Source organism: Thamnophis elegans, chromosome 4 (assembly GCF_009769535.1).
Source record: "Thamnophis elegans isolate rThaEle1 chromosome 4, rThaEle1.pri, whole genome shotgun sequence".
Lineage (NCBI taxonomy): Eukaryota > Metazoa > Chordata > Lepidosauria > Squamata > Colubridae > Thamnophis > Thamnophis elegans.
In genome coordinates this window covers 99,433,518-99,488,773 of record NC_045544.1, presented here as the reverse complement: position 1 = coordinate 99,488,773, position 55,256 = coordinate 99,433,518, and the positions used below count along the sequence as shown (strand labels likewise).

At 38.5% G+C, this 55,256-nt stretch overlaps 1 protein-coding gene and 1 long non-coding RNA gene across 4 annotated transcripts; one reads left to right on the top strand and one right to left on the bottom strand.

Moving 5' to 3' along the window:
* Positions 1-537: 537 nt before the first annotated feature.
* BCL2L11 (BCL2 like 11) lies at positions 538-34,050 on the top strand. 3 transcript variants are annotated; one of them, XM_032215650.1, is made up of 4 exons: positions 538-741; positions 2,163-2,591; positions 18,050-18,162; positions 28,221-34,050. In XM_032215650.1, the coding sequence occupies exons 2-4, from the start codon at positions 2,186-2,188 to the stop codon at positions 28,308-28,310; spliced, it is 609 nt and encodes a 202-aa protein (XP_032071541.1). In that variant the 5' UTR covers positions 538-741; positions 2,163-2,185; the 3' UTR covers positions 28,311-34,050. The 3 variants fall into 3 exon arrangements, with proteins under 3 accessions (XP_032071541.1, XP_032071543.1, XP_032071542.1); XM_032215652.1 differs by having other exon boundaries at positions 539-741; positions 2,163-2,576; XM_032215651.1 differs by lacking the exon at positions 538-741 and adding an exon at positions 864-1,246.
* LOC116507486 lies at positions 5,708-22,736 on the bottom strand. Its single transcript, XR_004255214.1, has 3 exons — positions 22,483-22,736; positions 15,281-15,364; positions 5,708-5,975 (listed from the first exon to the last, which is right to left on the bottom strand). It is a non-coding gene; the product is annotated as an uncharacterized LOC116507486 (long non-coding RNA).
* Positions 34,051-55,256: the final 21,206 nt, after the last annotated feature.

Below are 55,256 nucleotides of genomic sequence, written 5' to 3'. Positions count from 1 at the left end.
ATGAATCATCTTGGGGTGTAAAGCTTCTAAACCAGGGAGGAGGTGGAGTCTGGTGGTTTATTTTTTGTATATACGAAGCTTGTTGTGGAGGGAGTAACAAATATCGCGGTGCGGCTGCCTCTCTGCTTTTGTCAAGGGAAAACGTTTTTCTCTACAGAAACGGGTTGCCAGTTGTCAGGCTCTCGGATTCTTCTTCGTTGTTGCTGGCACGTTTTAAGAAGGGAACTGGAAGGTGGGCGTCCATAGAGAATGCGAGGCAGAGCTCAGCGTGGCTGCTGCAAGTCAGCAACCTTTCTCGAGCGCGACTGCCGTCGTCACCGCAGCGGCTTCAGGAAGCTCCTGAGGACATAAGGAGGGAAGGAGCAGGGCGGGCCGCGGCGCAGCGCAGGGGTTGTGGCAGGCCGCGCGTGTGTGTATGTGTGTGCCTCCCCCCCCCCCTCAAGCATATAAATGTAAACAGTGCCCTCGCGCTGTGGGCGGAGCCAGGCCGCCTCTAACGCGCCCGGATTGGCCCTGCTGCCTTATTTTTTATTGGCGACGGGGAGGGCTTTCTCTCCCTTTCCCCCGGAGAGGCAGAGCGCGGGGATCTTGCCGTCGCTCGGTTGGCTGCTGTTCGGTCCGCGCGGCCAGACGCCAGCAATCTCCGAAAGGCGCGCGAGCGTGTTGCTCGCCAGTCGCTCTGGGCGCCCGGGAAAGAAGAGTCCGGCTCTTGCCTCTGTGATGATTCAGAAACCCTGACGCGTAAGTACGGCCGGCGGGTGGGGGGGGGGGGGGACGGACGCGGGGGGCGGGATTGGGGGCCGGGGGTATCTTGGTGTCTCCACCCTCTCCTCTGGCTGTCCCCTCCTCCTTTGCGTGTCTCTTTCTGGCTCTGTTATTCTCCTGCCTTGCACTCGCGCTCCCTTTGTTGGGTTTTCGGTGGGAAGCGACCTGTCTCTCGCGGCCCCGACCGCAGCTCTCCCTCCGGTGTCGTTCAGCAGCGAGGGAGGGGCTTTCCCGAGGCGAATGGGGTGACTTGATCGTGGATTTCTTTCCAAGTCTCGGCGCGGGGCTATTTCCCCCGCACCCCCCACTCGCCCCTTCCCTCACCATCACCTTTTTTGTCCCTTGCTTGCGATGGTTCCCCAACTTGGTGGTGGATGCTTGGCTTGCGCCGGCCTTTTCTACAACCTGTTGTTGTTGTTGCTTGCGTGAGCGCCGAGTCCAATCGCGGGACACGGGCGTTTGAACGAAAGTAAACAAAAAGGTGAGTTGGAGCGCGGTAGGTGGGTGGGAAGCAGGCAGCCTGCGACCCTTTGCCTTGCGACTGGGGTGACCTGTCGTTTCTCGCTTGTGCCTTTTTTGCTCTTGATTTCGTCGCCCGCTTAACAACAACTCATTAAAGAGTGGATTTTCTAAAGGTGCCAAGTGAGACGTTTCCCCCCCTCCCCGCGTGTAGTAAAGAGAAGGATTTGATCGTAGCCGTGGAAGGATGAGGGGAGGTGGAGTGAACGGAGGAGCACTTTGCAGTGTACAAACTATTGTGACGCACTTTTACAACTGATTGCTCTTGCCAAACCTTCCAGACTTGCTGTGATCAGCATATTCGATAGAACAATGGAGCGAGAGCCTGGCCGACTTCCCCGTCCTGCACAATCACCGCATCTACTTCTAACATTTCAACACTGTTTCTGATCCTCCTGTATAGAACTTGGAGGGCTGGAGGGTGCGGATCCTGAGTTTAAATATTTCACCATCACCTCCTTTTTTAAAAACAAAACAACAAAAGTCAGTTGACTCCTTTGCCCTCCCCTCTCAAAAGATCAGACCATGGAATATTGCTTAGTTGGCCCCCAGGTTTTGTTTTACAAAACTTTTGTTACTATTTTCTTTTCTTTTCAACAAGCCTTTTTACCCCCTGAGAGATATTGGATTGGATATAGCAAAAACACCTTTATCCATTACTAGTCTTTTATTTTTAAAGTTTGATAAGGAAGGAAGGCTAATTAATAGATTTGAAATCCTGTGGTGAATGTAAAATGTCATGGAATTTGCATTGCTAATATATTGATAGTGATTTCTATCTATTGCAAGTTATCATCACTGTTATCAAGTTTGAATGAACTTTGTATAATTTGAGATGTTTTTCTCTTCTCCCCCCTTTTTTTCTCTTCTTCTTCCAGGGTTGGGGAAAAAGAAAGACCAAATGGCAAAACAATCTTCTGATTTAAATTCTGAATGTGAGAGAGAAGGTGAACAATTGCAGCCTGCTGAAAGGCCAGCTCAGCCTCATCACCTTCGGCCTGGGGCCCCTACCTCCTTACAAACTGAATATCAAGGTAATCATTTGGGTGAACGGGACAGCTCATCACCCGGTAGCCCTCAGGGACCACTGGCACCACCCTCCAGTCCCAGTCCATTTGCTACCAGATCCCCGTTATTCATGTTTGTAAGAAGATCCCCACTGCTGTCCAGATCCTCCAGTGGGTATTTCTCTTTTGACATCGACAGGAGTCCTGCCCCTATGAATTGTGACAAAGCAACACAGACTCCAAGTCCTCCGTGTCAAGCTATCAATCATTATCTAAGCGCAATGGGTAAGCAAGAGCATGGTAAGAAACTTTTACACTCATCTTTGAAATACAGTCAACACTTCCTTCTCCCCTTTGAAGCTGTGTTTGTGGTTTGGAACTTGGGTCTAAGAAATAATTTGTCTTATGTAGTACTAGAATTCCAGTTCAAGGTGAGCTACACTGATTAAAATGTTGGATAGAGGAGATCCAGGTTCAAATCCCTACCCAGCTTTCAAGCTCATTGGGTGATCCTGATTTCATCATTTTCTTTCAGTTTAAGCTTTGTAGACATAAAAATAGGGCAAATAAAAAATGAAGCTTTTTGAAGGGAAGGTGGATACAAATGTAATAAATGCTAGCATTTGAAAATTTTGCAGTGAACCCTCATAATGATGACTAAGGATAAGAGTACTGACTAATTTATGGAGTTCTTTGTAAAGCTCACCAGGTAAAATGAAATGTTTTGACAAAATGAAAGTAATTAGAATGAAAATAAAGATAACATTTCATAAGGATAACTTTTTGTGATATAGAAAAAAAGAGAAAATCTAAATAAATCAGAATTTGATTTATAGCTTGTTGAAAATATAATAGTGTCCTTTTGTTTGGAAAGTGTTTTAAATGTTTGTGGCTTTGGAAGAAGTAAGATCTAAATTGTATTACTGCGTGTAAATGTCATTTGCAGTGTATGTGTTTGAAAATGACATAGTAGAATGGAGATAATGGTCAAGGATTACAATACAATAGCAGAGTTGGAAGGGACCTTGGGGGTCTTCTAGTCCAACCCCCTGCCTAGGCAGGAAACCTTATACCTTTCAGACAAATGGCTATCCAATATCCAACATTGGGACCATAGTACACTGAGAAGTTGATTTTAAATCTTTATTTATTTATTACAAGTGAAGATCACAGTCTCACAGTTATTATCCCCAGGATGGGAGTTTCCATTGATGCCAAAAAGCACTTCCAACTTAGGGCATATAGCATTGAGTGTCAATGCTATTATCCAGAGTAGGCCTGCTGTGCCTATTCATTCCCTTACTGAAAACTAGAAGAAATGGGAAGCAATGTGTTTATAGTCCCTATAGTTTGGCTCATGATGAGGATTATAATCAAAATGTCCAGTGAGCTTCTTGGTCCTTTCTTTGCATCATTTAGAAACATAGAAGGATATATCTGCCTTATTCCATGTAGAGATTTTGAATTTTACTCATTCCACTTTCCTCCATACTTATCCAATGGATTTTTGCTAGTTAAAATGGACTTTATTTGGCTTCTGAGTGAATAATTGGTTTTTGAAACATTTTTGAATAATTTGAGTAGAGGCATGTGGAGTAACTGAGTTTTAAATTTTCTTTTATTATAATGAAGATTTTGTTTAAGAATGCAGTGATCAAGAGCTCTATTTCTTTTTCCTGAAAAAATGGTGGATGTGTGCTTTCAGATAACTATATACAGTTCCTGACTGGGATGCTGAACCATTATTGCTTTAAACTGCCCCAATCTTCCCCTCCCTTTGAAATAAATAAATTGGTTATATATATTTTTTGAAAATGAAAATGTTTAATTTTGTTTGCTAAGTATCTTTATGTCATGTAATAACCTCCCATAAGGCACACAAATGCTTCTAGGAAAAAGAGCATGTTTGTTTGATGGTCCAGTCCAATAGTCTTTTAAGAAGAGGTCTTGTCTAATGAAAAATTAAAAGGATAACACTAATTAGGTGTTTTGCAAATTGATTCAAGTATGTTCCTACTTGATTCCCATTTGGGGTATATATGCATGAGGTGTTGTAGTGCATCCTATTCCCTGTGGTTCAGCATAGCTGATTTCCTGCTTTGAGTGCAGTGTTTATATAGCACTAAACTAGGAGTAAGAGAAGCTACTTTGCACAGATATGCACTTAAGCCAGTATACTCCCAAGAGCATATATCCTTTTTAAAGTGGCTTAGGCATCTTAGCCTTATATTGCAGGCATGTTTACCTTCTACTTTTTACCATGGAAACTGAAGGTACTTCCTGAAAATTCCACCAATCAGAATCTAGAGAGGAAAAAAAAATCCCTTGGTTTTTAAAATAGATTCTGCTGGGGCTTAATTTGCCTGGCATAGCTGAAAGAATAGAATATTGAATGCATCTCAGGAAATTGTAAAGCCTATTGATTAGGTGGTAGATGGTGATATGTGTGTGTGTGTGTGTGTATATATACACATACACACACAATATGTAAACTATAAAATGAGTGATTTTTTTTCTATTTCTGATAAATAGTGCAAGCAGTTGTTACCTTTAATTATAGAGGTATTGTAGCATTTTTAAAATATTGCTTTTTCTGGTGAGTAAGTGCAGTAATGGGGAAAATTACACTTACTGAATTTCTGCCTACAGCTGTTAAAACAGAGGAGCTTTGTTTGGGGAGAGATGGCAACAGTAGTAAAGAATGAAGTTAACAAGTAGAAAAGGGGCATTGCATGTTATTGGAGGTCAAATATGTACATTACTGAGTATTTTAAGCAGCCTGCTTGTATTGAATTGGTTAAGCCAGTGGTTCTACTAGAAATGATTGTTTTATTTCATTTGTTGCCTTGTTCCTAGGTAGTTGGTACTTTATATAATATGTGAAAGTAACAGAAGAAAATATAATGTATCATCTTAAATTCTGCTATTAAATGAAAATATATTAAATGTTAATGTAGAAGATAGATTTATCCAGCCTCTTAAGGAGAAAAATCCAATTTTAAAGCAGCTATAATCGATGCTATATTATCTTCTTTGTTGCTTAAACGATACAGCTATTCTTCAGTTTTGTTCAGGTACATAAAAAGGTACCATATAGAACCTGGTCAGGAATGAATTTTCATTCCTACAGAAACTGGATCCAGAAGTAATGGGCATAAATTGTAGATACTTACCCTGTTTCTCCGAAAATAAGATCTCCCCACATAATAAGCCCAATCGGGCTTTTGAACGCATGTGCTAAAATCCTCCCCCCAAAATAAGCCCTCCCTGAAAATATTGCAACATAGCAGAAGCCATGGGGTGACTACGCTCGCCGCCTCCTGCACCTTAAAAATAATAAGACCTTCCTGAAAATAAGGCCAAGCACTTATTTTTTGGGGGGGAATAAGACCTTGTCTTATTTTCGGGAAAACATGGTAGCTTTATTTTAATATAAGGAAAAAGCTTTCTGATGGTGAAATAATATAAATGTAGAATAATTACTTTGGAGAGCTAGTTTCGTCTGGGGGTTAAGGCACCAGGTTAGAAATCAGGCAGCTGTGAGTTCTGGTTCAGCCTTAGATGTGAAAGCTATCTGGGTGATTTTGGGTCAGTTTCTCCAGTACTTTGTCTGCTTCACGTGACAAGCCAGTCTGTCAGTTCTTTTCTCAGTTGATCAATCAGCACTCAGTTGATTCCTGGACCCTGCCAGGAATAAAGAAGTAGTTTACTTATGATGTTGTGGATTCTTCATCCCTGGATGAACCACTCTCATGGATGGTCTAATTGGTTTTCCACGACATTAGGGACTTTTTGAACTCAATTGTCCTATGATTGTACTGTACAGATGGGCTCAGATTTTGTTTAATGAAAAATCATCTTAACACATTTTACATATGCTAGGGTTGTAAAGTTCATTAGGATGTATGCTGTAGATAGTACGCGTAGGATTTTTAAAGATGTAAGAGTTTATTTTCTAAGTTGAAGAGTTTTATATTCTTGATAAATTTAAGTTACTGCACTAGAACAGAACATAAACATAGTTTCAGAGAACTATTTGGGAGATATAAGGACTTCTGTGATGTCAAGCCCAGCTTCTGCAGATATTGTAGTAATAGTGTAGGAGAACAAAAAATAGTGTTTGTTAAAGTTCAACAGACTAAGAAAATGGCTTTCTATCAATAAACATTTATAGACTATGTAAGACTTATATGGGACATAGTCTGGATGGATCCTGGCAATCAACAATTATTCTTTAAAGGGATGTTTTAGTTTACAAATTTCTTTAAAAATGAATATGGGCAAATGAGTTTTCAAAACATTAAGTGAAAAAGAATTGCATCTTTTTATGAAATTCAAAAAATAACTAAATAATTTCAAACTAATGATTACTATAAGCCGTGCAAACTTGCCATATGATTTGTGAAGATTGTCAAGTCTTACAGTGTGGTTTTTAAAACCCTCAAAGGAGATAGTTTAGAACTACAAAATGACAGATTTGCTCTTGTCCTAGCTTTTATATGTAGTTTTATTACTCAGAGCCAGTTCTTAGGATTTATTTTTGCCTTTAAATCTACAACTTGATTTTTTGTTGCTTTAATGTAAAGTTTTTTAAAAGTTATCTGTGCTAAAATATTGCAGAAAACCTCCAACAAATGACTTGTGATTACCTTAAACACAATTTATTATTTGTTACCTATGTATGAAAAATTATGCACAATAAACCATTTAGACTTAACTAGCCAAGTTAAGTGCACATCTTCTTTTACTTAAGTAACAGGGATTATGAATTTTAATCACGTTCATTTATGATGAGTTTAAATAAAACATTTATTCTTATGTCATTTTTTAAAAAAAAAGTTCTGAATATCATCTTTTTCTTGCAACTTCAGGCAAAGTTTTATCTGGGTTTAAAATGATGAAGGGGGAGGTTTATTTGCATTGTGCAGCTTAAATAATCTTTTCTTCATATTTCAGGTAAAACTGATCTTGTGTTTGAATTCTTTTAAAACACATTGCTTTCCTATTTTCAATAGGAAATAATGCTTTGCAATAATGATACTAATTGAGATACAAATATATTATGAGTCAATTGAATATTGAAAAGTCATTTGAAATGACACAAGAAAGAATAAAAAACTACACAATTATGCTGAAGGTGTAAATTAACTTGAGACAAAAAAGGAAGTTTGTGTTCTATATTGCTGCCCGGCTGATTTGTTTTCTGAGATTATTGCAAACCCTAACCCTAAAAAGAATGCCTACTTTCACAGAAGGAACAATTTTCACATCAAGATAACATACTGTTTATGTCAAATTATATCCAATACTTCGTATATGATGAACAAGGGGAAAGATAACTTGTTTTTTTTTTAAAAAAAAACAGCTATGAGATGGACGCTATTTACATGCACTTATTTCTGTAGATTGCCTAAATAATATCTGGTGAATACAGATAATATTCTTCAAAAAATTGGCACTAAACTTTTTATTATACAAGTGCTGTGAAAAACATGAAAGATACAATATTTTTAATATATTTACTCAGCATTCAGTTCTGTGTAAGACCCTTGATCAATGGCCAAAGTATTGGCATAGATTTCAAGTTGGTGAAAAAGTTACACATAAATGATTTTTGCATTATAGATAATCCTTTTGTCATATTTTTCCCCTCATAGTTCTGCTTGTATTAAAAAATACCATTTTTGCAGTTAGAAGTAACTGCTTCTGGTTTAATGGATTATGTCTTGCATAAGGAAAGTCATGGCAGGGTTTTCCTTTTTCTTTCCCGGGTTGCTGTTGCTACACTTCCTGAAATTCACTAGAGGTCCTTCTGACTCCAATCCAGTCTGTGTTGACAATTGGAAGCACAAACGTACTTGTTTTGTGGATATTAGCTGAAGAACCTTTGCGCCAACTCTCAGTTTCTTAAATTGTTTTGTAGAGGTGAAAAATGAGAAGGGATAAAGGAAAACGTGGGTGATTTATTTTACCTGTTTATCTCAGTTGATCTACTTTGACTAATTGACTTGCAAAACAATATAATTAGATTCTTACTAGGATTTTCACCCTGAAAAGAAGATGATGCTCCGGTTTCTCAAGTTTTTGAAATGACTCTCATTGTATTTGATTTAGATGCTTAATAATAACTTAGAAGTGAACAAAAAGTAAATAGTTATATCTAGCATTTGTGCTTGGTTATGGAAATCTCATAATTATGCTTTTTTGTACAGTGTCATTTTTAAATTCAGTATAATAATTAATTATTTCTACAGCAACAGTGTTACATAGTAAAACACTTCAAACATTCCAGCCAACATTCACTGTTTGAATAGTTGAAGCGTTTAATACACCCAATGCTTTTATATGATTACTAGACAATCTGTGACCCTTGGGTCATCGTTCCAGAGATATTTCCTTACCAGATTCCTCAATGCCTTCAACAGTGGCAGAACTTGTAATGTATCTGTGAAATTCATAAAAGTTTAGAGGGATATTTAGAGATACATCTGTCTTAAAAATAGCCCATGCTGAATTGTATAGCACAGTCAAACTTCAGGAGTTGACTACAGGAAATATATTATTTTTAATTATGTCATAAAATGCTTAATACAATTTGCCAAATTTCCATTGCATGGGAATTATGGGTCCTGGATTTTGAGCACTTTCTGTAAGTTAGACCATTTGAGATAGCAGCTTAAAATTGTGTGGTGTACAGTTTCACCCAATTAAAAGTTACATTTAGTAGAGTTTTAGTAGTATATAGTTTAATGTGAAATGAAGTACATGTGGCTCATACCTGTAATAAAAGAATCCTTGCAAAGAAACAAAAGAACAATATTTGAATAAATAATACTGGTTATAATTTTTATTTCTTTGCATTATCATTATATTTGTGATAAAGAATTTGCTTTCTATACAGTAGTGCTCTAAAAGATGCTAATTCCTATACTCTGATGAGAAAACATGAGCTTTTAGTACCATTTCTTGGTGTTTCAAAATATCATGTATATTTTCAGAATCAGTGTAACATTTATGAGGAGAATATAAGTTAAAAAAAATTCAGAGCAGGTGAAGGCCAGGGAAGCTGTTGTATGAGCATTTTGTTTTTTAAGACATTGATTCATTCACAATATTGTTCAAACAGACTACTTTATGATGTGGATATATTCTAAGAATTTTATCTCTTAGTCCTATATGGTATATTGGGCTTTCTAGAATAGTAGGCTAGTTTCATATTGATTCTATGCTTTTCATGCTATCTTTGAAATGAGTCAAATGTGTTTAAAGTAATTTTTACATTTAGTTTCCTGTGTTTCTAAATCACTCCACCATATTTTTGGCTCTTAGAGTGTTATTTGGTTGAATAAAAGAATCTGTTTCCTGATAGGAACTTTAAAGCGAAATTTATTAAATATTATTAATATTTTGTGAATATTGTAAAAACTGCTTTTTATGTCCCCTATATTTTGATTGAAGTATGTTTATGAGATTAAAGTGATGTAAATAACCTGTAAGGGTTGGTAAAAGCAAGTATGCAATTCATTCTCAAAGCATGAAGAGTTCAGCTCCATTTCTCAGATTACTGTGGCATCAGATTCCAGCAGCTGTTCAGTATGTTGCCTCTTATTAATGTGACTGTTGCCCATATGTGTATAGCAATTCATTATGCTAAGAATGTTGAAAGATTCCTGCCCTCTCTTTTCTCCAAGTTACTTGCATACCTGATCCATTCATTCTTGTTATGTTCTTAATCGGATTGAGAACTATGTATTTGTATTATTTGTTACAAATAAATTGAGAGATTGGTTATAATGGATAAACTGTTTAATTTTTTTTTATAAGTTTAGCACAAATAGGTTTTACTGCTTTCCTATTGGGTTTTCTGAGCTTGTAGTAGCAATGCCGTGTGTGTGTTGAACACCTGTGTTTCTCCGCAGCAGCAGCAGTTTTGGGGTTTTTGTTGAGGGTGGGAGAAAACAACACTTAAAAAAAAAAGATCTCATATGTAGGATTTTCATTTCTTTTCCACTATATTAGTGTCACTATATCAATGAAATCTTAAGCTACTTTCAAAATAAAATATAAATGCTCATGAGTCTCCTAAATTGCTGACAGGGTGTAAATTCCAATTCTAATTTTTGTAATGATTGTAATTTTTAATAGTATGCAAATGAGATGGTTATGTATTATCTTCTGCATTTCTGTTGCATGAGACTGGAAGTATTTCAGAAGTATTTCAAGGACCATTTACTGATCTTTCCAGGAAATTCCTCACTTGACACAGGTTTATGTATTTTACAGTGCAAATGTTTTTAATTCAAGATACCCTGTGATTTAGAGATTGGCAGATCAGGAAGGGATTATTGCAATAGAGAAGATAAGCTAGAAATAACCCCTTTAAGTTAATTATGGTTGGCAGAACGGTATGTTAAATAGATGTTTAAATATTGCCAAAGCAACATTTATTAAAATTAACCAGAATTTTACTAAAACATTTATTATGATGACAATCTTTATGAGGGTAGTGATGTACACATATTCAAACTTTTTTAAAATTATGGTTATCCTGAGAACTAGCAAGAATATGTATATAATAGAACAGGGATACATTGTAGTGCACGATGGACATCTTTACAGTAATGATTGCATTGACATCATATCCATTGTTTAAATGTAGCTTCAATATTTTGAATGGATATTATGACTTGAAAATATATTTCTATTTTGCATAACTAAATGACTTGACACTCCTAATCTTTTTGATCTTGCAGCCCCACAGAAAGTCCTTTATGAAAACCTCAGATTGATTTCATGGTTAACCACATGAAACATTTATATTAATTTCTTGACTTACAGAAACTGTCATTTAGAATCAATTAAGGCTTTTTTATACCTTTGTAGTCCCATAGGTCCCATTATATGTTTATAAGATTTTGGTAGCTAGTTGAACACTTCTGCTTTTGTCTGATTATGTGAAACTAACATCTTGTTAAGTGACATACAAAGCTGAAACAGGTGGCTCTCAATCTCTGATACTCCAGGTTCTTGGTATAGTTTGATTTCTGTGTAATATCCAGAAATCTCATATATAATTGAGGACAGTGTAAATCATTGCCTTTTTTTTCTAATGAAGAGCTTCACTGGTTAGTTTTTGCCCAAATCTAATGAAACAACCTGCATTGTTCTTATATTTTAACACTGCATAGTATAACATTTTTTAATTTAATTTTAAATTTATTGTTCCTTTTGAAGAGTCCTTTCTACCACTTAAATTAGATGCCATGTTAATAAATACAAAGTGATACTATTTTCTTGGTCTAGTTAGTTTGATTTCAACCAGAAATCTCTGAGTTGCTTATAAACAGATAATGGGATGAAATTTTTTGAAGCTATACTCTATTTCTCAGACTGCTGAGGCACCTATTACTATACACATTCCCATTGGCAGAAATAGTAGTATTATTTTTGGCCAAGGTTGCTGTTAAGATTTGATTTTGCTCTAATTTCTACTTTGCCAATTTTCTGCCTCAGGCATCAAAATATTTTGGCTGGCACTAGATGTCACGTACGTAACTTGAATACTACATTGCTGTTGGAACTTGCTTGAGTGGCATTTTATAGTTTGGGATTTTCTTATACGTAGCTCTGTACTACCAGGGAATGTACTAGTAGATCTGATATATTTGGATTAGATTTGGGAAGAATCATTTTTATGTTTCATTAATTCATATGTGAGTAACAGAACAGCAAATAGAATTATTTTTAATGAAGTAACCCTATGATGGTTTCATTAAAAAAGGAGAGGGGAAATAAAGTGTATACTGAAATAAAGCATCATTAATGCTTTCCCCTCCATTATCCATTGGTTAAGCAGCATAGTGGGAAGTAAGAGTTTGCACATGTTGGTATATTTTGTCAATGTCTGGAGTGTTTTTGTTTAAAGAAAATCTTTAAAAGTTTGCATAACATTCAACCTGTTTCAATAACACCGGTTTGGTTTTTATGCAAGTTTGGCTATTTTACGTGCTGAAACAAAAGCTATTAAGATCTTCAGTGTCCTTTCACTTAAAGTTCTATTCTCTGTGCACTTTCATCCAAAAGTCTACTAATGATGTTGTTTGTTTCAATATGATCTTGAATGGCTCAGCCAACATCTCTTCATTCATAAATAACGTATTTGTTTGGCTAGTGTAACTGAATACATTCAGAACTTGGAAAAGAATACTCTGAAGTAATTCAAGAAATACAAGTATTCCACAGGTGTCCCACAGGAGAGGCAAAAAGAATCAGACCCCAAAAATGTCACATTGTGTTGTTGCAATGCAAGCTCCACCCCTTTCTACATATGTTGTTATATTGCATGAATGGACAAAACAAGCAGAGCTTGCAGCACCGATGCTGGTTTTTTCATTACATCAAAAACAGCCTAATCCTGCAAACACTGCTGAATACTACTTTGCTTTGTCCTTTCCATTTCTCCACTGTTGAACATTTTGAGAACTATTTTGATTTCTATGATGGTACTCTTAGTATACAATTACATGCACAGGTATGATAATCAAATTAGAGTCAAGTAGTTTAATTTTCGGCAGGAAAAATGGCATTGTAATATAATTGTAGAAAGCCTCTCCTCAGATATGATGAATTAAACTAGTTCTTCTTTAAAATGATTGAAAAATTGAGTCAATCAGTATTGCAAGAAGAATGTTGAATGAATTTCAGCTTACTAAGCAACTCACTAAAATTGAGCCTGATATAAACTTTTATTTTGAAACCTGATAATAGTCTTTCTCAACTATAATGTGAAAACAATACATTTGTAGACCAATGAAATGTTAGTTTGGCTCTGAAATAAATTTTCCACCCAGTTTGGAGCCAGGCACATTTGCTTAACATTTTCACTGCTCTGCGAGTGATTGTTGTGAGATTGAGAGTTATGGTTATTCCCTTATGAGCCTTTTAAAGTTTTTAATGCCAAGTTTGTGGGATAATTTGTATAAAAAGAGCTGTAATTATTGCTTATATTCTCTATTCATTTTTGTTGGCGGAAGACGTTAGACCAGAATCATAGAACTAAAGAGTTCAAACGCATAGGAGCAAATGACAAGATTGTAGCTGCATCAGAGGTTATGATACAGATTATGAAATTGCATTATGACACAAGTATCATTTTGAGATTTGTTATGGACACTGCAGATTCATGATAATGTTATCAGTACTCCTACATTAATACATGCTTGTAATTGCCAGGCAGTATTTTTCTTCCTCTTCATATCTAATGACAAACAGATACCAAGCAGTGTTTTTGTCCTAAGCAAGCTATAAACCTTTATATACCTACATCAAAAATACCGTATATACTCGAGTATAGGCCGACCCGAATATAAGCCGAGGCACCTAATTTTACCACAAAAAACTGGAAAAGTTATTGACTCGAGTATAAGCCTAGGGTGGGAAATGCAGCAGCTACCGATAAATTTCAAAAATAAAAATAGATACCAATAATGCCATTGCCCATTGAATAACATATACAGCCTGCCTGTGCCCATTAAATATACAGTAGCCATTGTAAAAATTTGCTCTGCATAACAAATTATTATCACACAATACCGGTGTATTTAATGAAATACTTCACTCACCTCATGATGCTGATGTCCCACTGTGATGATGATGTCCCGCCTCCTATGACACACGGCACAGTGATTCCTATCATTGGATCACTGTACCAGAGGAGGTGGGACATCGCTATGTGGCTGATTGCCATAACAAGGAGGAGGTGGGACATCGCTGCAGAGCGGCAGGAGGGGGAGGAAGGGGAATCGTAAGATAGCCCTGCATTACATTAGAACGTGAGGAGGGGGGATGGTGCGGTGCACGCTGCGCGGCAAACTGACACAGAGGGAGGGGAAACTCAGGGGCGCTGGGCCATTCACGAGCGTCACCCAGCGGCATGGCCCCGCCCCTTTTTCTCCTACATTTCGGGCAAATTTTTCACTGACTCGAGTATAAGCCGAGGCGGCTTTTTTCAGCCCCAAAAGTGGGCTGAAAAACTAGGCTTATACTTGAGTATATACAGTATCTAAAAGCTTCATGTGTGGAACTCTTCCTACAAATGTAAATGATAAAAGTCTTCTGCTATGATAGAATTAAAAGTACATACTTTCATTCGGAGATGCCCTTGCTGTTTTTCAGATGTCTAGTAAAAACATGCATGCATCTCAAAACAATTAAAATTGCCTCTTGTACATCTTAGGTTATTTAGATATGGTGTACACCATTGACTAGATTGAAATACAGTACCCATGAAACATTTGGGGCAAACTCCAGGAGATAGTGGACACCTAGTGTGTTGTGGTCCATTGGTCCATGGAGTCACAAAGACATAGCTTAATAACTAAACAACAGGCATAAAACATAATTTACAAATAATGGTAGCTGGATTCTTGAACAGCTAATGCTCATTTAGGGACTGCTTCAGACAGCAGCCATTATCTTTGTGATCAGTGCCTGCATTTATAGCCTTTGCAGCATCACTCAGTCACATGTATCCGTGTCTTGTACCTGTGACCCCGTTTTTTTCTCCTCACCCTCCACAGAGCTGAGATTGCCTAAAGAGGCTGTCTATTCCTGAGCTGCTTTCCTCTGTGCTCCAGCACATCCCTAAAAAGTGCTAACCACACAGGTTAACAAACTCAGTTCTGTGGTCTTAATTAATTGATGACAACCTTCAAGCCAATTGAGGCTGTGTCTAACACTAATAGGACTCTTAATCAGTTTCATGCTAAAGGTTTTTGTTTGCCTCTTAAGTGACTGGTGTTTTGCAGTTTCAAGAAAGCTACCACATTTATTTCAATGTCTATTCCACATTCTGTATCAGCTTATCCCGAGGTAATCTTTTCCCCTCCAGTTAATGTATATAGATATTAATTCTCTCCTTGCTAATTATCCCAGCCCTGGGTTGCGCATTCCAAAGGGCAGAAGAAAGAGCTGTAAGATTTCCCTTTTACCTGGCTTCCTCATGAGTCAAGTTCTGGAAACCTTCTCCGCCATTTGGACTCTCCCAGCTATTTACGAGTTGTATGTTTCCAACACTGCAAAGCAAAGGAAAACTAAAGTAAAGAAAAATCATGTGATTTTTCACTTAATGAATGCTTTGCTTAATGATTGAATCACAAACCAATTGCAGTTGCTGAACAAGGATAACTTGTATTGAGCCAAAAAAAGGACCACAGTTAGTGTGATGTATGAACCTAGGGGCAACCTAGTTCTAATCCAGTTTTTAAATTATGTCAATTTTTTCTCCTTTCACATTCTGCACTCTGAGGAATTTGCAACTACTATGTTATTGGAGTAACAACGTTCCATGTTTTGCTGTACAATTTGTGCTGCAATGTGATGTCATGCTAGTCACATGCTGGCGTAAACATCTTTAGATAGCCCTGGCTCAATGGCTTAAAGAAGCAGGAATGACCTCCACCCCGTAAAGTCGGCTATGACTAGTGGAGTAATATTTATTTATTTATTTATTTATTTATTATTAAAATTTAAATAATACCCACAGAGGGTCCCTATATTATTGGAGAAACAGGAAGGAGGGGGAAATAAAGCAGAATATATGAGGAGAAATATACATTATTTTGTTATGCATCTTGGCCTTGGTTAGTAATTGGGCATAGGAATCAGTGTGTTGTGCCAACCGCTTCATAGAAAAGATGAGTTCTGATGGATTTGTAAAGAAAAAAAAACAAATCATGTATATGAGTTTTGATGGTTTGCTTCAGCGTCTATTTGTGAATAAGTTACCTGAGCCTGCAAGCTTAAAATAGACACTCAACACATCTTAAAAAAAGAAAAAGGAATTGCCTCAAGTGGTACTTAGGACTATATTGCCTCCCTTTTTGTTTTGAATACATGTATTCAGTGTATCTGTAAGTACAGATTCACAGATAATCCTTGACTTGCAACCTCAATTGGGACTGGAATTTCCATCAATTGTTGTAATCCTAACACTACATGACCAGTCCTGATTTTTTGACCTCTTTACTACAGTTGAGAGTGGAATCATCATAGTCCTACGTGTGAATCCATCTTAATTAATGGCAGGGGATTTTTTTTGCTACAAATAGTCAAAAAAACCTCCTCAAATTGTGATCACATGACTATGGGATGCTGCATCAGTTGTAAATGTAAGCTGGTTGCCAAGTGCTCAAATCAGTATTCGATCATATTGCGATCATATGCCCATGGGTGCAGTTGTTAAGTTCAAATTTAGGTTGCAAGTGACTTTTGGATGCTATCATTACTTCGAATAGTTGTTAAGAAACAAGTAACGACGGTCATAAGCTAAGGACTATATACCACTTGAGCTGAAACTTCTGGACATCTTCTAAAGTAAATTTACTTGACAGCAGAAAGCAGCATGCTTCTTGACCTTTGAAAAGGGTGTATTTAAACATAATTTGGAAAACAGCTGTAAACCTGGTTCGAAATATCTCATATTTTGCTAATAATAGGCAGCTATAGCAAATCCTAGCTTGGTCGTTTATATGCAAGGAATGAAGTTTAGTACATGCTAGTGTTTGGATTAATGTGATATGCAGCCCTTTAACAGCATCTCTTCAATGCTGGCTTATATGAGAAACTATACCTCAGATTTTGCATGATTACAGAGCCTGGCATCAATATTTATTTATTTCTATAGCTGCCTATTTCAAACAAGTGGCCATGGGCAGCGAACAATCATAAATTAAATCACAATCCCCTAATGTTTAATTCAGAGATAAAAGTTAATATGTGCTCTTTGGAAATTATCAGAGAAATTGCAGATAGAAGTGCTACTGTAAATACTAACTCGTGAGGGAATTGGAATATAAATAAGCATGACATCAGAATGTAAAGTCCAAGTTGTAGATTCATTTCATCATTTGGGGGAGATAATCCTCTGGTATTTTTATTCTGTTTTAATTGTATGGGATTCTTTATACAGGTAGTCCTCAACTTGCACTAGCTCATTCAGTGACCGTTGAAAGTTACAACAGCACTGAAAAAAGTGACTTACGATCATTTTTCACACATTGTTGTGGCATCCTCATGCTCACATGATTAAAATTCAAATGGTTGGCAACTGACACTCATTTATGATGATTGCAATGTCCTGGGATCATGTGATTACCTTTTGCATAGCCAAGATTCATTTAAAAACCATGTTACTAATTTACCAATTGCAGTGATTCATTTAACAATTGTGGCACGAAAGGTCATAAAATGAGGCAAAATGTACTTAATTGTCTCATTTAGCAACAGGAATTTTAGGCTCAATTGTGGTCCTAAGTCGAGGACTATCTGTATACTATTTTGGTCTAAAATACTGGTATTTTACAGTTTGATTTCCCAGGTAGCTGTTGGAGCACTCTTGAATTGTTTGTAAAAGAGTCTGATCCTGGCTGAGTGAAAATATGTTAAAATCCCACAGACATAGCTTTACACAATTTACTGCTACTTTAGGTGAAAAAAATTACAATTTAATAGTTTCTGTTAATAATTAATAAAGGAATAGAGTTAGATCATATACAGTAGCTTTAATGTAAAAAATAATCATAGATACCATGATGACATTTTTAGCATAATTACGTAGTTTTCTCTCTGTATTTTTATTAAAATATTATTATAGCTTTAAGAGAAATTAGTAGTAAAATCACTGAGTGCATGGGCACTGTGGGGAATGGATATGGAAAACCTTTTGGAAATATTAAAAAAAATGTGTTGTTTTGATACAGCTTCCAGATGGCAGTCACGGCCAATACCTGAGGATATGCAGCCAGAAATATGGATTGCACAGGAATTACGGCGCATTGGAGATGAATTTAATGCTTCCTACTGTCCAAGAAGGGTAACTTTCAACATTTTTATGCTTCTAAATTTTTTTGCTTATTCCAGTGACGTAGCTCTACTTAAACAAAGGAAGGGGAAAGCAAATGTTATGTAAGTATTTCAACATTTCCTAAAATACTGGTTACTCAATTATATTTGATTTAAAACATGACATATTTGAATACTTTGCCTTTTTATATTGAAAACACACTTAGTTATTTGTAGTGTATTTGCAATTTAAGGAGCACACACATCTTATACAATAGGCCTGTGCTCCAGACCTCATGCAAGCTCAGCACCCATCTTCTACCAATTAAAACACCCTTGTCCTGTTTAGGCTTCAGTGGAGACAATGAAAAAAGACACTACTTTCAGTCTTATAGGGATGCCTGAAAATCACTACAGCAAAGATTGATGGTTGGATAGTTGGTTGGATGCCTTCTACACAATCTGTATCAACTAATTTTAATTACATTGTGTAATATATTAATGATGTATATGCAAACCAGTAGTATATATAATGGATATAACTTACTGAACTGTGAACTGGTGAACATTTTGAATCTGCATACTGCACAATTGTTATATATTCCTGCCTACACAGTTTCTTTTAGAATAGTATAAGGATCTGCATTATTAGTATTTAATTTAACTTTCATCCTCCAGTATTCTTAGCTTGACATTTACAAGTAGTCCTTGATTTGTAATCATTTATTGACAATTTGAAAAAAGTTAACTTACGACCGTTTTTCACAATTATGACTGTTGCAGCGTTCCCCATAATCATATGATCAAACTTTTGGGGCTTGAAACTGGCATGTTCAAATCTCACCAGGCTTAAGGTTGACTCAGCCTTCCATCCTTCTGAGGTGGGTAAAATGAAGACCCAAATTGTTGGAGGCAATATGCTGACTGTGTAAACCGCTTAGAGAGGGCTGTAAAGCAGTGAAGGAGTATATAAGTCTAAGTGCTATTGCTATAACTGCACTTGATTCACTTAACAACTGTGGCAAAAAAGATTGTAAAATGGGACAAAACTCAATAGCTGTCTTGCTTAGCAGTGGAAATCTGATTGTGATAGTAAATCAAGGATTACTTGTCAAGGACTACTTGTACTTAGCTGTCATTTAATGCTAAGACCATACCAAGATTAGCTCAGCAACAGGAACTGACTTTTGTTCCTGCTGGGAATGGAAAGTGTAGGAGATCATGTAGAATTCAGTTCAGGCTGCTGAACTAAAGTAAGAGAAAGTTCTAGTTTAGAACCTAGGACCAAGCTTGGCTTCCTTAAACTCAACTTTGTTCAGTTTAAAAACTGAGAAACTGGGCAGCTGTTCAGTCTGGAGACAATGAAAACAGATTTAAAATAAATGTTTTTTTAAAAGATAAATGGCATATCATCTTTTTGGATAACGAGGTAGTGTTTTAGCTTTCTCCCTTTTCTTGGATTTTTGAAATGTTAAAACACAGACTCTCTTCAAAAAGCACTGAAAACCTGATTTTATTTGAAGCAGTTACAGAAATTTGCAGATTGGACCAAACTAACTTAGAGAGAGGATGTTGAATCTTTCCTAGTGCTGCTTTTTTAGGGTCCCCTAGATACTTTTCCACTAATGAGGGAAAACTTATAGGGATTTTTCTTTCTCTTTTAGATGGAAAGATTTCTAGGGAATCACAACTCTTTTTATTGTAATGATCAAATTCATAGCTTTTTCTAGGATTGAGTGTAGATGGCTAATGGCCGTGATGGCCTTGTCATCATCAATCAATGCTCCTAATTTCTATTTTAAACCATTGAAGTCATCGTGTGTTGAAGGAGTGAACCCCACAGTGCAATTCTGTTTTCTGTTATTGCTAATTCTATATTGTATGAGATAGTATGATGTTTTGTAAATCATTGGCATCTGTAGTGAAAGAGAGAAACAAGGAAATCTTTCTATTAAAAAAAATCAAAGGTTACTGTATTACACATAAGCACTTATAAATTATATTCACGATCTGATGAATGAAATAAATTCCTATGCGGGAAACTTGAAAGTGCATTCAGTTGGGACCCGTGTGGAAATACTGATAATAGACATAATTGTCCTGGGAGCTTATACAACAGAGTTGGAAGAGATCTTGGAGGTCTTAGTTATTTTAGATACAAATAGATATTTTAGATATAAAGTAGTTTAAATATTAATAGTAAAAGTAGTGCATTACATCTTGTTAGTTCCATTAAAAAAGAATTGTGAGATCCTACTACAATTAATGTTACCAGTAATTGTAACATGGAAAACTATGCATTTAGCAGGATAAATGCTATCTGTTTCTGTTTTTTTTTTTTGGGGGGGGGGGTGTTAAAAAGTGAGTGTAGTATTCCGAAAATGGCTACACTTAATGTCATGGGAATCGGGAATAAAACACCTTTCCTCATCAAGGCATTGTACCTTATTGCCAAAATCTCTTCTGGTACATACTGAACATGGAAACTTCAAACCAATGTAAAATAAATGTAGCTCTGAAGGAACTTTAAATTAAAAATGGTAATATGTATTCTGAGATACACTGAGCTCACAATTTTGCAATGCACCCATTCCCTCTTTTTCTGTATAAAATTCTGAACAGGGTTCCATAGATGAAGAATAAGCATAAAACAAATTGTTCTAGAAGTTTGTTCACATGACAGTTGAGTTTTAATAAACTTTAACTGTATTGGGGAAGGGGACAAGGCACCAAAGGAAATATGAAATGGAAGATGCACCTTTTTTTGCGCTAACAGCAGCTTTATATTAAGAAATTAAGCACAAAATGCTTTACTGGTAAAGGAGGTAAAATGATGGGAAATGCTTGAGTTGTGAAATATTAGCAAACTGGATTACAATTAAGGAAGGAAAATGGCAATTCTGACCAATAAAATGATAAATGCCTTTCAGAGACAAAACAGAGATAGCATCTTGACAATTGATGCATGCATTGCATGTCACTTTAAGGCTCCTTGCTGGTTCTTGGTGAGTTTCGTAAATGGAATAGCTTATGGATCATAATTTTGTAGTAATTAAGGGTTTGCGGGTGGTTCTAATTGTTTTAAAAATAATGACAATCAAATAATATATTATAGTTCCATGCATTCTGCCACTATATGGAAAATTTCTATTTTATGTGGCAACTTTGGATAAATAGAAGCTCTGTGTTGCTTTTGGTCATACATAAGTAGATCCTTTTTTGGAGTTCAATGTATCCAATTACAAATAGTTGCAGCTTGAATCCTTCTGCTGAAATTTTGTGTATGCAATATATGTATGTCTTAAATGTTACATATAAACTGTTCATTTCCCACTATACTTTAAATGTTTTTTTCTATTTCTATGGCATTCATCCTGTCCTCTTGCTGTCCTTGTATATGGTATGGGTCTTTGGCTTTTAGGTTGACAGACTTAATTCTCATATTGAGAAGTTCACATATTGTTACACAAATTAAATTGTGATAGCAACATTGGATAGATTCCTCTTTGGTTTTCCTATAGTGTCTGTATAGCATTTATAGGTTGACTATTCAAAGTGAATGCATGAGAAGGGGGAAGGAGACATTTGCATAGGAAAGGTGGTGATGGGCTTGTGATGCTGAATCTTCGCCATGAGGAGCTACAGCCAAAGAGCAGGGGGAAGGAGATAAGAAAGGATTAAGCTTCCCACTGCCATTTCTCTCCTTTGATTGCCCATGTTGTTTGCATCACTGGTTAAACTTGCCCCAGCCATGTACCAATTTTTTCCAGGCTGCTGTTTTCAGCCTGAGAAATATTTCCTCAATACTGTTTTGCTTCCCATTAGCTATTTGTTTTGGCTAAACTTCTTTGGCTGTTTAGTAAGTTTTATATTTAGCTCCTTCCAGTTTTTAACGCCTTTATTTTGGACTATGTAGCCGCCTTGTTCAGCTGGCAAAGCATCACACACCTGATTTGTCATACACGAAAATAACGTGCAGAAGAGTGTTCTGTAATGAAATGTTATGATGAGTCATTTAGTTTATATGTGAATTGGAGTTTAGACAATTTTTAGTTTCCTCATTCATATCTGGAAACTTGAGTAGAATGTTCAGCTAGCTAAATGTTACAACTGATAACAATAGTAAATTCACAGGAGACCTCAGAAAGAGCAAGTGGCTGTCAAGGTCTGTTTTTGTTTCCTATGCACCTGCTTCCCTGGATTGAACTTGCAGATTGTTTTGATTTGGATATTTCTTCGTTCCACTGTTGTGCCGATGCAGACACTTGCATTACATCAAGCTTTTGGAAGTGACAAGTGTGCAGAAATTAACCCCTTAGGAAACCACTAAGTTGAGGAAACAAGTACATACTTCCTTGGAATCTCCAAAAGCATCAGTAAAGTTCATGTTGTGATGATCTTGGCAAAAGCAGCACTGTTCTTGAGATACTGCAATAATACAAGAAACGTATAGTTAATGTCACTCAGTATTCTCCAAATATAGCTGTACAGTATTTCACACTTTCATGACAGACAAGTGTTTCTCAGACAGAATTTAGATTTCATTGACAGTTTCATTAGAATTACACCTTGGTCTGTTGTTATTTCCTTGTACATCTTTCTTATAGGTCATTCCATGTAAAATGGTCTGGGGCTCCCAGGTCGACCATCACAGATTTTGATGAAATTTGGTGTGAATATGCACACATAAGAGCCAAGGTGGCGCAGTGGTTAAATGCAGCACTGCAGGCTACTGCTAGATCAGCAGGTCAGCGGTTCAAATCTCACCGGCTCAGGGTTGACTCAGCCTTCCATCCTTCCGAGGTGGGTAAAATGAGGACCCAGATTGTTGGGGGCAATATGCTGACTCTCTGTAAACCGCTTAGAGAGGCCTGAAAGGCCTATGAAGCGGTATATAAGTCTACTGCTATTGCTATTGCTATACACACATCCCCAATGAACATTGGATAAGTTTTGCTGATGGAATACTTGCGGAGATATATTCATTTGTTTGACCCCATACCGCAGCTTTCGATAGTATGACTCTGAGATTTCAGCAACATTGAGACATAATATCTCTGGCAATATTTCATTGAGAGAAACAAAACCTGGCCATCTTGTACAACTTGTTTGCTCTATTAAACTAAATAATAAAAACATTCTCATGAGTTATCTCCATCTAGATAATTTGGAGCAAAGTGAGATAATGAGAATGATTTAACAGAGTTTCCAGAAGGTCTTTTTTTGTAAAAGTGGGCTGAAAATACCCTGTTTTTGCCGTTTTTACAAAAACTCTCAACTTTATATTCAATTTTGTAAACTACCCTTTTTTCATGCTGCAGTCATTTTTGGCCAACTTTGTACAAGATGGCCAAGTTTTGTTTCTCCCAACAAAATATTGCCAGAGATATTATGTCTCAAAGTTGCTGAAATCTCAGAGTCATACTGTTGAAGGCTGCGGTATGGGGTCAAACAAATATCTCTGCAAGTATTGCATTGGCAAACGTTAACACTTATCCAATGTTCAGTGGGGATGTGGGTGCATGTTCACACCAAATTTCACCAAACTCCATGATGGTTGACCTGGGCACTTTCCTGAAATCAGACCACTTGACATGGAATGACCCTTATTATAGCTGCTTATTTCACCTAAATTGCATGTTTTGGCCCCTTTTTGGCTATTTACTTTTACTTCAGTTCAGTCCTTAATCTCATAGTTTCGTAATTTAAAACAGTCCAAATATTTTAAAAGTATGGCTAGCTGAGGCCTTCTACTTAATTTGGACCAATGTTTGACGCACACAGTAAGATGGATCGCTCTCTGCACGCAAATATTCAAACATCAAGATTTACTTGCTGTTTTGAATGAAATTACCCAGTAGCTTTAAAGTAGAATCTAGATTCTGGCCCCTGTTTTGCTATGTTGTAGTCACATAACAAATGTTAACTGATATGCTTTGGTGAAAGGAAGACGTTTGTCTAGACTTTTTAAACATTTGAATTCAGTTTTTCTTTAAAACTGAGCACTGCATTGTGGTAAATTAGCCAGTCTCTCTTAATAGAGTTGATGGTCATTTATTTGTAACAGACAAGAGATGATCTTTTATCTTAGATCTTAAACTTTGGCTTCTAAGATAAATTTATCTCAGACCAGTTTCCTAGTTCTTGTACAGACTAAATAGTTTTGATTCTGTTATTTATATATCAAGCTTCTCCCCCACACATATTTTCTTTTGTGGTTATTTAGGGAAAACATGACGGGCTTTACTATATTTTAATATTTTTAGAACACAGGTTATGGGCACACTAAGGTGGAACCCTTTTCATAAACTGAAAAAAGCTTCTACATGCAACACACTCTCCTAGGTCTGTTAACAAGCTTCTGGCAGATGGGAAAAAAATCAAACATAGAAAATCAGTCTCTTACACTGCAGTCATTTTTGACTTATCTTTGTTTTGTAAGTAGCTACAATTTCCACCACAGAAATAGTATCTTATGTTTTGTAGATTCCATAGAGAGAGCATACCTTTCTTTGTGCATTTCATTATGCTTCCCCTAAGCACACCCCAGAAATGATTGTATTCTTCCCTCTCCTTTGAAAAGTTAGATCATACGAATGAGAAGTCTATGCAAAGTGCCAGTGCATATGTGGAATGGAGCAAGGGGCATGTCTGCTTCTGCCCTTTCATAGAGACTGCCTATCATTTCACTTCTATATTGGTTCTTGGGGGATTTTGTTGGAGTAGCATGCTTTTTGTATACTTTATGAATTGATGTTTGTGTCAGGTTCTGGAGACATTGCCATCTTTTGTGGTTTCCCATCTGCTTAACCATAATTAGCAATGGGGAAAAACATAACCCCTGGAACCTATGCATTCGCTCTGTTATGATTGATACTGCTGTTAAGTTTGTCTTGAAAGGCAATACATTAATTTTTTTAAACAACAACCTAATATAAGCCTTATTCTTTTGAAAGTAAATTTGTGAAAGGCTAATTTTGGAAGAATCCTGTACTTCCAAGATAAAAATCACAAGTTGTTGTTAGAATGCCCTTAGAGGAATTGCAGGCGTGAATTGATTTGCTCTCATCTTATTATGAAGGGATGGAAGTGCCATAGCCTTGCCAGAATCCCATAATGTCAGGTGGATCAAGCAAGAATTTGCTGCTGCTGTCCTTCCCTTGGTTTTTAGAAATATCAGAAATGTTTTATCTTTGGTTTGAAAACAGTTCAGATTTTAGGTAAGCTACACTATATGACTTTTTCCAGCTAAAGCAAAGATAACTGCAGTGGTGCAAGAATCTGGTGGGTTAGGACAAAGAAATGACTATAGGCAGCAAACCAATCTCTTCTTAACCATAATCTGTGTTAAGTGTAGTTATAATTACTTTCCATGAATTTAATACTTCCCAATTTTGTAATAGCATTTAGGAGAACTATTAAATTGTGCATCTCTTACTATAAAATAATTTAACTTCTTGCTAGACTTTAAGATCTTTGAAACAGATTTATGACTACATTTGACATAATAGGTTTTACTACAGGAAAGCTTACACCACAATAAATCTCGTAGTCTAAAGTATCCAAAGATATTATACGTACTGTTGCTCTTCTTCTGAGACTTTTTAGTGTTTGTTTGATGCAAATAAATGAAAATCTCTAGTTTGTATGCTAATTATATTTAATTATTTAAAACAACCTTTTCTAAACAAATGGCTGAAAAGAAATATTTATTTGATTGTCCCCTGGATTATCTGCCTTATTTCTTCTCATCAAATGTGACTTGTGGAAGTTGAAGTCAGGCAGCACACAAACGTATATGTCTTCTTTTTCTTACATGACTGCATCTTTTCAAGTGTATCTGCATGTATTTATACTCAAAAAAAGCAGTGGGTGTTTATACAGGTGGAGTCACTTGAGAATAATTTGGAGGTTCACTAGTTCATTAGCTCTGGCACAGATTGCCAATAGCTTTATTTAGGTTCTTGGCATACATTACACCAAATCACTGGTTTCTCAGATAAATTATAGCTACCAGATTTCATCCTTTGGGAATCTCTGTAACATTTTCAAGAGTCAACAATTTAGACAATGACACAATTATGCTCTGAGAATACCATCCTGGTTTTGGCATCTCCTGTTTTTTCCTCTTTCTGTGTGCTCTACCAGATCTCATAAATTATATACCATTGGTTTCTGGTAACAAACCTCACATTAAGCAGCACAGAACAAGATTAAATATAGTGACAGTTACTCCAAACACAGTGTTAAAGATACAATTCATTCACAAGACTTTCTTCTGCCTTTATTTCTTACACAACTGGAACCTGAAAATTATGGATTTGGAGTCTCTCTCTACCTAGAAGGTGAAATGTCAAAAAATTGCCATTCATGAGGAAAATTAAACTGTCTATAGAAGTTTTTTTAAAAAACTTTGTTAATTTCTCATCTCACAGGAGTTTTAGAGCATGTTAGATGGGCTTGAGTTCTATATACCGTGATAGGGAGAATCCATTTGAATGAATAAATTACAGTGAATGTGCAAGCATGATTGAGGCAGACAATGAGGACATCAATCAGTGACAGAAAATGGACATAGGAAAAAGAATTAGCTAGAAATACAAAAGGCTATGAGTTAATCATTTTTTCCATGGTTTGCTGAATGTCCCCAAGTAATTTTGCATCACATTAACACAGCAGTAGCAATAGCACTTAGACTTATATACCATCCCCTTAGTCTATGAAAATTCTCAGGCATCCATGCTCATGGTTGTCCCATTGGTGCATTTTCAAGAGGCAACTGGACTTCTCTTGGATGAGAAGCAAAACGTCTTCAAAGAAAAACCAGAAAGTCCCGTTGCCTCTTGAAAAAGCACCTTTGGGACAACCACCCCATAGTGTTTTACAGTACTCTCTGGGCGGTTTACAATGCCAGCATATTGCCCCATCCTCGGAAGGATGTAAGGCTGAGATAACCTCGAGCCCCATTAGAATTGAACTCCAGAGTGTGGGCAGTTTGCCTGCAATACTGTATTCTAAGCACTGCACCACTTGGACTCTTATTTCATATGAACCTTAAATAAAAAATAATAAAAATACATGTTTCAGAAAGGATGACTTTGGGTTGAGATATAATAATGTTGTTTACACTCCATCTTTCAATAAGGCCAAAAGCAAATATATTCAATTGAATATGAGATACACACAATCTAGACTAAGGCTTAATAATTTCTTCCAACATATACTCTATAGTACCATTAATTATTGTGGAATTGTTTTTACAGCATTTAACCAATGAACGTTAGACCAGTTACTATTATTTATTTTTCTCATCCCAGTAAATAGAGATATAGAAAGAAAATGACTGTCTTTTTATTTGAAGAAATTCATTCATAAATAGCAACCATGCTATATTTGATTTGCAGCCAATAAACAATGATACTCTCCCTCTGTCTTAACACCAGCTCAGTCAGGCTGTTTGGCTATTCAATCCCTTTCTGGCTTACAAGGGCTCTAGAGGGGCTTAAGCAGACTGGATCCTTCTAGAAGCAAGATCCTGCCATTATGTTCTGAATCTCTTACCTTGAAAATGTTGATTTGCACAAAATCAATTTACACTGTGCTATCGACTAGCAATTATATGGTTAAATTAAAAAAAAAAGGAGAATTGCCTGCTAAGAAAAAGAAAAATTAAAGCATGAAAAAGAATATTTTCTTGTGTACATCATATATTAAAAATGATAGAAGTATCCATGTATTTATGAACAGAAGTTTAGTGTTCATGCAAACACCTACTGATCTAGTAATCTGACTAAAGCTTTGTCATTATACACATATTTGTTCCCTTTGAGATGTAAAGATACAACTATAATTCATATGATTGCAATAGAAAAACCTCAAAATGCAATAGGAGATCCTGCTTTGTTACTATCTTAGTTTCACCCTAATAGTTGTCTTATTGGCCTGTTTAACACTGTTTTCATTTGTGCTTTGCTAAATCTACCCAAAGAACTTAGTACTGTAATTCCTAAGTTGTCCTATACATTTGATAATCTTTACTGCCTCATATGAAAGGTCCTTGTTTTAAAATAATTTATTTTTTTCTTTCAGGGTTTATTGGATTACCAGGGAGTAAATCATCAGATCATAATTTTGCGCCTTTTGCATTACATCGTCCGCTTCATATGGAGAATGCAGTGACTAGTGCTTCAAGAGGCCATGACGATTGTTTACTTGGCTCTAGCAACAAAGCCCACGAACAATCTCTCTGGATGCAGCTAATAGCCATTCCTGACTTTGGGACATCCAGTAAATTAAAGGAGCAAGAGGACTCCATATTAGAGAATTAACAAATTGTGATGGACTTTTGGAAATAGGTCAACATTGTTAGAAACAATAGAGCTGACACCATTTTGTTGATGAAACTTTTTTTTAAAAACTGCTATATAAAGCTTTTAAGAAAAGTAATTGAATCATGTATTCGCATTAGGAAATATGTAGGCTGCTCTTCTACCTTACAACGGAATTGACTGAGCCAGCTACTTTTGTAAAGCTGCCTTAGTTTTTATATTAAAGACATATTGTACAGCTTTTTAAAGAACAAATCTTCCCAAGTAGTGAGAGGCCAGACTTTGGTATTAGGTCCTCCATTCATTCCAGATGACTTCCACGCAGAAGAGCTCATGATCATTAAATGAAGTTGGTGGAGACAAGATGGAAAGATTGGAATTGATACTTCCGGTTATTCCTCCCTAAATTTCTGCCATAAAAGTCAGCTGCCTTTGTGCGTCTACAACAGAAGGAATTTACATAGAACATGTACCTGTCTGCTGTGCAAGAACCAGATTGGATCTTTCTTTGTGTAGAGCTTCTGCCTCTTGCAGTCCAGAGGAAGAAATATTGAAGTTGCTTTGAAAGTTGAAATTAAACTGTGAAAGTTTAAATGGTCCAAATAATTACACCAGGTTGCCTTTTATAATTTTCTTCCTATGTTATTTGTATATATTCTATAGCATAAACTGATGTGGGGAGGGAGGGGGGGCAATGTAGCAATAAGTTTTTGCATGTGGGTGAAAGCAGTTCCTACACCTGTGCAATATTGCCCCACGTTTTTAGAACAGGGTCCTACTGCATGATTTCTGGCACTGTTTTGATCCTCATTATGGTATTTTACTGTTGTTTAAATCCAGTTTGGGTGTCTGTAGTTTTTTTTTTAGACAAGCACTCTGGATTTAGTTATTGCTGCATTTATTCTTAAAATAAATTATCTGGAGGGATGAGTTAGTAACCATAATGTGGAATGTACAAGGACTACTGACTCAGTGGGTGGATTTGGGGTCGATAGCAGCACAGTATTCAAATTGATTCTGAGGGTAAAAATTTCAAGAGAGATGGAAACAAGTTTTTTTCTAAGTTTTAACAGGAGAATTTCTGAAACCTTCTCCCCACCTCCACCCCCAAGTGCAGCCTCCATAGCCTCATGTAAGAAAGTAGCTGCTTTTACCTACTATGTTGGTGAGGACTACTTACAGTTTACTTAGAAGAAGAAAAAATCTTGAACTGAAGGTAATTAATTCCAAAAAGCTGAATTGTGCAACCTAAATAATCAAAGCGAATTGTTTCTCTGAGCCAGAGATAGTAGTAAAAATAATGATTCCCTAACTGTAGACTGAAGGTCTGTCATATGCCATGGGAGAGACTGTGTGTCTGCAAAAAGACTTGCCATATTTGATGTCACTTCGTCCCCTTTGTGTGCCTAGAGATGGAAACAAATACCCTTCTCAGGATAAGGGTTCTCTCATAAAGTTCCTGGTTTGGGTTCTCTTGCATTTGCCAGGTACAGAAGCCTTCATGAACATAGGAAGCTGCCTCATTTTGAATCAGAGTACTGGTCTGTTTAGGTTAGTGGTTATTGGCAGGGTCTTTGCCAGCCCTTCTCAGAGATGTACAACACACACAGACACACACAGACACAGACACAGACACACACACTGTGTATGCTGGACTACTTACTGATTTACCATTCTGTCTCAAAGCCTGAGCATGATGGCAGCAGGTCCAGTTCACTATGGCATTTTCTCTAGTTGAAAGGAAGATACCTCTTTGTTACTTTAGGCACTGATTGGAAACCTAAGTATTTATGAACTGGACCCAGTAAAGACAACACACTCGGTGCTCCAGAGAGCAACCCTTGAAATAATTTAAAAGTTTAAACAGACCATTAAAAGGCCTAATGAAAATCTTTAGCTTTGCTTGCCTTTAATGTTTATTGGAGAGATGATCAAACAATTCTAGTTTTTTTTTAATTGGAGGGAAGTCAGTTGCTTCCAAAAGGATTAAGATTTTGCTTTAAAACAAGGAGAAAGTTCAGAATATTGAACTTATAAAATTAGTAAATTATGACATGCACATTAAGCTTAATCTTGAATGAAAATGAATCAAAATATAGCAAGTAAATTTCTAATGTAACAATGGTGGTTAGCAGATGTGCATGCCTGACTTGTTTTAAAAAGGCTTTTGCTTCTGAGAAATCTTTTGTGACTCATCATAGTTTATTAAATATAAAATGTTTAAAATGTTATAGGTTATAGTAAAATGTAAAATAATAGATATAGCTTGGGAAAACTCAAAACTGAAAGCTACAGTGATTTAATAAAAATTAAATGAGCAGTAAAGTTGTGCTGCACCACATTATGGTCAGGTAATTCAGATGTCATTTTTAATTGGCCATGTGAGGCAACTGAAAGTGAGTATAACAGATTCTGTCCCTTTTTCTCTTTGCCATATAATTTTATCTGGTCCTTGATTAGCTATATAGACTGGTACAGACTATAAATATGATTCCAAATACTGTGCCCCCCCTTCTGGTTTCACCAGCACCACTGAAAATGTGTAACTAACCTTCAAAAAGTTGCAGGCTTTGACTTCTCTTGAAGCCATCTAAAATGCATTTGTAGAATCTAGACTATGATTCTCTGTATTATCAACACCACTTCTGTGTGATTTCTCTGTATTGTTCCATAAATGTTCAATTCTTGTGCCTGTCTGTAATATGTGGAATGTTAGTCCACCTAGTGGAGATTCACCTATTCCCTGTATGTATTATTTTAACCCATTGTTTCAGAGATCTAGTGAATTTTAAAACACACACCAAGAACTCCCAACAAGCAAAATGTTTCACATCCTGGTGAAAGTTGTCCACAGAACTGCCTGGTAGTGGAGACTTAAGGACCGAAAGCAGTGAAAGTGCTAACCATCTTTTGGAAATGAGGATGTTAAGAGTGTATTATGTTAAAGTTCCTTACCCATCTCAACAGGCAAATGTCTTACCAAAATGACAGGGTTGATTAGCTGGTGCTGTGTGCATTGCTCTCAGTTTTAAGAACAATCTCAACAACTTCGTGCCATCTTCTTTAGTCCCATCTTTTATAGTGCTGTGCAGCACTTCAGATTCAATTTCAAAAAATGCTTGAGAATGCACAGGGGAGAGGAATATTGCCCTTGACTGCAACTCCTTAAAGCAGCTGTTGCCTGTATCATGTGACAGGTGTGAGATTTATTGAAAAAGATGCAGATGCCTTCAGAAGTGCTAAGGTGCATTCTCCCATGTGTTCTGTAGCACATTTTTAGGAAGAAAGCCATGTTAGTCTATGGTAATGAAAACTCGGAAAAGCTCCAGTAGAAACTTCTGAATATCACGTTATTAAAAGACATTGACTTTCGTGAGCTGCAGTTACTTAATCTGATGCATCAGTGACTAGATTGATACAGGATTTAAATTAGAGTGAGGTGGTGAGAAGAGAGGGGGGAAAAACAGGTTATGCTGAAACTCTCTTATCTCATAGGTAACCTGTGCACCTGATGAAGTGACCTTTAACTCAGAAGATTAGGACTTTTAATATAATGTGTTAGCCAGAAAAGGTGCTATTGGAGGCCTTCTGATTTTTTGAAGCACCATTTGGAATTGTATTTGAAGCACTGCTGACATCCAGCTATAGGCACACATGGTGTTGCTTTACATGCTTCGCTTCTGCTGAATCAAGCATTTCTTTGGTAACTCTACAGGAGGGAGATTCCTTGTTTGATAATGTCGGTCCATAACTTTCCTAATTTGATTTGTTATTTTAATTTCAAAATAGAAATGACAATGCTGTTAATAGGAATTTGATCTGTATATTTGCATGTTGCTTGCAAAATCTGCTTCAGTGGAAGAGGAAAGGAAATGGATTTAACAGCTAGCATTATGCTGCTCAGATTGATACTGTGCAAAATGCCAGAAATTCTTTCTGTTCCAACTACAGTGATGCTGATATACAACATTAGACACTTTTTGATTAAGAGTTTGCTATTATTCAGTGTGTCATAAGATCCTGTATTTGAATTTGACTATATTTTGAATGGAAATAATTACCAGAAGTATCTTTTAGCACACTGGCTTATGTTGGTTCCCAACATGGACCCAGGATAATGTGCCTAGACTTCATCTTTCTTTACTCACCAAAGCATGAATGAAACTTTGCTCCTGCTTCTGTTCCTGGAGCACTCCAGTGTTAAAATTAAATCCTTCTGTAGACTGGGATCTTGGGAGTTCCATGCATGCACCTTATGTTGGAAGACTCCTTTGTTCCTTACATGGATTGGAGCAAATGCTGCTCCTTAGGATACCCTAATTTGAGCAGTGGCTTTCTCTTAGGGATGGGTATGTGGAAATAAGGAGCTGCTATACAAAGGGGGGCTTTGAAAAGCCCAGTGCATGAGCAGTGGCGTCTGTGCTGCCTTTTTGCATCCCTTGTCCTCCCCTCTCCCCCAATTTCTTTAAAGGCTTGGCTGGCCCAGTGCCTTGAGATGTGTACACATACATATGTGTTAACTGATAGCATGGACGCGCAATGAGCTTGCTGCCATGGCTTTAGGCAAGCATTATAAGCCGAATACATATTTTAAAAATTCTGTGAATTATAACATAAACAGTAAATGACACGATATTGGCACTGTGTGGCCCAAACCCAAGCTTTCTTTTTTCCGCAGACATTTATCTATATAGATACCTATATCTAAAAACTAAATCAAATAATACCCATTTGGTTTTCCAGTTCACTGCAGGTTTTGTGCCTTGACAACCCCACTGTGAACTTAGTAAGACTTGTGGGTTTTTAAAATCTTGATGTAATTTAACATATATAACCTTTTTGTCTATTAGAGGATTTAAAAAATAAAATAAAATCCCCTTTTAAATAGTCCTGCCAAAACATTTTTATGAAGAATTTCCTTTGGTTGTGGAGAAACCAGATATAAATTTCTTCCCAGAGAATTACTAAGACTTTCAATGCTTTTATTTTCTTTCAATGATTGTAAATATTTGAATATTTATTAGATTAGAGCAGTTCTTCTCATCTGAGCCAAATGTTACCTGTGTGCAATGTTTCCTCTTTTCTTACTATTTCATGTAAGATTTTTTTTGTATAGCAGCAGAAATTTCTCTAAACTTCTTTTTGTAAAATTGAACTTGTTAAATACTGTAGGTTCCCCTTTTCTTTGTAATTAATGCACTCTACTGTTTTATAATGCTGTAACTTGTAGAAACGTTGTATATTTATTTTCTGCTTATTTAAGTTCTTGTAAAGTCTTTTTTTTCTTTAAATTTTACTTAGCATATATGAAAATAGTGATTGATCAGTTTAGAGCACTGTCTACTAGTTTGAGATACTTGGCGCTATTTTAGATATTAACCCCCTTATTTTCTCTCATTGCTCTTGCTTTCTTCTCTGTCTTGTTACAGCGTTTAAGTATAAAATGCAAGCAGAGAGTACAATTCCATTGTGTCATTAGGAAAGCCCCATGCTCAAGGTTTGAAACATTTGTATACGTTCTTGTGGGGACTGATGGTGGTTTTCAAAGAATTTTTACTAAAGCAGCAAGCAGTGAATTAGCCTTCAAAAATGATAGACATGATCCAAGGACTTGCATGGGCACGTTGTGTTCAGTCAGAATTCAGATGACCCCAGCAACTTGCCACAAAAATCAATGTTTCTGGAAAATTCATGAAATATCAGATGACAACCTTGTTGGTGCTTCCTGTTTCTTTCTTGAATTGTGCTAATATTAAGGGCTGTTAATACTGCATCCCTTGACCTCAGTTTATGTAGCACAGGATATGGCTGTTACCTCATGATCAAGAAGTACCTACAATTTATTCAAGAACTATTAAATTTTGAGTAGAGTGAAATTTTGCACCACTAGTTATTGTATGACAGACCTCGTCATCAGGTACAAACATCAACGTAGCACTGATCTTGTACTGATTAATCACTAATTTGTTTAATAGAACCCAGCATATGTAGCATTTTTATTGCAGTTTCCCTGGCTTACTTGTGTTTTGCACTGATGAAAATTTGACAGGGTAATTGCCACTTTACTTGTGCAATACTGCTGTAAATAACTGCAGATCTTTTTTTAAGATGCAATCCTTTATGTTCTTAATAATTTTATATGAATAAAACTTTTCAACTACTATTGTGTACTTTTAAAATTTATTTATCAGGAGTTTTCTACACCGATTTGCTTACGTGTATAGTTGCACTACATAAATCTCCATGCAGTTTGATGTCAACATCTCAAAACCATACCTGTAACATATCGTATTTTTCAGACTAAGATGCACAAGGAGTATAAGACACACCATGATTTTGAAGAGGTAAATTAAAAGAAAAAAGTTTTAGCCCTCCCCGGTCCCCAGGAGCACTCTGCAGGCCTCGCAATCCTCTGCATGAGTGAAAAATGGGGCAGGCAGAGATTTTGGGAGGCCTGCAAAGTGCTCCTGGGGGGCAGGGAGGGCAAAAACGCGATGGGTGGGGTGTTTGGGAGGCAAAAAAAATGGGGCGTGCAGAGGGTTTGGGAGACCTGTAGAGTGCTCCTGGGGGCTGGGGAGGGCAAAACACCCCCATGTTTTTGAAAAACGGGGCCGCTTTCACTTGTTTTTGCCCTCCCCAGCCCCCAGGAGCACTTTGCAGGCCTCCCAAACCCTCTGCATGCCCATTTTTGCAAAAAATGGGATGTGCAGGGTGGGTTTTGGAAGGGTAAAAATGGCTGTATTTGATGTATACCCACCCAGATTTTAACCCTCTTTTAGGGGGGGGGGGGAGGTCTTATACTGAAAAATATGGTAATCCATGAGGCAGCAAAATGAGCAGGGGAGTTAAAACAAGTCTCAATCTGAGAAAAGGATTATGTTTTTTTAAAACAAAGGTAGGAAAAAGTGAATTAAAAACGTAAGATATTTGCTTTTTGTATGGTACCAGATCTCTTTGAGGGAAGATTTTCTAAAATCCAGAAATGTCTTCCTTTTAGGCAAATAGGTAACAAACATGTTAGTACAAATTAGTTAAGTGACGTTTCTTTACAAAAGGAATACTTCAGCAAACAGCTACAGGGAACATTGTTTTATACCCCACCTTCAGAAGCTTACATTTCTCCCTGTTTTCTCCACATTTTAACCTCAATGAATAAATGGAATATGTATATTTAGAATGTTTTTGATTTGTAGGAAACAAGTAGTAGGGATTGCTACTATGAGCTACCTGGAGGGAGATATGCACCACAGAGCCAAATTGGGAAACAAAATAATCAACAAGGAAACCATTTTGGAACATCAACAAACTGCTAATAGCTTTAATATGACTCACATGTTGACTCACATTTGTTATTTTTTAGTTTAATATATTCTTAAACTCTCCTTTCTAATGCAAAGGGTTGAATCTGTTTAGTAATTTGTTGCTCCTTCATTTTTTGGAATTGGGTCCTGAGGTAGGAATTGCCTTATCCCTGCTGGCATTTAAGAAGGACCTTTTAAGATGGCTCTCCTTTGCCATACTTTTGGATCTTAATTTTTACAGTAATTTTGTTACCATATTTTGCAGCCTGGGTTCATTTTTTTCATAGTAGTAGTAGTATGCTTTTAAACATTTTTATTGATATGTCATGCAGAGTTGTGGCATGGGGTGAATAGAAATAGCATAAAATGAATTATTAAAAGATATACGGAGAGGGTAAAAATAATGTATGCAATTTTTTGTTGGCAGAAGATTCTTGAGATATGTCTTCAAAGTACTTAAAAGTTCAGCTTCAAATATTCTAATGCAATTCTAAACAGATTTCAAAATTAAGAGAAATAGTTGCATCCATAATAAATTTAAGTTTAAAGAGAGGGACCATTGGTGTCACTAGTAGAGTACCATACTTTCTACTATATGGAAAGATGAACTGTGATTCAGTGAGCATGCTGTTGTATTGGCACTGTAAGAGTAGAAGGCAACACATACCTAATTTCAGAGCAGTGCAATTCTTTCCATTTGGACTGCTTCCTGTACAACACTTTTCTTTGAAGAACTTTCTGGACTAACTTCTTGTTTCAGACACTCAAAATAGTTTCTAGACCAAAGTAGAAAGTCACTATTTTTCACATGCCTTTTGGTAAGATCAAATTATGATTCAGAAATGGGCCAGAGTATGCTAATACATCACTTTTCTACACTTACTGAATCTGTGGAATGATGGTAACTACTTGGAATGCTCCAAGATATTAGGAAAAGAGATGCTGGAAGAATCAATTAGTATAAATTGTAAATGTCCAGCCAAATATTTTGTGGATAAAATCTTATTTGCTCTTGGTTGGAGATTGATAAAATATACTGAGATGAGAGGGATCCTATCTTACGTTATAGAGATTTTTAAAGCCTGTAGATGTCAGGGAAATTATCAGAGTTCCCTCCATTATTTGCATTGGATCTCTATCTGACCTAGCTGGGGAAAGTGGCCAAGAAGACTGTAATCCATGTTGCTTTGTGGGAATTGGAGACTCCAGCATCAGGGAAAAGACCTGCTGATTTCCCTGATTCTCAACAAATTAAGCCTGAATCCAATGGAAATGAGAAAATATTGTATCTTCAATCTTTTCCCCTTGCAGAAGGTTAGTAGGAACATATTTATAGTTATAGAGAGCTTTGGAGAAGCAGATTATCAGGACCTGGAAGTCTGGATTCTCATTTTTAAGTCTTTACCTACAAAAGGTAAATTCAGAGATGTAAGTTTTAATACCAAGAATTAGTAGTGTTTTGAGACGAGTTAGGAACCCTTCAACCCTCTTTTAGTAATTCATTAAAATGGTCTCTTTGAAGCTTTGAAATTTCTTTCTCAGATTGTTTGCATGACAAACTAAGATAATGCTATTAGATAAATCTGTAATAGGATCCTCAATTTGCTGAATGCCCTTACTTCTTTCTTGGCTTCAAACTCTTACAAATGACCATCGGTGAGACTTGCATTAAGGAAAGACAACTATTCTTGTCTTAGATATTTGATGCTCTACTTCAGGTCAGATAGGAGATGCAATAAAAGTGCTAACCTGGTCTGTAAGACGGATGAGAAGAAACAGGTTCAGATTCAAGCTGAACAATGCAAAATGACTTTAATGTTAACTAAGAAGATTCCAAGACTACTATTTTCTAATCTGAAAGAGATTGTCGTTCCTAGGTTTACAATCTAGGAATTCTATGAGACTCAGTTCTTTTGCTAGAAGAGGAGGTAAAGGACATGACCAGGAGGGCTTTACCCCAGATTTGGCCAGTGTGCAAGTTCTAGACTTATCTAGAAGAGAATATGCTGAGAACTTGCTTATGACTTTATCAACTCTTGCTTAAATGATTCCAATTCACTCTTCAGTTTATAATGGAGTCCTTGAAGATTTGGAAACTTCAATTGGTCCAAAATGCAACAGCCCGCATGCTTAGTGGCCAGTCTCTATATTGCCATATTATACCACTGTTGTGAGAGCAAGGTCAACACATCTATATTATCTGAGTGACAAAAAAATGAACCAATGAATCTCTGGATCCTCTAATACAGGGGTGTCAATCTCGTGTCATCGCAGCAGCATCACGTATCGCGACCTTCCCTCCCTTCACTAAATTGGGCGTGGGTGTGGGAAGCGCGCAAAGCATCTGGCCCACGTGCTGGGAGTCTGACACCCCTGCTCTAGTGTCCGTTCATGTCCTCGGTAAATCAACTTGGATACAAGCAAAGATATTATCAATCCTTCTAAAATTGAAGAACATTATTGGATATTCATATCCAAAGCCTGCTGCCCTAAAAAGTCTATTTAATCCAGTCATTGCTCGAAGGTAAATATGTGCTGCTGCTGAATTTCTAGATGTGGACACACTGATAAACAGTCTGCCTTTCCAAGCAGCTGCATTTTGATGGGGAAACAGAAAGTGATAAGGTTTCAATCAGCTTGTGCATGCTGTGCTGAATCAGCAGGCTGCCTGAATTCTGGCACTATGCCTTCATTGAAGGGCCTCCATGGCTCCCTTACCCCTTGTGCAACCTGCCAGGCAGCCCTGCTTCAGATCCCAAGGGTGAAAATATGGCCAGGTGAAAGCATGAGCCTGGATATTTTAACTCAAAAAGATAATTTATAATGATGCAAAGTTATTTCAGCACATCTGAAGGGGAAAATGGCTATTTCTGCATAGAATTCATAACCAAACTTAAAATGTGCTTGGTATTGAGCATGCACTCTGGATCAGCTGTCTACCAGTAATTAAAAGTAAATGGAGGGTGTTTATGCATGAGACTTTTACAGGTAATGTAATATGCAAATATGTGGACAACATCCTATTTAGCTGGAACAGTCTTGGGGGGAAAATCCATTGGGTCAACATTGGACTTGACAGGTTCTACTTTTTAAGACATTTCAAATTAATAAGACTCCTAAACCTAAGATCATCTCAGAGAAATCAGGGCTGGATCCACCAAGACCATTTGTAGAAATTGGATTTCCATGGTCTGACACTACAGTGACATTTTGAAAAGGAGACAATATCTGACCTAGTCATGGAACTCATCTTCTCAATAATAATGTTGATAAGGCACCAAAAAGCCTCCCTCCAATGGACTCTCCCTCTTCATATTAGCTTTAATTTTTGCATGAGTTGCTTGAAGTTGTACAAGGCATTATGGAACATGTTACCATTCATGGTATCATGCTCCCTATAAAGAGGGTCAGGCCAGCCCATCCAATTCAGGATTCATCCAGTGATCTCTGTAATCACTTGATCAGTTTTAGATGTTAGCTAAATTAGCACATTCCCCACCCCCATTAATTCCAAATTGGATATAGGAGGAGGAAGGATGATCATTACCAGTGTAACTTGTAAATTACATATCCTGATTCAATTCTCTTTTTTTGCTGTAGACTTTAGACCTAGTGAGAAGCAGACAGAAGGAATCATATTCAGAGGGGGTTCATTTAACTTTCCTCACTTAAAAAGGCAAAAAAACCTATGCAAAATCATCTTAGCATACTTGAATTTCAGAGGAAAGCTTGATTATACACTGTGCTGTGTTCCATCTAAGCTGCCCGTGGCTCCTTAAAGAGTATCATAAAACACTTTAGCTGAGGTGCAATGTAATAGGGCAGCCCCTCCTGATGAGGGCCATATATACAACCATCTATTCTTTGGACAGTTGTAATAACAGCATTTGTATTCCATTAAGCCCTGTCAAGAGTGATTTCATGACCCAGCACTGCTACAGTTAGCTACAACAGTCACAACAGCTGTGGTGCAGAGTGGAGCTGTCTTTCCAAGCCCAGAGCAACTCATATCCCACAGGTGCTAAGGAAACAGCAGCAGTAACTGTTTATACAATCCAGGAGCTCTCATTACATTCCAGATGCTATGGTACCAATAAATAGACCTCTCTCTACTGTGCAGGCAAAAAACAATTTCAACCAGTGTTTCTCAAACTTGGCAATTTTAAGATATGTGGATTTCAATTCCAGCTAAAAGTGAGATCCTGAATATGAGACTTGTAGATCCTGAATCTGATACCCAAAGGAGGATCTGCTGACATGCAGATACTTCTAACTACATATATCTATTAAAGGATCAACTTAGCTAGATGCCAGTCTACAACCTTTAACAAAGCATTTTTGGTTGTGGGTTCACATTTATGCAAGAGTAATAGCTCTGGAGGCACTGATATATTTTTTGGGGAAAAAGGTAAACATTTATTTCATGTTATAGGCATTGTAACTGCTGCACTTTTTATAGTGATGAGAAATTTGTGGATTCCACCATTGGAATTACTAGCATTAAGCTGAACCACATTTAATCATACTTAAAATAACCTAGGCCAAATTTAGGCCTTAATTCATTAAGACCTATGTGCAAATTACTCATACTGGCCTTGGCCCAGTCATTTCTTTGAGTCTACATAAGTATGCTTAAATTTGCAACTAGCCAAAGTTTTTAAAGTTTAAGTTTCTACCCTCATTGTTGTTTTCCAATTCTTCTGGACTGAAAAGCAGATTATAATTTTCAAATAAATAAAATGATAAATGTGAGTAGAACTGGTCTCTTTTCAGCATCCACCCAAAAACCTCAAAATGTCCCTCTTAAAATTCTTAAGTGCAGACAGTATTTAAGTTTGCCATATGAAATAATTATTGGCTACCACTTCATCACAGAAACAAGTGAGTTAAGCCACATGATTTCCAGGAAAGTGTTATGAATTATATCTTCACAAGCTCTTGGCCTGGGATCCTTCATAATGTTTGGCATAGGATCAATTTAAGGATCAAGTCAGTGCATAGCCGAAGGATCCACAACAGCAACCTGAAAGGAGTACACACCCTCTCCAAGAACTACACAGTGTGAAAATGCTTTGGTGTGAAGGAGAAGCAAAGGAAAAGTTCCAATACAGGAATTTCAAAATTGATGGGTCTTTGGTTATTCCATTAAAGAGCTTCTTAGAATTACATATGGCTTGCATACACCATCAGTCACTTTCTTAGCATCCCTCAATTGCTGATTGAATTATGTATTAGATATTTTTTATTTTTAAAAAAATAATAATATAAATCTTCTAATTTTATTTTATTTTCAAACCCAATCATATCCCAAATTTAAAATGAATATGATTCCAATTCTACTTTTATGGAACATCACTACATGACCATACTTTCCTAAAAGATTATAATAAAAAGTTGCTACTTTTATCCTAGTTAGTTTCTTGCTCCAACTAAATGGCAGCATTTCACTGACCTTGGCTAAAGTTAAACAAGGACAGTTCAAATAAGTAAATAACATCCTGAAGGAAGGCAATAGCAACCAGTTTCATATTGTTCCAAGAAAACAACAGAGACCACCTACCAGAAGTTACAGTTGACTTGAAGAGGATTTTCTTATATCTTTGTGGCAGTATAACTAATAACTACTATATAATTTAACACATTTGTTATCCAAACAAATAGTCAAGATAACCAACCCACTTTACTGTCGTGGAATCCTTGATATAAAATCATGGGTGTCAAACTTGTTGCGTTACATTGTCATGTGATATTTCGCGATGTTTTTTCCCTTCGTGGCTCATGGAGCTGGGGTGGGTATGGCCTATGTGTGACACATCTGGCCTGGGGGCCACCAGTTTGACACCCCTGAATTATAGATGTATAACAATCCAAGAACAATTAAGCAGAATCCATGCCTTTTACCTTCTTTGTGCTGTGTTTTCTTTTTATGCTAATAAGATCTATTTTTAAATACAAAGCATAAGTTCTATTTTGTTTTCGCCTATGTGGTGAGGGACTGATGGCTTATAAAGCACAGTTCGCTATAACGTCTGTGCAGCTGCAGAAAGTGCAGGTTTTGATAGTAATGGAAAGGTAGGATTGAAATTTGCAAGAACTTCTAAAGAGGAAAAACAACTTTTCAGCACAGTGTGCCCAGCTCAAAGCCCCTTTCCACCAAGAAAGGCCCCTGCGATCCCTCCCACCCACCCGCCTGCCTGAATGAGCCTGGCTGAGGGCAGTCCCCAGCACTTCATCAGGAGAGGTCAGGAGGGGAAGGGTAGCTTGCCCTTGTGTTTGTTCCTATTATAAAGCTATATTTAAACAAGAGCAAGAGAGTTTCTTCTGGATTTGTTAACAGCAGGAGCAACTCTGTTGTACTGTTAAAACTCTAGGATTGCTAATCTGTTCTCTAAATTTATCATAAAGAGATACTGCCAGTCTTTAAAATCCTCCTTCCTTAACACAGAAAAGCTAAGCTCTCTGCAGATTCAGCTACTTTTCATTTATTCGGTATAATCGTATTTATATAATGAAGTAGATATTTGTGGGTGCCTATCTTATACTGTTTGCCACTGTATTTGAGACAATTGCTACACAGCAATATGCACTATAACGAGAAGTTAAAAACAACATTAAAATAATGTATTGGTGTAAAAAGACCGAAGGATTTTATATTAATTCAATAAAGCATTCTAAATAAGTTATTTTAAGCAATACTGGTAGTCCTCGACTTACAATCGCAACTGGGACCAGAATTTCCATAGCTAAGCAAGATGGTTGTTAAGTGAGTCATGCCCATTTTTACAGCCTTTTTGTGTTGGTTACTAAATGAATCACTGCAGTTGTTAAGTGAATCACATGGTCGTTAAGAAAATCTGCCTTCCACGAATGATTTTGCTTGTCAGAAGCCAGCTGGAGAGGTCGCACATGGGGACCATGTGATCCTGAGATGTTGGAACTGACATAAAGGCAAGGATTGATTGTAAGTCACGTTTAATGCCATTGTAACTTTGAATGGTCACTAAATCATAAGGTTGTAAATCAAGGACTGTCTGCATAAGCATTCATTTGGATAATCTGAACCTCACAGATGTTTAAGCAGTGCTGAAAAAGCCAACCATCTACTTGCAGAAACACAATGCTAAATTTACTCCGTCAGTAATTCATACATTAAGAGGTACTGTATATACTCGAGTATAAGCCTAGTTTTTCAGCCCACTTTTTGGGCTGAAAAAAGCCGCCTCGGCTTATACTCGAGTCAGTGAAAAATTTGCCCGAAATGGAGGAGAAAAAGGGGCGGGGCCATGCCGCTGGGTGACACTCGTGAATGGCCCAGTGCCCCTGTGAGTTTCCCCTCCCTCTGTGTCAGTTTGCCGCGCAGCGCGCACCGCACCATCCCCCCTCCTCACGTTCTAATGTAATGCAGGGCTGTCTTACGATTCCCCTTCCTCCCCCTCCTGCCGCTCTGCAACGATGTCCCACCTCCTCCTTGTTATGGCAAGCAGCCACATAGCGATGTCCCACCTCCTCTGGTACAGTGATCCAATGATAGGAATCACTGTGCCGTGTGTCATAGGAGGCGGGACATCGCTCCCGCGGCTGCACGGGACATCATCATCACAGCGGGACATCAGCATCATGAGGTGAGTGAAGTATTTCATTGAATACACCGCTAGTTTACTGTTTTTCTTTGAAATAAATATTCAAAAACATTATTGGTATCTATTTTTATTTTTGAAATTTACCGGTAGCTGCTGCATTTCCCACCCTAGGCTTATACTCGAGTCAATAACTTTTCCAGTTTTTTGTGGTAAAATTAGGTGCCTCGGCTTATATTCGGGTCGGCCTATACTCGAGTATATACGGTAACTGTTTTATGCAGTATTTTTGAATTGTCCACAAACATCATAGTGCTTCTCGTGCCACTAGCTAGCACTTATTGAACTCCAACATTAAAAAAAACTCCTCAACACTTATTTAAAAATAACTATTCTTTATCGGTCACAGCTTTTGCAGAAATCTTTAATTGAAATGTAAAATCTCCAGAGTGTAAGAAAACCATAATGAGGTCTAGGAAAGGGTAGGCAGTATTTATATTTATTTATTAAATGTATTGGCTGCCCATCATACGTCTTTGATTCTGGGTGGCTTACAATGGTTAAAAAGAATAAAACAATGCAAAACCTGTATGCAATATGAATAAAATACTATAAAAATTCAAATTCTCAACCGTAACTAAAAGATGGGGAGGGAGGGAGTAGGAGGGGGGAGGGGGAGGTGGGATCTATTATTACCCTATCAACCACCTCCAATGCAAAGCTCCCCAAGCTAACTGGAGGGCAAAGTCTTTAAGCTCTTGTAGAAGGTCAGGAGGATTGGAGCCAAGCTCACTCCAGGTGGCTTTGAGATGTTCCAAAGGGCAGGAGCAGAGAAGGCTCTTCTCCTGGATCCTGCCAGCCAGAACACCCTGGCCAATGAGGCCCACAGCATGCTGACTCTGCCAGCTGGATGGGGTAGGCCAATCTCTTTGGGATGAGACAGTCCCTCCACTAATCTTGGATCCAGGACACGAAGTGCGATAATTATCACATCTTGAATTGCACCCAGAGGCAAAATGGCAGCCAGTAAAGCTCACAGAGCAGCGGTGTTTCATGGGCCACTCTCGAAACCTAAAAGCTGCTGGTGTAACTTTGCTCTGCACCAGTTGTAGTTTCCAAATGCTCTTCAAAGATAGCCCCATGTAGAGTGTGTTGCAATAGTCCCGTGATAGCGAACCTATGACACATGTGCCACAGGTGGCACGCAGAGCCCTCTCTGAGAGCACATGAGCCACCGCCTGGCTCAGCTCCATCGTGTATGCATGTGCACCTCCTGCTGGCCAGCTGATTTTCGGGTCTCTGCCATGCATGCAGGAGACACACATGCATGCACGGGGAGAGCCTGGGGAGGAGTGCGGAGGGGGAGCGCTGCCCTTCCTGCTCCATTTTTGGTCCCAGGAGGCTTCTGGGAGGCTTGCTAGGACCAAAATGGGCCATGAAGTGGTGGTCATGGGGAGCATGGGGAGGTCATGCGCATATGTGCAGCGGTGGTTGTGTCGCACGTGCATTGCATTATGGGGTTGGCACGCACATAGACGCTTTTGGCACGTGAGGATAAAAAAGTTAGCCATCACTGCAATAGTCCAAATGTGTGATGACTAGGGCTTGAATGACTGAGTGTAGGGACTATGGATCCAGGAAAGGCCACAACTTTCTGTAGTAGTTGGTAGACAGTAGTTTCAGTTCAGTTTCAGTTGAGTTTATTTATAGGCCGCCCTTTTCCCTGAGGGGACTCAGGGCGGCTAACAACTTGTATGGGAGGGGAGGACATACAATAACATAAAAACACAATATATAATTAAAACCAAGCAACATTCATACAACATTCGGGTGGGGGCGGACTATGGTCTTACCCCCAGGCCTGACGGGATAGCCAGATCTTGAGGGCTGTGCGGAAGGTCTGAAGGGTGGTGAGGGTACGAATCTCCACGGGGAGATCGTTCCAGAGGGTCGGAGCTGCTACTGAAAAGGCTCTCCTCCGCGTAGTTGCCAGCCGGCACTGGCTGGCAGATGGCACTCGGAGGAGGCCCAATCTGTGAGATCTTATGGGTCGAGAGGAGGTGATTGGCAGGAGGCGGTCTCCCAAGTACGCAGATCCACTACCATGAAGGGCTTTGTAGGTAGTAAGAAGCACCTTGAAGCGCACACGGAGATCAACAGGTAGCCAGTGCAGCTCGCGGAGGATAGGTGTTATGTGGGCGAACCGAGGTGCACCCACAATCACTCGCGCGGCCGCATTCTGGACTAGCTGAAGCCGCCGGATGCTCTTCAAGGGCAGCCCCATGTAGAGCACATTGCAGTATTCCAGTCTAGAGGTCACGAGGGCGCGAGTGACTGTTGTGAGAGCCTCCCGGTTCAGGTAGGGTCGCAACTGGCGCACCAGGCGAACCTGGGCAAATGCCCCCCTGGTCACAGCCGACAGATGGTAATCAAAGGTCAGCTGCGGATCCAGGAGGACTCCCAAGTTGCGAACCCTGTCTGAGGGGTGTAAAATTTGGCCCCCCAGCCTGAGCGATGGAACACCAACCAAATTTTTGGGAGGGAAACACAACAGCCACTCGGTCTTTTCTGGGTTGAGTACAAGCTTGTTAGCCCTCATCCAGTCCCTAACAGCTTCAAGTCCCTGGTTCATCACGTCCACCGCTTCATTGAGTTGGCACGGGGCGGACAGATACAGCTGCGTATCGTCCGCATATTGGTGGTATCTTATCCCGTGCCTCCGAATGATCTCGCCCAGCGGTTTCATGTAGATATTAAATAGTACGGGGGACAGGACCGACCCCTGTGGCACCCCATATGTTAGGGGCCTCATGGTCGATCTCTGTCCCCCGACCAACACCGACTGCGACCTGTCCGAGAGGTAGGAGGAGAACCACTGCAAAACAGTGCCTCCCACCCCCACCTCCCGCAGTCGTCGCAGAAGGATACCATGGTCGATGGTATCGAAAGCCGCCGAGAGGTCAAGGAGAACCAAGATGGAGGCGTGGCCTCCATCCCTGGCTCTCCAGAGATCATCGGTCAATGCGACCAAAGCGGTTTCTGTGCTGTAACCAGGTCTGAAGCCGGACTGGAAGGGGTCCAGGTAGTCGGCTTCCTCCAAGGACCGCTGGAGCTGGTAGGCCACCACCTTCTCAACAACCTTCCCAATAAAGGGGAGGTTGGAGACTGGACGATAGTTGTTAAGTACGGCTGGATCCAAAGATGGTTTCTTCAGGAGGGGTCTCACCACCGCCGTTTTAAGTGCAGCGGGGAAGTGCCCCTCCCGAAGCGAGGCGGTAATAACCGCTTGGATCCAGCCCCGTGTCACCTCCCTGCTGTTAGCAACCAGCCAGGAGGGACACGGGTCCAGTACACAGGTGGAGGCACTCACAGCCCTCATGGCCTTGTCCACGTCCCCGGGGGTAACATCCTGAAACTCAACCCAGCGATGGTCTACCAAATTGTCCTCTCGTGTCTCGGCTGGCTCTGCAAAGGTGGAGTCCAAATCCGACCGAAACCGAGCAACTTTGTCCGCCAAGAACTGGGCATAGTCTTCAGCCCTACCCTGCAGGGGGTCCCCCGTATCCCTCTTATTTAAGAGGGAACGGGTTATCCTAAACAGGGCGGCTGGACGGGACTCGGCGGACGCAACCAAGGTGGCAATATAAGATCTCTTTGCTGCCCTAAGTGCCCTGATGTAATCCTTGGTGCAGGTTGTTAAGAGTGCTCGGTTCGATTCGGATTTATCGGACCTCCACTGGTGCTCTAGGCGTCTCCTCCGGCGCTTCCTCTCCCGGAGCTCCTCGGTGAACCAAGGAGGCCTCCGGGATCCGCCGCCTCGGAGGGGCCGTAGTGGCGCAATCCGGTCGAGGGTCTCCGATGCTGCCGAATGCCAGGCAGCAACCAGAGTCTCTACCGGACTGTGGGCGAGAGTATCAGGAATAACCCCAAGCTCCGTCTGGAACCTCAAAGGGTCCATAAGTTGCCTGGGGCGGAACCACTTAGTCGGTTCCTCCTCCCTACAGTGGGGGTTTGGTCTTCGGAAGTCAAGCCTCAGTAGGCAGTGGTCTGACCACGACAGGGGTATGATCTCATTACCCCTCAGACCAAGATCACAAATCCACTGCTCCGAAAGAAATACGAGGTCGAGCGTGTGACCCGCAGAGTGAGTTGATGATTGGAGTTGAATTTCCTGATATTACTTAGATATTTTAATTAATTGATTTCCTACTTTGGAAATTAACATTTTGCAGATTTTAAATTTAAATAAATACATAACATTCTTGATGCCCCCCCCCTCAATGGACTTTGGCATTGACAACCAAAGAGTATACTATGACCAAAATTTGTTTCCCTTTGCCCCTAGTAATAGGGCACTGACATTGTTCAATCAAGGGGGCATTTGTAAATCACCATGAGAAGCATTTCAGTACATTTGCATACAAGCTATTAAAATGATAAAAACGTTACCCAGTTCTGTTTGAATAACTGTCTCCTGGATTAACCCCCTTCAAGTTCTATCTTGCCATGAGCAGTTCCATTCTTTCCTTCAAGAGGAAGAAAACTATTTTGTTCACTCCTGTGTTTCATGTTTAGCTTGAGGTAAAGGCTTAAATTCTCCAGTTCATTTCTTGTCTAATAGTAAAAAACCCTCAGTCCTTTAGTGCTAATTAGGGGAGCTGAATTGACGTTCATTTCTAGTGTGCAGGAATTGGCTGCCATATTACAGATCCCCAAAGGCAAATCCAAATAATACTTGGCTCTGAATTTGGAGTGGTTGAGCAGGAGGATCCAATATATGATAGCCACCTGTCACAAAATAGAAGCAAATAATGGCTCTTAAGTGCCAGAGAGGATGGGCAGAAGAATGCGGCTGGCATCAGTAGAAAGCAACCCAATTCTTGGGGAGGACAGGAAATCATCAGCGTTTGGCTGTGCACAGTTATTTGAAACAGAAAAGACTTAACCATGTTCACATGAGTGCACAATCATATTCCAAAAGAAAAAAAAGAAAACCTGGTAGAATTTCTCACATGTGCATAAAAGGACAAAATGTCCACAATTGCTTCCAACTTGAATTAAGGAAAAGGGGATATCTCTGCTTGAATCCCGAATAAGCATGTGTGATTCGGCACTGAGCAAAAATGATATATTTTGGACTAAAGGGAACATGAAATTTAATTAGGATTGTATTGCAGCATCAGGTAATAGGATATTTCTGAGGCAACATTATATATTCTTCAACAAGAGCAAGGCTTGTCTCCCTCTTAGGGTAACCAAAATAGGTCACTGCTCAGTAAATATTCTACATCTTAGTATATCGTATAATTTACCTGAATATCTTATATAAAATGCTTTGATATACCTATGCATATATTGCCAGAATCTGAAAGACTCTTGGTGATTTACAACTTTAAAAAAAAAAAAGAATTCAAGCTAAAAGCACAAAAACAATAGAAAATAATGTATAATAATTCCATTATTGATAATATTAACCAGCATGAGGTGTTATCAACTTTCAGAAGCCTTGTTGACAATCATCAGAAATATCCCCAATCTTACTTCAAGGGAAGGCTATTCCATATAGCAGGGGGCATTCATACCGTGATGGCGCAGTGGTTAGAATGCAGTATTGCAGGCTAATTCTGCCGACCCCCAGCAGTTCGATCATGACCAGCTCAAGGTTGACTCAGCTTTCCATTCTTCCGAGGTTGGTAAAAGTAGGACCCAGATTGTTGGGGGCGATATGCTGACCCTGTAAACTGCTTAGAGAGGGCTGTAAAGGAATATGAAATGGTATATAAGTCTAAGTGCTGTTGCTATTGCCATCATTGAAAACACTGTCACACAGCCCCATTGGACTCATCCCACATGGACTGGGAAGAGGTCACAGCCCTATCTGAGCTGAGCCTTCTTCAGGTAGAGGATGGGTTACCTCTATCTGAAGAAAGCAATCCCACAGATGCCAAGGACTTGAGCTATTAAAGGTTTTAAAGATCAAAGACAACATTCAGAATTGTATCATAGCATTTACATAGCAAATAAGGCATCTGCAAAGTGGGTGTTACTCCTCTTACAATAGGTTTCGCCCATTAGAACATAGGCAGACCCCAAGTTATAATAAGAATTACAGTTTTTGAGCAGGTACATATTGCCAAAGTAGCCTATTTGGGGGTTGGGAGCTGGTGATAAGGACATGAGTTATAGAGGGGAAATGTATGTAGTTATCACAGCAATATACCCCAATCCACACCATTTTTAAATTATTTGCTGCTGTTATGATATACAGTTTTCCTGACAAAACATTAATTAATAAAACTCCTTAAAACATTAACTTCATTATATCAGTGTGTATTAAGGCAAGGTGGCACAACAGTTGGCCTTTTGAATTAGGACTGGAGTGACTACTTAGACTTAAATCCCCACCGGGGCCAACTATACAATACATAAAATAAGCATTGTGCCACTGCCCTTCTGGCTTTTATGTTTCCCCGTTCTGTCACACAAATACACAATAGCCTGATCCAAATCAGGGCCACTTCAAAGGAAAGCATCCTCTTTCCCGCCAGCCTCTTTGTTTATAAACATTCCAACAGCGTCCTGGCACAGGCCAAGAATTATTTTAAAAAAGTAGGAAACCCACTTGTGCCAGTAATCGTTTTTTGAAAAAGAGCTGAGCTCATGCAGGTGACAGTGGGGGCAGTGGATGTTTTATAAGCAGAGCTTGCTAGCAGCTCCTCATCTAGAAAGATGTACTTACATTAGAGCAGTGGTTCTCAAACTTGGCAACTTTAAGACTTGTGGACTTCAACTCCCAGAATTCTCCAGCCTGCTCTGCTGGAGAATTCTGGGAGTTGAAGTCCACAAGTCTTAAAGTTGCCAAGTTTGGGAACCACTGCATTAGAGCAGTGTTCCTCCACCTTGGCCAATTAAAGATATGTGAACTTCAACTCCCAGAATTCCCCAGCAAAAGTGTTGGCTGTTTCAAATTCGCACATTACTTAATCTGGCCAAGAGGGAGAAGCCCTGCCTTGGAGGAAATGAAAGGTGAAAAGTAGCTGCATGACACACATTTTACATACCAGGTAGTTTACATGTACAGGTAGTCCTCGACTTACAATAATTTATTTAGTGACCATTCATAAGCACTGAAAAAGGTGACTTGTGACCATTTTTTCCACACTTACGACCATTGCAGCATCCCCATGGTTACGTGATCAAATCATGGCTACTGACTCATATTTATGACGGTTACAGTGTCCCAGGGTCATGTGATCACCTTTTGCAATCTTCTGACAAGGCAAAGTCACGGGGGAAGCTTAATTTCATTCCACAACTGTGTTACTAATTTAACAACTGCAGCGATTCACTTAACAACTATTTCGCTTAGCAACAGAAATGTTGGGCTCAATTGTGGTCGTAAGTCGAGAGCTACCTAATAAGTTTTGCTGGGCCGACAGTCTGTTTTCTCAGCCTAACTTATCCCACAGGATCATTTTTTGCAATACACATACCACCTTGGAGGCGAGCAAGAAACCCTCATCAGAAAAGAGAGAAAAGAGAGAAAGCTCCATTCCCTTCTTGGAGGCCCCTTTCACTGAGAGAGGCCCCTGCACTGACTCCCTCCTTCCCTCCTGCTTGAATGGGTCTGGCTGCAGGCAAATTCCCAGCACTCCAAGAAGGGTCACAAGGGGAAGGGCAGCTTGCCCTTGCCTTTGTTCTTATTACTGGGCTACATTTAAACAAACATTTATTCTGGGTTTATGGAGAGCAGCAAGAGTAACTCTGATGATGCTTTACACAAAAAAAACCCCGAAGTAATAAATTATTCTCTGGAATAGCAACTTGTAAGTCTGCCCTTTCCTTTTCTCTCCTTTCCTCTTAACCCAGCAAAGACCTTCTCTGAGCATTAGATTAATTAGATTGGCTAAACTGAGTGGTGGTGTGGGGTACTTGGAGTGGGATATTCCATGTGCTATTTGTGTTATCTACGTGGCTTCTTCCATTATTTCCAACTCAGTAGCAAGTTGGAAAGAAAGCGGTGTGGGATGCCTATAGCTCCATTAGTCAATTCATAAACAGGATAACTCTCCAAAAACAGAACAGGGTCGAATTTGGTGTGTTGGAAACAGTCAACAAAAGAAATTTGGGGTTCCAAAATTTTTGACTTGATCCAGCTTGTAGCTGTGAAGAAAAATACTTCAGGAAAAAGAACTCTCCCTTTCTTAGTCAAGTGGCCCAGTCTGGAATGTACCCAGACCACCTGCAATCCTCTGTGCACATATACCCACAAACACATATAGTTGCAATGTAGAGCAGAAACACGCCCACACCTAAAGATAACTCAAAAATAAAATAAAGATGCCTCCGCTGGCTATTTCTGGTAAAAGGGCCTGGAAGGAATTCCAGAAGCCATGCTTTGCATACTTTATCTTATTTTGGTGGTGGTATATTTTTCAGGAGCATCAATGATGCTCCCTGCTGGAGCATAAGGATAATTAAAGAACTGTCTCCTGTTCTTTTGAGTAAAATATTTACAAGACTTTCACATTTTACTATTGTTTGTGATACAGAAGTACAAAGCAGCCTTTCCCAACTGAATGTTTTTTTTAGAAGTGTTAGACTACACAATCCAGAATTCCACTTAAGCCTTCATAAGGTCCAGGAAATGATGGCACAGAATGAGTCAGAGAATGAGGAAAACAAGCAGAAACAGGGTAGCTATTCTTCCCCACCCCCTCCTCACTCCAGCAGTTGAAATGGTAGCCGTGCAACATTGTCTGCATTTATAATACAGCACTTAACAACTACTTATTCAGTGACTAAACCTACAACAGTTCCAGCCATCACAAAAAGCATTACTGAGTGCAATGCACCTATGTCCTGTAAACATAGCTACAGTATGTGATCTCATTAATACTGTACTTTTTGCAATGCTTTGAATATTTTAGATTTTAAGATGCCTGGGCTTCAATTCCCAGAATTTCTCATTCAACATGCTGGGGTATTCTGGAGTTGAAGTCCACATGCCTTAAAGTTGCTAAAAATGAAAAAAAACATTGCTTTAAAGAATTGGCCATGAATCTTAGGATCATGTAACTCAGAGAAGAGAGAGTACTCACAATTACCCCAATAACATTTCGATTAAAACTGTCCATCTTACCCTGTATTGCCATAATTAGAGAGTTCCTTATACAGGGAGTCCTCAATGTACGACCACAATTAAGCCCCAAAGTTCGGTTGTTAAGTAAGACATTTGTTAACTGAATTTTGTCCCATTTCATGACTTTTCTTGCTACAGTTGTTAAGTCAATCACTGAAGTTATTAAGTTAGTAACATGGATGTGAAGTGAATTTGGGTTCCTCATTGCCTTTGCTTTTCAGAAGATCACAAAAGGTGGTCACATGACCCCGAAATACTGCTTCCATCATAAATATGAGTTAATTGCCAAGTGTCTGAATTTTGATCACATGGGGATGCTGCAACAATCATAAATCACTTTTTTCAGTGCCATCGTAACTTTGAATTGTCACTAAATAAACTATTGCAAGTGAAGGATTACCTGTATGCTGGAGCCTTAACTGGCTCTGCCAATTATGTTATATGAATGTAGCCTATGTGTCTATTTGAATGCATGTCTGTGAATGTGGCCATGAGTAGGAATTATAGTGAGATCCTATACCTCTACATATACATCAGTGGTGAGATTCAAAAATTTTTTACTACCGGTTCCGTGGGTGTGGCTTGGTGGCAGTGGTGTGCCTTGGTGGGCATGGCAGGGGAAGGATACTGTAAAAACTCCATTCCCTCCCCACTCCAGGGGAAGGTTACTGCAAAATCCCCATCAGCTGGGGCTTGGGAGGCAGGGAATAGATGTGGGTGGGGCCAGTCAGAGCTGGTATTTACTGGTTCTCTGAACTACTCAAAATTTCTGCTACTGGTTCTTCAGAACTGGTCAGAACCTGCTGAATACCACCTTCGATGTACATTATTAATCCCATCCATTAATTAATCAGATCACCAGCATTTCTAGGCAGAAGGCAGTCTACAAACTATATGTACAGAACATCCCTATATCTGGTATTTTCTCATTAAAATACTGTCATGCAAAAAACAAAAAAAAACCTATAAATAAAGATCGTATTGCTTTGCAACTGTCTGTCTGATCTCCTTAACTGCAATACTTTTCTTTCCTGCATGTGGAATACCGCTAACATATGGCCGGGAGTTAGAAGAACAGACACAACTGGGAACTGTTCTTCTTGTATTGGGAGGAGCCCAGAATGATTGACTCCCTGCAGAAGCTAGGGAGAGAGAAAGTAATATTTTAGTGAAACCAACATTCCATCAATCCCTATTCCAATTTCGGCTCTATCTGCATGCAAGCCTCAAACTCGGAGTGCAGGTCTGGATAGAAATGGTAAGTAATGAGTCATATACTGGTAATATCATTTTACACAGCAGCTCCATTCATTTGGTAGGCATTTCACTAGTAATATTGCATATAATTTCTGTTTTAAACACTATCCTCTGTCTGTCTGTCTGTCAATTATCTATCTATCTATCTATCTATCTATCTATCTATCTATCTATCTATCTATCTATCTATCTATCTATCTATCATCTATCTTTCCATCATCTATCAGCACTGAAAGAATGAGTTTCATTAGTTAATTTTTAGCTGCACCGGAGAGATTAGTCAATTAGCTCTAAAACTAGTTGCAAGTAAACAAAAAGGAGCAAAACAAGACATAGTTTCATTTTTCACCTCAAAAACAAAGAAAACCACCCCCGTTTTCTACTTAGTAACTCCCAAGAGTGCTCCTATAAACAGCTGTGATTTAAACAGCCGTGAGTCTATGACCTCTGTCACATTTTCGTCTGCCCCATTGTGTCTACCTCCGAGTGCCTCAGACCCCATTGTGTTTGATTTCCCCCTCAATAGTTTCACTGGTTTCTGGAAAATCTCTGGAGAAGAGTGAAAATAAACCAATAAGTAAAAATAGCTCCAAATCTAATATTTTTGTTTAAGATCATAGGAAACTCTTCCCCAAAACATTTATCCAAATAAAAATGTGTGTGATGCTCACCCAATATAAAATATAAATTAGATGGTACCATGGGAGGATGGCGGCCTGTTTTTGTACCAGCCTACTAATGATTTTTACAAAGGCAACATAAGGCTTAGCAGGCATTTGTGACTTTTGTTTTAAATTCAAACACTGAATCAACCCACAAAGTAGCTTATATGTGAAGAATCCTGACTTACACGCAGTATAAAATAATCAGTTTGAAGTTTGAAGACATTCATGTGTTATCCAAGAAATTCCTATGATATTGTAAGGCTTGGCAGCATTAACTTCCACAGAACCAGCGGAGGGGGCAGAGAAAGGAACTTGGCAAAGGCTAATTAAGGGACTTAATAGACTTAATGGACAAGATATTTCTGCATTCCTGCTTTACAATTTAATAACTGTTACTGTATCTATGATTGGGTGACTTAAGACCAAGATACACAGCCCATCAAATTATATGGTACCGTCCTTGACTGAAAGATAGGATTTTCAACTGGAGCTGCATGTCTCTTAATTGTTTTGTTAAGTGTTGTGTGCAAAAATTTAAGAAACGTTCCTGCTCATCCCCTATCTGGGGCTCACAGTGAGACTAGAAAAGATAGTAGAAGCTGTTTAAGTTCAGCCTCATCCCGATTAAACATAAACTAGAGGTGGTTTTGAAATCAACAGAAACCTGTGGGTGAACACTTTAAGCCTTCCTTTCACTGTTTACCTCCCTCCAGTGTGTTCCTTGGGTGTTTTTATCCAGGGTTAACTCCAATATCAAGGCAAGGCTGAGAGAAAAATGCAGAGAAAAAAACTTCAAGAAGACCCTTATCACTCTAGAACAGAAGTGGGCTGCTCTGGTTTGGCTGAACCAGTAAT

Excerpts from the sequence above, each read along its gene's own strand:
- BCL2L11 (XM_032215650.1), top strand. The coding sequence starts at position 2,186 with ATGGCAAAACAATCTTCTGATTTAAATTCTGAATGTGAGAGAGAAGGT. Across the intron at positions 2,592-18,049 it reads AATGGGTAAGCAAGAGCATG|CTTCCAGATGGCAGTCACGG; the intron begins GTAAGAAACTTT and ends GTTTTGATACAG. Across the intron at positions 18,163-28,220 it reads CTTCCTACTGTCCAAGAAGG|GGTTTATTGGATTACCAGGG; the intron begins GTAACTTTCAAC and ends TTTTTCTTTCAG.